The following is a 70,743-nucleotide window of genomic DNA, read 5'->3' as shown; positions in this document are numbered from 1 at the left end:
CCACCGTGCCCTGCCCTGCCGGACACATCTAGTGAAGTGATTTCAACTGCCGCTCAACCCCGGACTCGGACCGAGGACACCCTGGACGAGTCAGGATGACCGTTTTGGCAAGAAAAGGAAACAGAAGGACAAGGCAAGTCAGGAACAAGAAGAAAGAAAAGGCAGAGGGAGACACACCTACTGACCTGCCAGCAGGCAGAAAGGCAGAAAGGCAGCAAGGCAGTGACAGAGACACTCTGTTGCCACAAGATCCAGTCCTGCAAAGGGGACCCACTGAGACCTTAGATCCAGAGCATACCTAGTCCAAAGCCCCAGTGATTACAGACATGGGAGAGGTGAAAATCAGGCAAGAAGCACAGGGAGAGCTTGAGGAGAGCAGGGGCCCTGGGAGGCCGCTCTGCTGGCTGGGGATCAGGACATGGGAGGAGGAGGGGGAGCATGAAGAGGAGCCCAGGATGAAGAAGAGCAAAGGAAGAGAGGGCCCGACCACTAGGAAGACAGGGTGCTCTGCTGACACTCCTAGCTGTCTCCTCCCTCTGGCTCCTGCTCAGACAACAGTGGCTTCAAAACTCCCATCAGCTCTGCTTTCCTTTCCGTCCTTCGGGAAGAAGCTCTGGGCTGCCTGCCACAAGACCACCCTGACCTCGGCCAGGCCAGTCTCCGGGGCCAGGAGCTAGCATCTCAGCTTTGGAGAGCCACCCACTACCAGAGCCACAGACTACCAGAGGCCCCCGTGTGGGGCTGCCAAGACAGCCAGTTGACTGGCACTAAGACAGGGGCCTCTCGTCTGACCTCACCTGCTCATTTGCTCCTCCCTTCTACCTGTCACCCCTCCCTCCATCCATCCCTTCGCCTATCTATCCATCCGTCCATCCACACATCTGTCCATCCATCCACACATCTGTCCATCCATCCATCCATCCATCCATCCATCCAATCATCCATCCATCCATCCATCCATCCATCCTTCCATCCTTCCATCCTTCCAGGTAACCTTCTGTTGAAAGCTGCTTCCATGGCTTTCATGGTGAATCCTGGGGGCATGAAGGTCCCTTTGCCTGCCCATGCATTTCCACTCTTCTGTCTCGGCTTTCCCAAGACAGGTCAGAAGCACTTTGAACAAGACACATAGATTTCAAGCAACAGGGTTGTGTCATGGAAGGTATGGAGCTCTTGGCACACCGTCCAGGTGTGTGTGTGTGTGTGTGTGTGTGTGTGTGTGTGTGTGCGTGTTTGTGTGTATGTCCACGTGTGGACCCCATCCTTCACACGCCCACTTCAGGGTGTGCTGCGGGCCTCTAGCACGGCTTCCGATTGCACCAAGCATCTGGGATAGGCCTGTCCCTGGCAGGACCCGGACAGCCAGGTCTGCTGGCCTCCTCCGCCCAGACCGCTTGCTCACGGGCCTGCAGCTAGGAGTCGACCCCTCTCTGTGTGTGTCCAGGTGTAGGGGTCACCGCCACCCCACCACCGCCACTTTAGAGGGCCAGGGCTGCAGTGGTCTGCAAGGGATTGAGGGGGCAGAGGCTCCTGAGGCTTGAGTGGTCCCGAAGCTGGTAGAAACTTGTCCCGCCAGCGGCCTGCAAGAGCCAAGGGGCCCAGGCTCTGTGCAAGAGGGAAGTAGGCCAAGAAGCCGGCCGAGAAAGGCTCGCAGGGTCTCGTGTCCAACCCACGGGCCAGCAGCTGGCGGGAGGACCCAGGGACCAGGCAGCAAGGGGATCGGATCGGGCCTAAAGGACTCACAGGTGGGCAGCAGAAAGGGTGTTCACGCACCCGTGTGGCGTCTGACAGCCTGCGGGGGAGCAGAGGGGCAGGAGCAGCAGGCCACTGTGCCAGAGGGGCTCAGGAGCAGCGGCTTAGGCCGTGGGCCTGGGACGGGGCTCCACCGTGGCTTGAGAGAGCAGGACCCTTTCGTGTCCCCTGCCCACACGTCTCCCTGGCTCAGGAAGACCCCTAAGCTCCGTGGGGCGACGTGCCGAGGCCAGCCACCGAGCCATGCGTCCCTCAGGGCTGTGGAGCCGAGGAGGCCGGGGTCACCCTCGATCACCACCACCCAGTTTGGCTAGGGAGAGTCGCTAAGAGGGAGGCTGAGGAGAAGGCCTGCCGGGCAGGCGAATCCAGCCCTCGGGCGACTCAGCTGTCTGAGCAGAGCAGACCAGACCACCCGCTGCCGAGGACGAGACCAGACCGATTGCCAGCCGCCACCACCATCACCATCACCACCATCACCACCACCACCACCACCACCACCACCACCCCACCCCACCACCCCAGGCTGCCTGGGTGCCCCGGACCCTCTTGACACTTATGGCTGACAGAGAGGGCTCCCTGAGCTGCCCATCTGCTGATGGCCAGTTCAGCTGAGTACAACAGCCCAGCTGAGGGCAGGGAAAGGACACGCTTGGGAACCTCCTCTCCTCGTCCCCATAGGGGGAGCTGGGTGAGACACCAAAGGTGCTTTCCCAAGGGAGGAGAGCAGGGTTAGTTGCAGGACCGGGAGGTGGGAGGAACAGCCGCAGCAGGAGGCCGGCGGGAAAGGAGAGGCTGGAGCATCAGGCATAGCAGCAGGAGGAACAGCAGCAAGAGCAGCAGGGACAGCAGCAGCAGGAGGCCGGCAGCAGAAGGAAGGGCAGCTCTAGCAGCAGCCAAGGGGACGAGAGCAGCAGGAACTTAGGAGCAGCAGCAGCAGCAGCAGCAGCAGCAACAGGGGCAGTGGCAGATTCTCACCTGGAAAATGCATGCAGTAGGAGAAAGGTGAAGCCAGGTGGACAGTCTACACCAGTCTACACAGTACACTGTATACTCCACGGTGTCTACTCCTCCACAGCATGCACTGGGGACAGGAGGACGAACCCACGGACCGAGGGCAGGAAAGGACCTGGGTCGGGAGGGTGTGTGGGAAACGGCTGGGTCCTGCAGGGCCAGGGACACGAGCCCCTCCCTGTCCCCCTCCTGTCCTCCCCCCTCCGTCCCCCCACGGCCCTCAATCCTCCAAGTGATGCAGGGAAGGAACAGCGACTAAGGAAGGGTATCCCACGGCCCAGCCGGGCTAGTGCAGAGCAGAAGACACACCACAGGCTGCTTGGTCAGCTTCAGCGAGTGTGGGCCCTGGGACTGTCGAATTTCCACGGCCAGCTGAAGTGAACATCCACCCTTTTGGTTTGGAAGGAAAGGACACCAACCAACCGACCCTCCCACCCCCACCCCCCACCTATCCACCCCCCCAACCTATCCACCTACCCAACCACGAACCACCCACCCACCCACCCAACTGACCCAAAGCTCTCTGACTTGACTCCGTGTTCAAAGTCCTGTTAGCCGGTCCCGGTCCCGGTCAGCCGCGACGGAAGGAGGTTCTGATGTGAGCAGCGAATCCCCTTGTAAATCGGGTCGATCGCTCCGCTCCTTCTACCCACTTTCTTCCTCTGGTCGCTGGCACACTCCGGAGATGCAAGGCCGAGAAGGCACCGTTCCAAGCAGCCGCTCGCCTCCAACAGGCAAAGTCTGAGAAGGAACCTCGTTCCCTTTCAAAAGAGAGGGAAAGAAGGAGGAAGAAAAGTAGGGCGAGGGTCTCCCTGTTGCCTCCGAGCTCGGGGCTGCCGGGCTTGAAAGGGAGACCCCAAGGAGAGCAAAGCCAGAGCCCAAAGGAGGTGGAGAAGAGGACCCAGGGGGCGGGGCAGGGCGGGGCAGGGCGGGGCCCCATCCAAGACCGGGCGAAGGAGGGGTTTGGGGCGGTGGGGAAGGTTCTGTCTTGGCACTTTTCTGGGCAAGGGAGCTGCCAGCCGCCCAGGTGGGCGAAGGGGGTCAGAGCGCAGAAGGGGGTCAGTGAGGAGAAGGCGTGGCCTGGCTTTGCTGTGTGTTTGTGTGTGTCTGTGTGTTTGTGTGTGTTTGGAGGGGTAGGGGTGCGGGAGGCGTTACTTGGTGGTGCAGGGAGGGAGGGAGGGAGGGAGGGAGGGAGGGAGGGAGGGAGGGAGGGAGGGAGGGAGGGAGAGAGAGAGAGAGGGAGGGAGGAAGGGAGGGAGGGCGAAGGTAGAAGAGCAAAGCACGGTGGGGTGTGTGTCGGGCAGGGTGGGCTGAGGAGGTGGAGAGGGTAGGAAGGGGGTGGCGAGCCTGGAGAAGGGGCAGAAGCAAAAGGTGGCGGGCGGGGAGTTGGAAAAGTGGGGCAAGGCAGAAGGAGGTTCGGAGGCCAAGCAAAAACTGTGTAGCCCAGGCTGGCCTCGAACTCGTGATCCTCCTGCCTCTGCCTCCTTCAGCAAATCCTACCGGTGTGCGCCACCACAACCGGCGAGAGCCGCCGCCGAAAAACACCTACTCGAACCTACACAGCCATGACGACACACACCACGACCCGCCTCCCGCCCTCCCTCTTCACCCAGCCTTCGCCTCCTCTCGCACCACACCGAGCCGCACCGACGCACCACCGACGCACCACCACCGCCGCCGCCGCCGCAGCCGCTGCCTAGGCCGCCGCACCTGCACCGCTTCTGCGCTCAATGCCTCGCCCCACCCGGACGTTGGCGCGCGACCGACCCCCGCCGCCCGCTCCCATCCCCAACTCACACTCGCCGCCGCCGCTTCAGGCCGGACCCGCGCCCGCCGCCCCGACACTGGCCTCCCTCCCCTCCCCTCCCCTACCCTCCCTTCCCATCCCCTCCCCTGCCCTCCTAGAGCCCACTCCGTCCCCTACCCTCTGCCACCCTGCAGCACCTCGGCTCGCACAGCGCCCGTCTCTCCTCGCTGCTCCTCCTGCTCCTGCCCTCTCTCGCCCTCCACACCCACCCACTTCGCAGCCCGCCTTCCGGCCACCGAGCACCCGGCCCTTCCCGCACGCGCCGACGCTGCTGCTGGGGCCAACGCACCTTGGCCCTTCCTCGCTGCCAGGGAGGACCCACCAACAGCACGACCTCAAACTCTCTCCACCGTCGCTGCCCTTCTTCTCCACCGGCCCTCTGCCCTGACAGTTGCTACTTCTCCACACCTCCTCAAGGGGGAGGGGGCCCGCAGGCTCAGCGGGAGCACCCCTTTCCCCAGCCTAGGGCTTCCTCGGCCACCCGCGGCTTCAGGAGTGCCCCGGGCCGTCCAATAGTGACTGCCTGGCTGCAGGGACCTGTTCCGGGATGGGCGAGTGGGTGCCCTGGACCTGGACCTGGACCACACCACACCACACCCCCTAGCTAAGGATGGCCACCAGAGCCAGCACCCTGTGACACCCTATGGAGAACACAGCTCACGCTCACCCCACCCCCTTCCCCTACCCACAGCTCCTCCCTCCGGCACGACCCTCTCCCTCACAGGTAAGCACCAAAGAGCTGAGAAGTTGCTTGTGGGAGACCGCAGAGGGGAAGGCCACGTGACAGGACGAGACCCGAGCAAGCCCCCAGACACCCGTCACCCAGCAGTGACTTTCACCACCGGCTTCCAAGCCCTGTCTGGACACAAGCACCCCCAGAGCACACTCCTCCCCAGCACCACCGTGCCCTGCCCTGCCGGACACATCTAGTGAAGTGATTTCAACTGCCGCTCAACCCCGGACTCGGACCGAGGACACCCTGGACGAGTCAGGATGACCGTTTTGGCAAGAAAAGGAAACAGAAGGACAAGGCAAGTCAGGAACAAGAAGAAAGAAAAGGCAGAGGGAGACACACCTACTGACCTGCCAGCAGGCAGAAAGGCAGAAAGGCAGCAAGGCAGTGACAGAGACACTCTGTTGCCACAAGATCCAGTCCTGCAAAGGGGACCCACTGAGACCTTAGATCCAGAGCATACCTAGTCCAAAGCCCCAGTGATTACAGACATGGGAGAGGTGAAAATCAGGCAAGAAGCACAGGGAGAGCTTGAGGAGAGCAGGGGCCCTGGGAGGCCGCTCTGCTGGCTGGGGATCAGGACATGGGAGGAGGAGGGGGAGCATGAAGAGGAGCCCAGGATGAAGAAGAGCAAAGGAAGAGAGGGCCCGACCACTAGGAAGACAGGGTGCTCTGCTGACACTCCTAGCTGTCTCCTCCCTCTGGCTCCTGCTCAGACAACAGTGGCTTCAAAACTCCCATCAGCTCTGCTTTCCTTTCCGTCCTTCGGGAAGAAGCTCTGGGCTGCCTGCCACAAGACCACCCTGACCTCGGCCAGGCCAGTCTCCGGGGCCAGGAGCTAGCATCTCAGCTTTGGAGAGCCACCCACTACCAGAGCCACAGACTACCAGAGGCCCCCGTGTGGGGCTGCCAAGACAGCCAGTTGACTGGCACTAAGACAGGGGCCTCTCGTCTGACCTCACCTGCTCATTTGCTCCTCCCTTCTACCTGTCACCCCTCCCTCCATCCATCCCTTCGCCTATCTATCCATCCGTCCATCCACACATCTGTCCATCCATCCACACATCTGTCCATCCATCCATCCATCCATCCATCCATCCAATCATCCATCCATCCATCCATCCATCCATCCATCCTTCCATCCTTCCATCCTTCCAGGTAACCTTCTGTTGAAAGCTGCTTCCATGGCTTTCATGGTGAATCCTGGGGGCATGAAGGTCCCTTTGCCTGCCCATGCATTTCCACTCTTCTGTCTCGGCTTTCCCAAGACAGGTCAGAAGCACTTTGAACAAGACACATAGATTTCAAGCAACAGGGTTGTGTCATGGAAGGTATGGAGCTCTTGGCACACCGTCCAGGTGTGTGTGTGTGTGTGTGTGTGTGTGTGTGTGCGTGTTTGTGTGTATGTCCACGTGTGGACCCCATCCTTCACACGCCCACTTCAGGGTGTGCTGCGGGCCTCTAGCACGGCTTCCGATTGCACCAAGCATCTGGGATAGGCCTGTCCCTGGCAGGACCCGGACAGCCAGGTCTGCTGGCCTCCTCCGCCCAGACCGCTTGCTCACGGGCCTGCAGCTAGGAGTCGACCCCTCTCTGTGTGTGTCCAGGTGTAGGGGTCACCGCCACCCCACCACCGCCACTTTAGAGGGCCAGGGCTGCAGTGGTCTGCAAGGGATTGAGGGGGCAGAGGCTCCTGAGGCTTGAGTGGTCCCGAAGCTGGTAGAAACTTGTCCCGCCAGCGGCCTGCAAGAGCCAAGGGGCCCAGGCTCTGTGCAAGAGGGAAGTAGGCCAAGAAGCCGGCCGAGAAAGGCTCGCAGGGTCTCGTGTCCAACCCACGGGCCAGCAGCTGGCGGGAGGACCCAGGGACCAGGCAGCAAGGGGATCGGATCGGGCCTAAAGGACTCACAGGTGGGCAGCAGAAAGGGTGTTCACGCACCCGTGTGGCGTCTGACAGCCTGCGGGGGAGCAGAGGGGCAGGAGCAGCAGGCCACTGTGCCAGAGGGGCTCAGGAGCAGCGGCTTAGGCCGTGGGCCTGGGACGGGGCTCCACCGTGGCTTGAGAGAGCAGGACCCTTTCGTGTCCCCTGCCCACACGTCTCCCTGGCTCAGGAAGACCCCTAAGCTCCGTGGGGCGACGTGCCGAGGCCAGCCACCGAGCCATGCGTCCCTCAGGGCTGTGGAGCCGAGGAGGCCGGGGTCACCCTCGATCACCACCACCCAGTTTGGCTAGGGAGAGTCGCTAAGAGGGAGGCTGAGGAGAAGGCCTGCCGGGCAGGCGAATCCAGCCCTCGGGCGACTCAGCTGTCTGAGCAGAGCAGACCAGACCACCCGCTGCCGAGGACGAGACCAGACCGATTGCCAGCCGCCACCACCATCACCATCACCACCACCACCACCACCACCACCACCACCACCACCCCACCCCACCACCCCAGGCTGCCTGGGTGCCCCGGACCCTCTTGACACTTATGGCTGACAGAGAGGGCTCCCTGAGCTGCCCATCTGCTGATGGCCAGTTCAGCTGAGTACAACAGCCCAGCTGAGGGCAGGGAAAGGACACGCTTGGGAACCTCCTCTCCTCATCCCCATAGGGGGAGCTGGGTGAGACACCAAAGGTGCTTTCCCAAGGGAGGAGAGCAGGGTTAGTTGCAGGACCGGGAGGTGGGAGGAACAGCCGCAGCAGGAGGCCGGCGGGAAAGGAGAGGCTGGAGCATCAGGCATAGCAGCAGGAGGAACAGCAACAGGGGCAGTGGCAGATTCTCACCTGGAAAATGCATGCAGTAGGAGAAAGGTGAAGCCAGGTGGACAGTCTACACCAGTCTACACAGTACACTGTATACTCCACGGTGTCTACTCCTCCACAGCATGCACTGGGGACAGGAGGACGAACCCACGGACCGAGGGCAGGAAAGGACCTGGGTCGGGAGGGTGTGTGGGAAACGGCTGGGTCCTGCAGGGCCAGGGACACGAGCCCCTCCCTGTCCCCCTCCTGTCCTCCCCCTCCGTCCCCCCACGGCCCTCAATCCTCCAAGTGATGCAGGGAAGGAACAGCGACTAAGGAAGGGTATCCCACGGCCCAGCCGGGCTAGTGCAGAGCAGAAGACACACCACAGGCTGCTTGGTCAGCTTCAGCGAGTGTGGGCCCTGGGACTGTCGAATTTCCACGGCCAGCTGAAGTGAACATCCACCCTTTTGGTTTGGAAGGAAAGGACACCAACCAACCGACCCTCCCACCCCCACCCCCCACCTATCCACCCCCCCAACCTATCCACCTACCCAACCACGAACCACCCACCCACCCACCCAACTGACCCAAAGCTCTCTGACTTGACTCCGTGTTCAAAGTCCTGTTAGCCGGTCCCGGTCCCGGTCAGCCGCGACGGAAGGAGGTTCTGATGTGAGCAGCGAATCCCCTTGTAAATCGGGTCGATCGCTCCGCTCCTTCTACCCACTTTCTTCCTCTGGTCGCTGGCACACTCCGGAGATGCAAGGCCGAGAAGGCACCGTTCCAAGCAGCCGCTCGCCTCCAACAGGCAAAGTCTGAGAAGGAACCTCGTTCCCTTTCAAAAGAGAGGGAAAGAAGGAGGAAGAAAAGTAGGGCGAGGGTCTCCCTGTTGCCTCCGAGCTCGGGGCTGCCGGGCTTGAAAGGGAGACCCCAAGGAGAGCAAAGCCAGAGCCCAAAGGAGGTGGAGAAGAGGACCCAGGGGGCGGGGCAGGGCGGGGCAGGGCGGGGCCCCATCCAAGACCGGGCGAAGGAGGGGTTTGGGGCGGTGGGGAAGGTTCTGTCTTGGCACTTTTCTGGGCAAGGGAGCTGCCAGCCGCCCAGGTGGGCGAAGGGGGTCAGAGCGCAGAAGGGGGTCAGTGAGGAGAAGGCGTGGCCTGGCTTTGCTGTGTGTTTGTGTGTGTCTGTGTGTTTGTGTGTGTTTGGAGGGGTAGGGGTGCGGGAGGCGTTACTTGGTGGTGCAGGGAGGGAGGGAGGGAGGGAGGGAGGGAGGGAGGGAGGGAGGGAGAGAGAGAGGGAGGGAGGGAGGGAGGGAGGGAGGCAGGCGAGGGAGGGCGAAGGTAGAAGAGCAAAGCACGGTGGGGTGTGTGTCGGGCAGGGTGGGCTGAGGAGGTGGAGAGGGTAGGAAGGGGGTGGCGAGCCTGGAGAAGGGGCAGAAGCAAAAGGTGGCGGGCGGGGAGTTGGAAAAGTGGGGCAAGGCAGAAGGAGGTTCGGAGGCCAAGCAAAAACTGTGTAGCCCAGGCTGGCCTCGAACTCGTGATCCTCCTGCCTCTGCCTCCTTCAGCAAATCCTACCGGTGTGCGCCACCACAACCGGCGAGAGCCGCCGCCGAAAAACACCTACTCGAACCTACACAGCCATGACGACACACACCACGACCCGCCTCCCGCCCTCCCTCTTCACCCAGCCTTCGCCTCCTCTCGCACCACACCGAGCCGCACCGACGCACCACCACCGCCGCCGCCGCCGCCGCCGCAGCCGCTGCCTAGGCCGCCGCACCTGCACCGCTTCTGCGCTCAATGCCTCGCCCCACCCGGACGTTGGCGCGCGACCGACCCCCGCCGCCCGCTCCCATCCCCAACTCACACTCGCCGCCGCCACTTCAGGCCGGACCCGCGCCCGCCGCCCCGACACTGGCCTCCCTCCCCTCCCCTACCCTACCCTCCCTTCCCATCCCCTCCCCTGCCCTCCTAGAGCCCACTCCGTCCCCTACCCTCTGCCACCCTGCAGCACCTCGGCTCGCACAGCGCCCGTCTCTCCTCGCTGCTCCTCCTGCTCCTGCCCTCTCTCGCCCTCCACACCCACCCACTTCGCAGCCCGCCTTCCGGCCACCGAGCACCCGGCCCTTCCCGCACGCGCCGACGCTGCTGCTGGGGCCAACGCACCTTGGCCCTTCCTCGCTGCCAGGGAGGACCCACCAACAGCACGACCTCAAACTCTCTCCACCGTCGCTGCCCTTCTTCTCCACCGGCCCTCTGCCCTGACAGTTGCTACTTCTCCACACCTCCTCAAGGGGGAGGGGGCCCGCAGGCTCAGCGGGAGCACCCCTTTCCCCAGCCTAGGGCTTCCTCGGCCACCCGCGGCTTCAGGAGTGCCCCGGGCCGTCCAATAGTGACTGCCTGGCTGCAGGGACCTGTTCCGGGATGGGCGAGTGGGTGCCCTGGACCTGGACCTGGACCACACCACACCACACCCCCTAGCTAAGGATGGCCACCAGAGCCAGCACCCTGTGACACCCTATGGAGAACACAGCTCACGCTCACCCCACCCCCTTCCCCTACCCACAGCTCCTCCCTCCGGCACGACCCTCTCCCTCACAGGTAAGCACCAAAGAGCTGAGAAGTTGCTTGTGGGAGACCGCAGAGGGGAAGGCCACGTGACAGGACGAGACCCGAGCAAGCCCCCAGACACCCGTCACCCAGCAGTGACTTTCACCACCGGCTTCCAAGCCCTGTCTGGACACAAGCACCCCCAGAGCACACTCCTCCCCAGCACCACCGTGCCCTGCCCTGCCGGACACATCTAGTGAAGTGATTTCAACTGCCGCTCAACCCCGGACTCGGACCGAGGACACCCTGGACGAGTCAGGATGACCGTTTTGGCAAGAAAAGGAAACAGAAGGACAAGGCAAGTCAGGAACAAGAAGAAAGAAAAAGCAGAGGGAGACACACCTACTGACCTGCCAGCAGGCAGAAAGGCAGAAAGGCAGAAAGGCAGCAAGGCAGTGACAGAGACACTCTGTTGCCACAAGATCCAGTCCTGCAAAGGGACCTTAGATCCAGAGCATACCTAGTCCAAAGCCCCAGTGATTACAGACATGGGAGAGGTGAAAATCAGGCAAGAAGCACAGGGAGAGCTTGAGGAGAGCAGGGGCCCTGGGAGGCCGCTCTGCTGGCTGGGGATCAGGACATGGGAGGAGGAGGGGGAGCATGAAGAGGAGCCCAGGATGAAGAAGAGCAAAGGAAGAGAGGGCCGGAGCACTAGGAAGACAGGGTGCTCTGCTGACACTCCTAGCTGTCTCCTCCCTCTTTGGCTCCTGCTCAGACAACAGTGGCCTCAAAACTCCCATCAGCTCTGCTTTCCTTTCCGTCCTTCGGGACGAAGCTCTGGGCTGCCTGCCACAAGACCACCCTGACCTCGGCCAGGCCAGTCTCCGGGGCCAGGAGTTAGCATCTCAGCTTTGGAGAGCCAGCCACCACGACTACCAGAGGACCTGTTCTGGGCTGGATGTGTGGGTGCCCTGGACCTGGACCTCCACCTCCTAGTTCTCCCTGACACCTTGCATGGGCGCATAGTCTTTCTTTAAGACCTCTACCTAGCTTTGTTTGGGTGATTCGGTAAGAGGGAGCCCTGGACCCTGAAGAGAATCTCTCGAAATCTGCGATCCCAGCCAACGGAGACCCAATCCAGAGGAGAGCACTGTGAGCCGAGGAGACCAGCTCTTCCAGGAACATAATGGGTGGCCAGCACCCCCATTCTGCCTGCGTGCCTCGGACCCCCTCCACACTTATGGGCTAGGGAGAGGTCCTTGAGCGGCCCAGCCTGCTGATGGCCAGTTCAGCTGAGCACAACCGCCATGTTTAGCCCAGGTGAAGGGCTTGCTTTTGTAACCAATTTGTCCCAAAACAGGCAGCTAGGTGAGAAGCCAAAAGTGCTTTCTGAAGGGAAGAAAGCAAGGTCAGTTGCAGGAGCAGGTGGTGGAGAAACACCTGGAGGTGGAGAAATACCTGGAGGCGGAGAGGGGGAGAGGCAGCAGGAGCAGCAGGAAGCAACACCTATGTTTCACTAACAGAAACCCCCGCCAGCCACCCACCCAACCCCGACAGGGGGATGCAAAGACAGAGTTGACTGAGAGTGGAGGGGTGGCAGAAGTTACTGGTGTGGAGGTTAGAGGCTTAGGGGCTGGTGTTTGCAAACACAGGGGCCGGCAGAGCCATGATCCAGCAAGAAGGCAATCTGGTTCAATCCGACTTAGTAGCCGTGGCTGGTTCAAAGCTTCCTGGAGTCTGAGGAAGGACAACTTATTTTAGACATATTTAAGCACAGCACACTGTTGGGGACAATGCTTCCTGAGGATAACTAACTCAGTCCCTTGTGTACCACAAACCTAAAGAGACTGTGGATGTTCTTGACAAAGTACTTGTGACCTCTTCCGTAAAGATGGGCCCCTTAGCCAGGCACAGTGGCGTGCTCCTAGAAATCCAGCAATTGGGCAGGCCGAGGCAGGCTGATCTCTGCCAATTCCAATCCAGAGTGATCTACAAAGCAAGTCCAGGACAACCAAGGCTACACAGAGAAATCCTTTCTCAAGATAGATAGATAGATAGATAGATAGATAGATAGATAGATAGATAGATAGATAGAACGGAAGAAAGAAAAATGAAAGGAAAGAAAAAGATTAAAAAAATGAAAGATAAGAAAAAGATGGTTCCTTTGGCTGAGAAACAATGCTCAAGGAAGCACTTAGGGCATCCGTGCCCAACCTGTGGGGCAAGATCCCTTTGAGGGTTGAATGACCAACCCTTTCACAGGGGTCACCTAAGACCAATGGAAAATGCACGTATGTATGTTCATCATGACTGGTAACAGTAGCAAAATTACAGTTATGACATAGCAACGAAAATAAGTTTCTGGGTGGTGGTCAGTACAGCATGGGGACCTGTATTAAACGGTCATGGCATTAAGAAGGTTGAGGACCACTGGTCTGTGGAGAATGGCTTAGAGGGACACAAAAGGTCTCAGGGAATCAGGTGTGGCCCCGCCCGCCAGATAGCACAGAGGCCAGCGGGGGTGGGGCGATGAACTGCGTCCATCCCCAGCCTTCCGGGCAGAAAACAGGCCACCATCCCTTCCGCTGAAGAGACAAGCCTGTGTGCAGAGCGTTCCTGGATTCGCAAGTGCTTACCTGTGAGCTCCAGGGCCTTGCTCCAGCTATGGAATGGCGTTTGGACCCGGCCTCTCCTCTCACCCAGGTTCCTGCTTTGGCCCTTCCACCCAGTCATCTGTCCGTCCCATCCATCCATCACCAGCAGCAACAAGCTCTGCACCTCCCCACGGGCCCCTAAGAAAATGCACTTGGTCCAAGAAAGGGGAAACCAGGTGTTTTGCCCTGATTTTTTTTTTTAAACAAGCCTGCTTTATTTAGTGTTCTTAAACGCTTCCACCTCCCTTTCAACGCCCAACCCCGGGTATGAGAGAAAGAAGGTTAGTGGGGACAGAAGGAGGAGTTCTCTCTGCTACTTCCCGCTGGGTAAAGTCTTAGGCTTCTTTAGGAGGCACATCCAGCATCAGAGGTCCTCGTAACCTTAAGTCAGCCAACAGTCAAAGCGGCAGCGGGACGACCCCGCAGCAAGCAGTCCTCCTCCGAGCAGCCGCGCCTTCCCCCTCTGGGCTGCCATATTTAGACCCCTTACAGTCCTCAGACTTCAACTAACCTCGCCTGGCAAAGACTACGTTCCACAAGAGACACTTAACAGGTGGACAGACTAAAACCCCCAGCTTGAAATGTTAATGAAAACATGTTAACGTACCCTAAACCAAACCCTCCACGACACTGCTGACCCTGCTGCACGGAAGTAGGCCGGAAACAGGACAATCTCACGGGGCAAGGGCGGGAAAGGACCTGGGTCAGAAGCTGTGTGGGACATGGCTCTGCCCTTGGCTGGGTCATGTCCAAGCCATGCAACCCCTCTTCCTCCTCCTGCTTACCTACTTCCACCAAGAATCCTCTGGGTAATGCCCCCAGGCAAGACTCAACATATCCACAGTAAACCATTAGGAACATAGCAGAGCAGAAGGACCAGATGAGGAGGATCTAACCATGAAGATGGAGGTTTAAGAAACTTTGACTAGAAGCACAGATCGTCAAGAAAGTATAGAAGGAATATTTTTAGTCTAAGTCATTTCATTTTCTTTTCCTCCTAATGGGTCTGTCTATACAGCAGGTGTCTGTGTCACACAGCTGTGTTTGGTCTAGACATCACCGTTTTGTTTCTTTGGGTTTTGGGAGGTTTTTGCCCTCCCCAGTTATACCACGCTTTTGTTAGTCTGGTTCTTAAGCTAGACCACCTGTCCTTCAATCACTGGGCCGACGGCTAGCCCCTGACTTTCTTTCAGAATAGACACATTTAATATTATGGCATTCCATAGTAATGCTTATCCTATCACTGATTTCAGAAAAATGTTGTCAACATTTTGTGGTTTGTACGTATCATCCCCTGGTTTTCATTGTTGTTTACTTTCTATTGTTTTATTGTTTGTTTTAAATATTGATGTCTTCTGAAAGAAAACGCAAGAGAATCCATACTTTTCTCTCCTGGTAGAGTTCATGTTTCAGCTGTGGGAGGATCTTTGACTTCCAATCCATTTTGTCCCCCATACCATAGTGTTGACAAAATCCAGTGTCTTTCCAAGTTTCCCTGCCGACTGCCTCTGCTTCTCTCGTTTTCAGAAAAATGCGTTTCTCAGTCGTCACACGCGCAGAGTCCTCTTGATTTAAAATTTACTTCCTTATTTCGCCACTTTTAAGACTGCAGATTCCTGCAATTGTAGCTCTTGTGGGGGAGGGGGGTCTGCTATTTTGCATACAGATCACCCAGCATGCTTTGAGTGAGACGTTATGGGAAGCCTTGTAATTTCAGTGAATTGTACAGATTTTTTCCTTGTAAATTAAATTTTTCCTGTATTCTTTTTCTTAAGTATGAGGTTCATATTTGTAATATACTTGCATTTTTAACAGTGGTTCAATTACAAATTTACCATGATTTAAAAGAGTTTCAGGTTTTCCACTTTATATGTCTTTGTTTGTGACATGGTTTCCTGGCTGGTCCGAGAGTAGTGGTGTTTACAACTAATTGATCACAACCAGTTACAGATTTCTTTGTTCCTTCTCCATGCCCACTGCTTCACTTGACCAGCCTTTTGTCAGATGAGATATTAACATTCCCTCCTCCTCAGCCTTTGACTACTGAACATTTTTTAAACATCTCCAAAAACAGTTACAGCATCACTGTCTGTCAGCATACTTGACTAATCACAAACACATCACCTACCAAGTTGAAAAAGGAAATCCCTTCATTTCGTAGGAGATCCTTCCATTTATGTGTTAAAATGACCCATATCCAGGCATTGCCCTGTTCCCAGTATCAAAAGGGAGGGCAAAACGCGGCAAACTGTAGAGGTAAAAATCAAGTTTTGCAGGTTGCAAAGTCGTATGCATACAGGTTTGCTTTCACTTCACACGGGAAGTCACTCAGGGTATCGTTTGCATAAGTGTTTTGAAGCTTGCAAAGTGAAGATGAGGAAGGAAACTTGCAAGGCTGGCTAACCTAGAGATATCCTTCCTTTCTTACTGAGAGAAACAGGCCTGACACATCCCCAAAGTCACCAGGAATTAGACCACAGGTCATTAATTCCAGGAAGAAGATAATATAAAATTCCCTACCTGAGGAATAGCCTGGAGGCAACCACAAGAATGGGAAGGTGTCTTAGCTCGGGGTGGGGCATCTGTGCTGGGCAGCCCACCAACTGGTAGGACTTTCCTGGCACGGACATACCTAACATTCCTGATCTACCTAAAGCTCACTCAAGGCTAGTTAGCCACAACCACTTTGTAACAAGCTTGCCCTTGCTGGATATCACCCCATTGTGTAACTGCTAAACTGTAATTTCCCAAACCTCACTGTAACCCAATAAAAACCCTCTTCCCCTAAGCTCTGGACTGTACATACTCTGCTGCTGCTTCGGTGACAGTGTGGGCTGGAGCTAGAGCTTATAATAAAACACCCTACTGAGTTTGCAGTGGAATCAGCTCCTTGGTGAGCTTTGGGATCCTCGAGACTTAGACCTAACAGTAGTAGTGGGAAAACTGCGATTGCATTATGTGTTCCTTGAACTCTGGCTCGTGATTTTGGCTTCTCTAAGCTTTTCTTTTCTTTTAAGATGTTAAGAAGTGGATACTGGGAGAAAATTCCCATTCTGTTCTGAAATGATTGGCTTGTGCAAGTCAGAATTGTCTGAAGCTCCTTTGTGTGCAGCTTATAGCAGGATTTATGCTATGCGACACTTGGAACATAATTATACTAAACACGCTATCATTATCTGAAATTCAGAGTCAGCTAGTGCTATGACCTGAATGTGGCCCTTTACATTTGTGTGTTAGAATCTTAATCACCAGTGTGAAAGTATCATGTGTTGGGAGGAGTCTTGTTTAGACTTTGGGTGTTTATCTCTGAGAATTGCTAATGCCCCCATTAAGAGAGCTTGCTGCAGAAGCTTTTCTCTCTTGCCACTGAAGGACACAGAATCCATCTACCTTTTGTCCTTTCAGTAGCTGCTCTGTGAAAACACAGAAAGAAAGCACTTATCAAATGCTGGTGCTTTGATCTTTTCAGCCTCTAGAACTAAAAATCTATATTCACATAAATTATCCAGTCTAGAGTATTCTGCTAAATCAACATAAGACACCCTAAGAAAAGTATGTATCTTGTATTCTATCTGTTGATCCTATCTTAGTCTTGATATGGTGTCACAAACCTTTAATCTAGCCTTTGGAAGGCAGAGGCAGACTGATCTCTGACCTGCTATGCAGATCTGATCTGCCTAGATGTTCTATATAGCCAGGGCAATTAATTAATTAAGTAACTAAGTAATTAAATCAACACAAAAGTTTTACTTTTCAGAGTTACCATCTTATATTTTCAGGATACTGAATAATATCATTGCAGTAGCCACTCTTTGCTTTACAGATATCATTATCTGGTCTGTCGTGAAGTCTACAGGGGATTATGAATTCCTAGTTGTTGTAAATTAGGCACTTCCCAACCTACCTTTCAGTGGCTCAGAGGCATCAATCACCTGCTGCTGCCGGGCAGCACATTTCCACTGTCCTATAAGTTACATATTTTACCTATGGAAAATGGTCCCAGCCCCCCACCCCAGCCTGTCTCTATCTATCTCTCTCTCAGCCTGTCTCTCTCTCTTTCATGTCTCCACTCCCAGACAGCCCTTTGCTCTTCCCGTCTGCCAATAATCCTCTTTTTTTCCATCTGTCTCAAGGTCTGATCTCTTACAGGTACACCTTGGCCCAGGACTGCCAAAAGTACCTTTTTGCCTCTTTATCCAAACACCAACACTCAGGGAATGAGCTATTCCTAACATTACTGAAACTCCTAAAGCTTTCATTGCTCTAAATTTCTCAGTTGTTGGGTTTCAGACTCAGGACAAATGGCTGAAGTGCCTATTTAACATTTTCAGAGTTAGCATGTTTTGGAGGAACTGCCTTTCAGGGACTCAGAGGCATCAGCTTAAGTCAGCTGAAGTCATTACCTGCCAAATCAGACCTGGCCTCCAGGTTTTCCCATCATCCCTCAATCAGCTAACACAACACACCCTCTACTCTGAACATTTCAGCCCTCAGCCTGGCTTCCCCAGAGACCTTCACTATTTAGTCCAGATATTTTGCTCTCTCCCTCCCTCCCCTGCCCTCTCTGCTGGTATTCTTTCTCTCTCTTTGAGCCCCACTTTTCTGTCTCCTCATCTGCATAACAACTTCCCTGACCTCAGTGAACCCACTGAGAGCTGTCCCCAGTAAACCTGCCTTTATGGCCTTTTGCTTTGGCTTGATTTGGCTCATTTCATCAGCAGAGAAAATCTGTCCTTAATGTCCCCCATTGCGGGACTCTCTGGATAGATTGAAGATGGTCATCTCCAGATAGCCTTTACTTGTGTCCTGTCTATGACGATGGGCTCCCTTTTCTCAGTGGGGTGCTAACAGTCTCCCCTGATCTGGGTAATTCCAGGTCTTGTAAGGAGGGTCACATAGCCTTCAGGGCAGATTACAGGCAAGACCAGTCCCTGGTAAGGAAACTGCTCTAGCAAGCATCTAGGAATTGCTAGAAACACCCTTCCCTGTTAAGGATCTTAGTCCAGCAGCGACCTTTAGTTGTACTTGGAGATTCGCCCTGCCCTCCCTCCCCCATAGGATAATTAAGTACTGTATTTTCCTTCTTGTGATAGGACCATTAAGTATTCCTGACCCCAGCGAATCACACGCATTCACCCTCAAAATCCCTCCCTCTGCCCAGGGTTTATATTGCCCTTGATTTCACTTGAATAAAAGGTTTGCCCTTTCTCACTTCAAAACCATCTGTGATTTGTCATTTATCCTCCAACAGCTCTGTCCTCCAGCCCACTGGGCCTGGGCCTCACCAGGCCTGGGCCTCGCCAGACCTGTGTTTTGGCTGCAAGCCCATAAGGCAAGGGGTTCTGCCATGCTTAGCACAGCTGCTTGACCAGGAGCTGTAGCAGTATGATATCACCATTGGCTTTGGATCACCCAAGCTTCCATTGCCACCAGCCATCTCATGCTGAAAGAACTAAACTGGAACTCTTAATGGAAAACCTTTTCCAGACCCTGGCTTAGTGTTGAGAGGACCAGGCCTGACACCCCCCCCCCCAAAAAAAAAAGTCATCAGTCCCAGGAACTAAGCTATAGGTCACCAATTCCAGGAACAAGTCCTTAAGAAATAGCCTCTAGGTAACCACAAGAATGGGAAGGTATCTTATCTCAGGGTGGGGCATCTGTGCTGAGCAGTCCACCCACCTTGTAGTAGAGAGAGGTCCAAATTTTGAAATTTAATTGCTGGGGCAACATGACTGTGGTCCTGGGTACAAGTTTAGACAGAGAAGCGGGCAAGGTGAGACAGACACGCCCTGCTGCGGAAAAGTAACCAGGCTTGTGCTTGGGAGATAGTGTTGCCTGGCAACCCACCCAGAGAGCCCCTAGCTGGTGACCAAGGCCACATAGCCCTGCAAGTAAGAAAAATCACAAGATGTGCTAATCGTTCCCCCTCCCTAACAGGAGCAGATACCCTCCAGATGGCTGGGCTAGGGCTTTATGGCCTTGGTGCCTAAAATAGACCAAGGCTTGGAGAAGGCTTGAAAATTCCCTGCTTTAAAAACCCTGTTCCCCCAGAGCTCAGGGCCGCATACCTCTCTGTTTCTACAGAGATGTTTTGACCTGGGCTTGAGCTTGTATTAAACCCTCATATGTTTGCAGCAGAGTCGATTCCTGGTGGTCTTTGGGAGTCTCACAAACTAGGCATAACAGCAGTATAGTTCAAGGCACAGAAAATATCTAACATTTCTGAGGTCTATAGATAGCTCGCTCAATGCTAGTTATGTTAGTTGGTCAATCACTTTGTAACAAGCTTGTCCTTGCTGAATGTCACCCAATCGTATAACTGCTAAGCTGGAAATTCCCAGTCCTTGCCCAAACCCCAATAAAAACTCTCCTCCCCCTGAGCTCGGGGCTCTACTCTTGAGAGCTGCTGCTTTGCTGACAGTGTGGGCCAGAGCTGGAGCTTGTAATAAAGACCCTACTGCATTTGCATCACAATCGGCTCCTTGGTGGTCTCTGAGGTCCACAGGCTTAAGTGTGCCCTCCGGCCTCACCCTAAAGTGTTCTAGCTGCCCCTGAGAGAAATGTTACCCCCATCTGGAAGCTGATCTCCAGGACACCAGCAGGGAACCAGGGGCCCTGCCAAATGGAGAACAACACCCTCTAACATTACACACATGCACACACACACACACACACACACCAGCAGTACTATTGAAGAAAAGAGATCTTTATAGATATGCATGTAACAACTCTATGACTGGCCATGAGCTATCAGTGTGGTCCCTCAGAAGCATGGTTTTTCATTTGTCCTACTAACCTCTCTAGGTGGCAATTAATTAGACTAAATAGTAACATGAAGGTTTTCTGTACTTGATAAAGAACAAGACAGTTGTAAAGATTTTTCTGACTTTAGCTGACACACTTATTTTCTCACAAACACTGCTTTGTTAATTGTTTGTGATCATAGAGTCATCAACTAGTTTCCCTGTTGATACAGTCTAGAGATTTTTGTGGGTTTTGTTGTCTTTTATTTTGTTCTGTTTTGGTTTTGCCAGTTAAAGAGTTAAAAGGAAGGGGCTGGAGAGATGGTTTAGTGGTTAAGAGCACTGGCTACTCATCCAGAGTGACCCTGGTTCAATTGCCAGCACCCACATGGCAGCTCACAATTGTCTGGTCTCTAACTCAAATCACGCACACATATATGCCAAATACGAGAATGTACATAAAAATAAATAAGAATTAAAAGGAAGGTAAAAATCTTGATGTGCCCCGACCCTCGGGACCTAGTTATTCCTGGGGGCGAAGGGGGTCAATCCTGGAAAAGATGGGCGAGAGAGAGAGAAAGGACACAAGCAGACGGTTGCCGGTCAAGTGTCAGCTTTATTGAGCTTAGGTGTTTCTTTTAAAGCACGGTTCTGGCAGGGCGGGGGAGAGGGGCGAGAAAAGGGGAGTAGTAGTGGAAAAATACCAAGGCCCTTGGTGGGTTCCCAAGGCTAAGAAAGTGGGTTAAAGAGTTACAAGGCCCAAAGATAACATGTGTGGTCACGGATGTGTCCCAAAGCAAACAGTTTCGGGAACAATGGGTTGTAAGAAACTATGACCTGCTGACCTCCGGTGCTTATCTGGCAGGCCAGGCTCTTAGGGAGGGTCCCAGGGCTTAGTTCCCAACATTGATGCTACCCACAGGTAGCATCAGAGAAATCTCAAACATCCCAGACAACCGCTGACAAAATAAACCAAAGAAAAGGATTTATTAGGGGGGAAGAACCACAAACAGAGCACACATAAAAAGACCCCTGAAAAGGGGGACTTGAAAAGAGTTTTCTATTTGCTTGTTTGTTTGTTTAAGTCTCCGAAGACTTAATATAGGGTTTATCAGTTTAAAAAAAAAAGATGCCTCTGGCGGAAGACAAGCCCTTGCAAGGTCTTGTTTTAGGCTTCCAGGCTTTGGTCTCAACTCAGAGGGGGGAGGAAAAAGCTTACCATCTTGGAAATTCTCCATCTTTATTACCTACCCTGTTTGCCTACCAGGAAGTCTGTCTAACTCAGTCTCTCACTTTGTCAAGGTGTATGTATCCTTTCAAGTGTGGAGAAGGAAGAAACACTTGGGAAGTCCAACATGCTCTCTTTTTTGTCTTTCACATCTTATCTTGTATTTAGTGAGCACAATTCATGGAAGTTCTTCTTCCTCCGTGTGAATGTGGAGGGGATGGAATTCAGTTTGCCAGGCTTGTTTTGTTTGTTTGTTTATTCTTAGACACGATCTCCTGCCTGAAACTTACCCTGTAGCTCAGCTGTCCTGAACTAACTACATCTCCAGGTGCTGTGATGCTAGAGGAGAGACATAGCCCTCTGGGCTTCTGCAGTTAAATACACACCTGTCCTGTACCAGTGTCAGCAATATGCAAATACACAGTTCCATGATGTCACCTTCAGCAGCCTGAGGATGAAAGACTAGGAGTTAAACAAACACCCTGGTAGGCAGACAGATAGGTAGAGGGACCATAGCTAAGGTGGCATATTTCCAAGATGACCAGCTTCTTGCTCAACCTCCTAACTTGAACTAAAAGTCTGGCAATTTTTGTTTCCCACAGACAGGCACCTTGCTGATGGACAGGCTCAACCAGTTCAAGGCCAGATCAGGACGTGTTACCCATGATAGTTGCAGACCAATCAATCGTCCTGTCTTCAAACTAACCAGAGAGGAAGAACTTTCAAAGGCTTTAAAACTCTCAGGCCTGGAGAAGAGCCTTTGCAGAGGGTCTTTTCCTCTTCCTGTCAACTACCAATTCTGTCTGCACTGCTTGAGATTTCTCTGCTGCTACCTGCTGTGCTTCAGATTTTCCTGCTTCCCAATTCTTTAACTGGCCGAGAAAATGAACCCGATCGAGGCCCCTACACTGTGTCATTTCTAGATTGTATCAAGGAGTCCCGCTAATCTTTTAGGGACTGCAACTCAGTCAAACTGGCATTTGTGACTTGAGTGCAGGGAAGAATCTCGGGGTGAGCCAGTATGACTCCCAGTTGAAGGCTTTATTAAAGCTCTTTTAACACAAGTATTAGAGAAAGAGAAACTCAGTAAAAAGACACTAAAGTGTGGGGAAGAGCTTCTTAAAGGAACATCTCATATCCTCTTAGCATTAACTACACAGAGACCATTTTGGTTTCTTTTGAGCTATACTTTTTAAAAAGTTGTAAAGAAATCTTTTGTTTTCTTTTCTCTTTTCTTTGATAAGTAAGATTACAGGGTGGCTCTAGGGATGAGATTATAATCTGTTGAAGACCAAAGCCAGTTCGCATTTAGTACACATCTTTTTCTGGTAGGAAGTCCCTGATAAGATTCCCCAGAACACTGCTGGTTTACAGCTGGGAGGGAGAAAAGCTGAAGCAGTTGTTACTCCCACTAAGGAGAGGCTTCAGTGGCAGTCCTTGGGGGGGGGGGATCCTCTCCCTTCTCACGTCTTTCTCTACCTCAGCAGAGATCACTCCATCTTACTGCACAGAGCCTCACCTCCAGCTCTCTCAGGGCTGTTAAAGGCCTGTGAGAGCAGCTCAGGTCTGCCAAGGTCTCCGAGGCTTCCCATGGTAGCCCATGAGGAACTTTTCCTCCTTCCACATTTTTCTGTCCTTTCAGACTCCTGAACTCGATTTCCTTCATCCAAGAACGCTTCTTTTCTAAGACATGTTATTTTTACAGCTCTGTTTAAATCATGGCATGATTATCAACTTTAAGTGCCTCTTAATCTTGTTTTTTTGAACGGTGTAAAATACTAGCCTGTGGCCCTGCTGATATTCCTTGAAGATTCTTAAAGTCTACAAGGCTTTTCATTTCGCTTCCTCCTTTTCCTAAACGATTCAAACACTGTAGAAATTAAGTACAACTCTTCTGTTAAAAAGTCGGCAGGAAGCTATCCATTGTCACCGCCCAATCTCCTTCCTTTGCTGCCTTAGAACAGGTAATATCTTTGTCAATCATTGCTATCACGTGTCTATTTATTAATTCTAATCTGATTTTTTTTTCTTGGTTTTTGAGACAGTGTTTTGCCAGATTTCTCTGTGTAGTCTTGGCTGTCCTGGACTCGCTTTGCCTGGCTCAGTGAACTTTTTGTTATATCTTATAGGAAAGCTACCACATAGCCCTTTCCTGCGTTTCTCAGTGATATCATAAACACATTGCTATTTGACTTACGCAATTTTTAGAACTTAGAAAATCAGAAAAAGTATTTGGGGGAGCTTAAGTCCCTAGGGGGGAAAAAAGACTAGTCAAGTGCAGTAGTGAGAAGGGGGGAAAGTGTAGAACAGGAGTTCAATCTGTAACTGACTGTGAACAATCAATTGAGATAACTCACTACCTTCGGACCAGCCAAGAAAAGCATTCTACCTCTGCGGTAATTAAAGGCCCAAGAAGTAAGCATTTTTAGGTTGTGGTAACTACTGGAGGGGAGAGTGGGGCGTGTTTGTGCGTACATATATCATTTACATTCATAGCAGCTGTATATTAGGTATCATATAAGACTCTGGGAGTATCGGTTTGTAATTTTGATGAATGTTGACATCAGGACTCGAAACGGCTGCGTTTTGCTGAGCATCTTGGGAAAGAGACATGCAAATTTAGCCTCTCGTCACTGGGGTGTTCCTCCAGGCCTGTGAACGGATCAGCAGCCGTAGTGCAGGGAACTGACCAGTAGCGGTGCAGGCCCAGCTGACGCAGTGTAGATGGCCTCCTTCGTCCACCAGGATGTCTTCCGAAAGGGAGGAAGCGTCACTGGGCGCCCAGACCCTCGAGCTTCTAACCCTCCAGCAGACCTGTGTGGGAAGTCTGCTCCCAGAGCTCAGGACTACCTGCCCCTCGCCAAGCTCCGCGTTACCAAACCCCAACAAAACAGGAAGGCAGCGCCACCCGCCCAGAGCGAGGCTAGTACCCAAGCAGCTTGGATGCTCCTAAGGATTTAAGAGTTGTTGACAGGGTCAAAAAGCAAAAACGAGTCAGAAGCCAAGGCAAATAGAACCAATTTCTGTTGGGGGGCGGGTAGAAGGGGAGAGGAATGGAGGGAGGGAGGGGGAGGGAGGGAGGGAGAGAGAGAGAGAGAGAGAGAGAGAGAGAGAGAGAGAGAGAGAGAGAGAGAGAGAGCGCTCTAAAAGACTGGACATTCACCTGAATGCAAAAAGTAGCCAAAAGGACAGCAAGGGTGAACAAGGATAGGGTTGTGACAGAACAGGGTGAACACTGTCAGGTCACCTAGTCAGGAAACCTGTCGACCCTTCCCGGGATCTAGTCATTCCAGATGGCGACACCCTAAAAGAAGGGCTACTGACCACTGCCTTGTAACCTACCAGCTAGATTCTGTGTTGTTACAGATGCCCTTTTCCCAGAAATGTCCTTGGGACTCTTCAAACACCGGCCTCAGACCAAAATGGAAAACAGTGTCTTTTAGTCTAGTTAGGTGATGTCGGCAGCCTTGACCCGTTTCCTCTAGACACAATGCTCTTCAGCTCTTCATCTTCACTTCCCTCCCAGATTCCGCCTAGGCTGACTTGCCTGAGATTCTAACTCAGACCTGCTGTGCCCGCAGTCCGTGCTACCCGCTGCTCTGAAGCAGTCTCTAATAAACCCTTTGCCTGAAGGATGATCCTTGCCTCTCTCAAACCTCTTTCCTACCTAAAAGAGACAGGGAAAGTGTAAATGAATTTAGAAAAATGATCCAAGCAGGGGAAGCACGGTGGCAGTCTCCATTTGGCCAGCATTTGGGAGGCAGAGGCAGGCAGATCTCTGTGAGCTTGCAGCCAGCCTAGGCACTTCCAGGCCATCCAGGGCGATGGAGTGAGATCTTGTTTCGAAATAATGATACTAATAGCTTATTATTCTTCTATTTAAGATCCATGTAGTAACAGGGATAGCCTTTTCTTTGCTGGGCTTTCCCTGGACATACAACAAAGCCTGCCACACCCATCTTCCTCCTTTTCGCCTAATCTGTAACTATCCTCACAGACGTCTAAATTCCAGAATCAGTGGTGGCTCTTCCTCCTTTGCCCAACACCATTTTTCACTTGCAAAATTAGTGTGTTACTAGTGACTGGGGAAAGTTGGGGCCAAGGGAGAAAAAGAGCAGAGAACTCCAGCCGTGGGAGTCAGCTTGACTGAGTGCAGGGTTTTCACCTGTTACCCTATGAAACCCCAAGGATAACGGTCTCATTTCATCAACAGGGACGATTTTAAAACGGGCCAGTCTCAGCTGCGTGGCGTCATTGAGGAGGCAGAGGCAGGTGGATCTCCGAGTTCCAGGCCAGCCTGGTCTTCAGAGTTTGAGGACAACCAGAGCTACACAGAGTGATCCTGGAGGTGCGGGGCCGTTTCTGCTCCATTCTCCTGAGCTCAAACTTAATAAACTATCTCCCCACCAATGCTGGCGTTTTAGTAGAAAGAATTAGCAGTAGAAGCTCCGCGGCTTAGCGGCACTGGGACCGTTAGAATGTCAGATCCAATTTGTTCCTGATGGAAAATTTTTCTCATGCTGCAAACAGCCCCCTGAGGAACCTAGCAAAAGCAGAATTGCAGACTATCTTGTCCAGGGCAGATGCTATATGAACATGTTGAAGGGATGAATGTATAAATGAGGGTGGGGGATGTACTCATTATTTTTCTGTTGCCGTGATAAAATACCATGGCTGAAACAGCTTGCAAAAGAGATTTTATTTTGGTTTAACGTTCTAAGAGGGCTAGGATGAGTCCATCATGGCTGGCTCATACACACTATTGCATGGGTGGATCTTGAAGATCTCATGCGAATGAAAGAACCCTGACACAAAACGCCATGTGTTGGATGGGACTATGTTCATTTTTATGAAGAGGCCAGCACAAGCAAATCTACGTAGAATGAAGACCGGCGGCAGAAATGGCAATTCCAGAGCACTGACGACTTACTGAATAAATGCCCCTGACTTGTTCGCTTGAAAGTTCTTCATTTGGGGAGATGATGAGATGGCTCAGCAGGTAAAAGTGAAAGCCCAAAGGCTTGAGCTCAATCTTCTGAATCCAAGAAAAGACTCCTGACACAGTGGCCTCCACAGGTGCTGTGACGTGCTTGCATTCATACTCACACATATACACCCACACAACAGCAGTAAATCAATCATTTCTTTTAACGTTCATTTTTAATCGTTGGTGAATTTCATCTCAATTTTTTCTTGAAAACTTTTTTCTTTTCTTTTTTTTATCTTTTTTAACTTTTATTAATTACACTTTATTCACTTTGTATCACCCCATAAGCCCCTCCCTCCCCCCCTCCCGATCCCACCCTCCCTCCCCTTCTTCACAAATGCACCTCCCCAAGTCCACTGATAGGGGAGGTCCTCCTCTCTTTCCTTCTGATCTTAGTCTATCAGTTCTCATCAGAAGTGGCTGTATTGTCATCTTCTGTGGCCTGGTAAGGCTGCTCCCCCCTCAGGGGGAGGTGTTCAAAGCACAGGCCAATCAGATTATGTCAGAAGCAGTCCCTCTTCCCATTACTATGTAACCCACTTGGACACTGAACTGCCGTGGGCTACATCTGTGCAGGGGTTCTAGGTTATCTCCATGAATAGTCCTTGGTTGAAGTATGAGTCCTGTGTTCAAATTTTCTTGTTACGTTGCTCTCCTTGTGGAGTTCCTGTCCTCTCCAGATCTATTTCCTACTTCTTACCTAAGATTCCATTCACCCTTTCCAACAGTTGGCCATAAGTCTCAGCATCTGCTTTGACAGTCTGCAGGGCAGAGCCTTGAAAACTTTTATCACCCAGCTGGGAGGTTTGCTTGCTTAGTGAGTGGTGGCAGGTCAGGCAGGTCTCCATCAAGCGCTTGACCCCAGGCCAGCTGTGGCCTCCAGTACCCACCTACGTCCCTTTGACTGGCCCACTCCTATCTGCCCTCACACATATCCACTCTTAACATCTGTTGTGCTTTGGAGTTTGGAGGTCCTGCCCTTTAGCTACGGTGGCTGCTACTTTGTTGTAGGAAGCCAATCTCTCTGGGTTACTGTTTGTTAAGAGAGGTTTTTTTGTTTTGTTTTGTTTTGTTTTTTTCCTGTGTCACTTTCACTGTGCTGGACTGGCTTTGTAGACCAGGCTGGCCTTGAACTCTCAGAGATCTGCTTGCCTCTGCCTCTTTGAGTGCTGGGATCACAGTTTTTTACAAGGAAGGTACAACAGTACAGATGAGACCTGCATTCCCACTGTAGCTCCCCGCTGGCCAGACAAGCCCGAGCTACTTCAGTCTTATCCCTTTCTGTCTTCAGCCTGTCAAGTGAATACCACAAACCGTCTCCACCAGCTCACTGAACCCTTCTCTACCACCAGGCTTTTGCTAGGCATCCTGCATCTCCTGATTATGTTCCTTCCCTGCTGAAAATCATTAGTAGTTTTCCACAAACTTTAAAGATGAGGTCAAACCTCAGATTTCCAGCAGAACTATAAAGATGGCCTAGAAATTAGGATTTGTGCTTAAAAGCTGTCTTTCTTGGATCAAAGAAATGGTTCAGTGCTCAAGAGCATTTGCTGCTCTTCCAGAGACCCAAGTTCAGATCCTAGAACCCACACCAGGTGGCTCACACCCACCTAGATTCAGAATGTCCAACACCCTCTTCCAGCCCCAGTGGGCACCTCCACTAATGCGCACATAGCCAGACATTTATACACCTAAGTAAAAATTAAATCTTTTTAAATGTGTGTATCACCTATGTGCCTGGGACCTGCTGAAATCATTGGACCCCCTAGATCTGGGTATGGATGGTGGAATGCTTGGAACAGAACCTGGGCCCTCTAGAAGAGCAGAAAGCACTTTTAACAGCCGAGCCATCTCTCCAGCCCCCTAAACAACATCTTTAAAATAAGATCGCGTTTCTCAGCTCCAGCTCTCAACAGGAAATAGCATACTAGTAGTGAAAATGTCCTATGTCCTGTCCCCAGCTGGCCCTGCCTCCAGGAGCGGTAATACCAGCCTGTGCCCTTCTCTCAGTAACTCTATCGTATAAAACAGTGATTTTTCAAACTATGCCTCTCTATGGCTTTATGGCAGTCACTTGTATTAGTGTGTGAATGTTTGTGTGTGTTGTGGGGGAGGGGGCATGAGCCATGGAGCCTGCGAAGGTCAGAGGACAAGTTGTATTCGTCAGTTCTGTACATTCACCATGTGGGTCCTGGGATCAAACCACGTGTAATCAGATCTGGCAGCAAGTAAGTATCTTTACCTACTAAGCCACGTCCCTGGACTCCACTTTGAAGAGAGACCATGGTGTGCCTGAGTGGAATACCACCATCTGCCCAGCACTGCCCAGGTGGCACAGTAAAAGGCTTACTTCTGGACTGGAAAGGGTGCCACCTTATAAATTTAGTAAGGCGAATTAGACCATATGTGTGTAGAGCGTACATAGCACAGCAGGGAAACCAGGCCCAAGGACTTCCTGGACACACCAGACTAAGGGAGGGCCTAACTGCTCTACTGGGACCCCACACAGGCGTGAACACCTAGCGGGTGGTGTCAACAGCCTCCCCAAACTTGTCACGGATCACCTGGTGTGTGCCAAGCAGCAGCACTTGGTGTTTGAGAGACGGTCACAGTCAAGAGCACTGGCCGCTCTTCCAGAGGAGCTGGGTTAGAGTCCCAGCAACTGCGTGACAGCTCACACCTGCCCCAGGCCCTCTTCTAGCCTCTGTTGGTGTCAGGCACACACATGACACACAGATCCACATGCAGGCAGAGCCCCCAAACACATAAAATGAAAATAAGGCTCAGTTTCCAGTGCTGATGTTGACACGCCTGCTCCAGCCTCCAGCTCAGGTGCTTAGCTGAGCTCAGGCTGTCTGCTCACCAGCTTGTTCCTTTATCTGGACTGGGTCCTGACCTTTCACTTCTGCAGTAAGCTTCACCACCAACCTCCAAAACAGCGGCCTGCCTTGAGGCCACCGAAGCCACTACGGTTCAGTATCGTCAGAACGCACGCGCTCCCGTTTCTCTGCCTCCCAGCTTTGGCTTCCTGGACCTCTTTGAAGCTCCTGCCTCTGTAGCCCTTTGCAGCCATTCTTTAACCCACATATCTACATCATATCTATTTACTGTGTGAGCTATTAGTAATGAAAGTACTGAGAGTTACTGGTAATGAAAACTGGAAATAATCGGTGTCCACCTTGGCCGGGGCTACCAGGGAAACCACATACCTTGCAAATGTGTTACACAATACTTTCTGACACTGTGGGAACAAACAAACATAATCATGCTTCTAACACAGCGCACTCACCCGGAAAAAAGCTGCTTAACTTACATACAGATTATACACATATGTGTATTTACATACATATATTTCATGGTTTTACTTTGATTCTGGCCAGGATCAAGGATGGCAGAAAAGAACAGAAACCTGAGATGGAAGGAAAAGGGATGTAAAGGGCTAAAGGGAAAATACAGGGCCTGGCCACTGGAGTTTCAGAAAGTTGTCAAGCTTTTAGAGCCATGGGTCTCGGATACCCAAAACTGGGAGTTAACACTGGCCACTGTCAAGATCTGAGAAACCCCAAGACCTGGCCTGCTTAGAAGCTGCACCAACTGCCGCCAAGGCCTACCAATTCCTCACCGCCCAGCTATGGGAGAACTCCAACACTAGAGGGCGCCGCCGCAGCTGCTCCTGTCTGCCGCTCAGACATTACCAATGCTACAAAAGGGTGCCAAGGAAACACTACTGGTCTTCAAATGACTCCTACAGATATGCTGCTACACTCATGTATCAGTGCCTTATCCAGCCATCACCAGGGAGGTTTCCTCCGGCCGGAGAAGGAAACAGATGCAGAGACCCACAGCCAGACATTACAGAGATTCTAAGTGGGAAATCATCAAATCCTCCCCTCAGAGCTCAGGGAATCTCACTGGGATGGAGGACACCGGACAAACCTCTGAACTAACTAAGCAAGACTCGGAGACTGAAGCAGCAGGTGCAGGACCTACAAGGCTGTGCACCACGTCCTCTGCGTATGTATTACAGCTATTAGCTTAGTATTTCTATGGGACTCCTGACTGTGAGAAAGAGTGAGTCTTTGACTCTTGTGCCTGCTCTAGGGACTCTTCCTGTTAGGTTGCCATGTCCAACCTCCATATGATAGTTTTTGCTTCATCTTATATTTTACTTTGTTGTAGCAGAATTTTAGCAGGGCCACTGTATCTGGCATGAATTCCAGAATGATGACCCTGGGCTATGAAGTAACCTTTTGTACACTGTCATCTGAGGTTCAGGGAGCTCCTTTTCCTGAAGGATTCAGAGGCCTTTGCATAACTTAGTCTGGAGACATTCCGGCCAACTAGGAAGTCTCTCTCACATGGCTGAGAAATGCTTAGGTGACGATTCCTTCAGAGAAATCAGAAAGAGGTTTTGGTATGTGGAAACTGTCTTGCTAAAAGTACCTTTTGTAACAATAAACCACAATAAAAAGGCCCTGCAAGGCAGTGCCCGGGCATCGGAGGCTGGTCTACCCTGCAGCCGAATAGCCTGGATTTTTCCTGCAGTCTTTTCTCCCACCTTATTAACTCTTAGAAGCCTGTTTTCTTCTGAGACAGGGTTTCTGTGCAGCCCTCTCTGTCCTGGAACTCACTCTGTAGCCCAGGCTGGCCTTGAGCTCAGAGATCTGTCTGCCTCTTCCTGAGTGCTGGGGTTAAAGGTGCACACTACCGTGCCCAGCTTCCTGGCAGTGACTGAGGTTATTAGCATTTCTCCCCACTACTAGCAGCCTACCAAAACTTTTCTGCTGTACTAAGGTTCCTAAGTCTGTACTTGAGGTCATTTTATTTTAGTAGTTGGCTGAAGAACCAGTAGTGGACACACCCCATGACAATCCACTATCCTGGTGTATCAGGTGCTGGAGTGCCTATGTTCATCCAACGTGGACAGGGACATAGCTCTAAGGTCAGGCTGAAACACCACCCTGGCCAGGGGTCAGGAGAGAGCTCTCACTTGGTATCATTAGTAGGAAGAAATAAAAAACAGACACACCAATGGTTACCTATTTTTAAGCTACTACTTGTTTGAACAAGAAAATAAAAGGCAAACTCAACATGATTTAGCAAAGACTTTTAAACTTTAAATTAAAAAAAAAAAAAATTCTCACACAGATGATCCAAAACTTATTTGTTTGAAGAAATACTAAAGTAAAAGGTTAAAAAGCAAAAACAAAAAAACCAGACCCAAAATGATAAAAATAGATATATCCTCCATAAAATTCTGGTCTAAACTATCAAGTCATTCATGGTTATTCAGTATGCAGAGCATGAGGTGGCATAACAAAGTATTAAAAAAAAGTCAAGATACTGCCATTTCATTGATGGTTCACTTGCTTGGGGCCAGCGCTGTTCACCTCAGTGTCTGGCAGCCCTTCTTCTGCAGATCACCAGGTCTTTAAAGCTCTTCCTTGGTCCTGCTCTTCTTTGTGGCATGCTCATCTATAAACTTGCTCAAATGCTCCAGATCTCTGTCTCCACCCTCAAATTTAATTGGGTTCTTTTTGTCCCCACTGGGGGCAAAATAGATGGTGGGGAAGCCCTCCACCTTATATTGGTCGTTGGTGATGTCATTGGCAGTAGCATCCATCTTGGCGATAACCAAGTCCTTCTGGCCCTTATACTTCTTGCCTAGGTTAGTGTAGATAGGCTCCAGCTGCTTGCAGTGCCCACACCAAGGTGCATAGAATTCAATGAGGACGTCCTTTTTGGGGTCCATCACTATGGCATCAAAGGTCTTTCCCACCACCACCTTGACTGGTCCCTTGTTGTTCTTGGGCACTGGCTGTGATTTGATGACTGGCTTTAGTTTTCCTGCCAAATATAAAAAGAGGAGAAATCAGTATTTAAAGGCCATGGATCCTGACCCATGCACTGAGGCAACCTCAGTAAGTAGCTACCAGAAGTTATTAGCCCCACTCTCAGGTAGGGCCGTGGTCCCTTTAAAACCTTCCCCAACAACAGGCCATGCTATGATAAAAACTCTCCCAGTCAATGGAAAGTCCAGTCTAACAGACACTGACCGAGCAGGAGAGCCTTTGAGAGCACTAGGCCTGTGGCAGCATCGACTGTGATGCCAAAACTGAGTACCCAAAATGGTAAGGGCTGTGGTATGCTACCAAATGGCCAGCACTGATAACTAGGTGCTTTGCTAAGTTAAGATCAGTAAGAGGTTTAGAATTTCACATTAAGTGTTCCCTTATTCAAAAGCCTGTGTGGAAGAGCTCTGAAAAAGTTTCCAAGCAAACCTGACTAACCAATCAAACCAAAACAAATGAAAAAGGAGACACGGAGCACAGTGACAAATAGTAACACCAGCATTTTGAGGCTAAGGCAAAAGAGTCGCACACATGACAGAGTGAGACCCTGTCTCAAAGAGCAAAGGTGAGTGAAGACCTGAGACCCCGCCTCCATCTTCCTGCCCTTGAGATACAGGAGAGTAAAAAAATCCAGAGTCAGTCTCATGAGTACAAGTGGCTGGCATCAGAGAGGCTCCAAGCACGTTTTTAAGTCAAAGACGCGTTAGCCGTACCCAGACTCTGTGTGGCTGGGATGCATCTGGAGATGGCCCTGGAATCCCTGTCTAACACGAACTATAGTTCCTTTTATTTGAGAGAGAGGGTTTCTCTGCATAGTCTTGGCTGTCCTGGACTTGCTCTGTAGACCAGGCTGGCCTTGAACTTACAGTGATTCCCCTGCCTCTGCCTCCCTGTGTGTTGGGATTAAAGGCATGGACACCACCATGCCTGGCTATCAAGCTAGTTTCTTAAGGCTGATGTTACTGAAAGAGCCCTCATCTGGCTTTTGCTTTCAAAGTAAACACAAGACTTACCAAAATGGGAAAACAAAATTAAACTTCCCAAATGTTCCAAAATAACAACATTTAAGTTATTTAAGTTAAGTCTCGATGCCTCAGTTTTGGGGGAGTATACCCAGCCCTTCCCCAGGTAACTAAGAGAATGAGTTGGAGAAGGCTTAGGAGAGTGGAGGGAAATAGTAGAGGCCCTACGGGGGCTTTTTCTGTGGACTATGGGGAGGACATTAGGTGTCTTTATCATTTGCTACCTTATTCTTTTTTATTTTCACTCAGTCACTCATTCATTCATTTGTTCATCCATTCATTTTTGAGACAGAGTCCTTTACTGACTTGGAGTCTCCAGGGACCCACCTTTCTTTGTCTCCAGTGCTGGGGTTACAGGCATGCATGGCCACGTGTACATGGCTGGGATTTGGGCAGCACCCCCCCCCCCCGCCTTCACAGCACGTACTGACCCACACCCACAGACCCGGCATATTACAGGGCACCAGGTATTCTTTTGGCCCCTACAGGCTCTGTGTTCTGCCCAAAGGGAGACTGACCTTTTTTAAAAGCGGTGACAAACTCCCGGAGAGCGTCTGCGTCAAACTCCTCCGGCTCCATGGCAAACTTCTTGCCGCCCTCATCTAGGATAGCTGCATTGACATCCTCTCCACTCTCACTGAGCCCCAGGTCCTTCACCTCCGTAGCGTAGTCTTCCTCGTCAGCAATGGCAAAGGTGTACTCAGGGAAGTCCTTGGCCACCTCCAGGACTTTGTTACGCCAAAACTGAGTGGCTGAAATCAACACAGGCCGTGGACTAAGTGGCTGAGCAGAGCAACTGTCCTGCCCCGAACTGTGAGATTTAAGATTCTGGCACTGATGTTCTCTGATAAGGCACAGGCCCTAGATGTGCCTCAACTGCACAGAAGAAGACTTCTGGTAGAGCCACACTGTGAGGCCCCAGGGTAGAAACCCAGTTAAGGCCCGCAGAGCTGTGCTGGCGATGCAGCACTGTCTGCTGCCTGCTGTGCGCTGGCGACACAGCACTGCCTGAGCAGAACTGGTTCAGCAGCAGGTGTGCTGTGTCACCTCTAAGGATGGACTACGCGCAACCTTTTCCTTTAAACATCTATTTTCTTCTGTTGGATTTTTACTACAGTATTTACTTTGTGGGCATGTGTGAATATGCACTGCAATCAGAGTATGTGTGTGGGTGTGGAGGTCAGAGAAACACCTGTAGAACTGTTCTCTGTCTACCACGCTGGTCCCAGGGATTGAACTCAGGTCCTCAGGCTTGGCACTGAATGTTTTACAACATTCTGCCTGCACACCAGATTTTACTATAGATGGTTCTGAGCCACCATGTGGTTGACTGGGAATTGAACTCAGGACCTTGGAGGAACAGCAAGTGTTCTTAACCTCTGAGCCATCTCTCCAGCCCCCCTAACTTTGACTCTTAACGCTCCTTTTGTTAAAACAGGAAGGAAAAAGGGTGCTCTAAGGCTCAGAACTCAAATCCTATGCTATAAGTAAAATATGCCCACACCACTAACTTTATTTAGCCATCCATCCAAGAGAGGGTTTCTCTGTGTAGCCTTGGCTGTCCTTGAACTCAGAGATCTGCCTGCCTCTGCCTCCTTGAGTCCCGAGATTACGGGTGTGTGCCACCTCACCTGGCTGCACACTCCTAACTCTTAAGAGTTGTAGCGCAAGATTTCTAAACAGTGGTAGCCCCCTCCCCTAAGGGCCTCGGCAGGGTCTCTCACCAGCTCTATAATCGAAGCTGAAGTCCACACTGTAGTACACAACCACCAGGGGGCGCTTGGTGTACCGCTTGGCATCGTTAGACGTCTTTCGATGGCCAACCAGAGGCAAGGCATGTTTCACCACATAGTCCTTAATGGCTGACGCCTCTGTGGAACTCTGTTTCAAAGACGGCAGAGGTGAGAGCAAGCACGAGAGAGAGGAACTTTAGCTAATATGCCTTCAGAGTCACTGTCAAGCGCAGATGTTTGTTTTGAAGGGTTCAGAAGAAGGACAGTGAAGTTGTTCAATTACCCCATCCAATCAACCACACCCTCACAGCTCCTGACAGTCAACACTAACAGACCCTTTCTTCTGACCAATGAGACGGAGCTCAAGGGCCTTAAAGAGTAACTACACATGGACTGAACCATGCAGGTCTTTCCATATTCAGTTAACAGAGCTCACAGAGCCCTGAAGTCCATTTTACAGATGACAAGGTGAGATAAAACTTTAGCTCGTGAGTGACCAGGCCAAGTTTTGCAGTTGGCTACAAGTAATCACCCTTTTAATCTTCAGATTGTACTAGAAAGCAGTGTAGCCTCAAATTAGAATTCAGAGTCAGACAAAGCTGCAGGGTTGATGAGCTGCTCAAGCACTGAGACCAGCTCTTTTCTCTAGAGGCTGTGTTCTGAGGGCTACAAATGGCAGCAGTACCCAGGCTCACCAATGCTGGCCCACAAGCTTCTTCAGGGGAGATGTTTCAGTGTGAGTGAACACACCATGTTTACATGGCTCCTGCATGTGTCAGAGAGCCAGGTACTAAGGTGACATAGATCTTGGAGGATGGAGGTCCCTAGGGCTCATACTTAGGACTCAAATCAAGCACTTTACAGATACTGCCTCACAAGTACCAAGGGTAGTTATAGCCATCTCTACATCATAGCCGAAGAAACCTGCACAAACTTACTAAGCTGCTTGCCCAAGCCTCTATACTTGTCATACAGCATAGAGAAAACACAGAGAGCCCAGGGTTCCTGTGTAGAAAGCAGAAGGCACACAGAGCTGAAGCAGCAGTGCAGAGGGCAAGATGCTAAGAGGGTCTGTTCTGACATCAATGGATGTGCTGAACATGCCACAAAAGCAAGCAAAGGTCTCTGGAGCCTGCATGCAGGCATAGCCTTAGGTCCAGGTTGCAAAGGACCACACCAAATGTTAAATCGCATTACCAGCGCCAGAGACAAGGGTCACTCAGAGAGCAAACTCAAGAGCAGAGTGGCAATGATGGGCTGCAGACTACACTACCAGGACCTTAACCTTATAACTGCTCTGGCATAAGGATATCTTCAAGAATGGTCTGGCTTGCTGGGAGCAGTGGCCTTCAGTCCCAGCACTGCAGAGGCAGAGACATGGGGATCTTTGTGAGCGGCCTGCCTGTTCTCCATAGTGAGTTCCAGTGAATAGCTAGAGAAACACAGTGAGACCCTATTTCAAGAAGGGGAGAGGAAAAACAAAAGTACTGTACTTGCCAGGTGACGCCTGACAAGCTCCTGGGTGTAGACTACTCTTCTTCCCTAGGTCTCCCTCAACACTTGCACTTAAGTCTACAGTAAAATAAAACCTTTCAAATAAATTTTAACTTCATCTCAAAAATCTCAAAAAACAATTAAAAACTTAACAATCTGGCCTGTTGGTGTAATGTTCTTTTGGAATGTATACAATTTACCCTTGTTTAAATGCTCATTTTAAAACTACATTGTGATGCTTATTCTAAGCATCACCTGTGTCAAGTTTGTGCAAACATGCCACCATTTGTTCTCTGTATTGTCACTTAAAACAGCCAGTCACAATGTTGAGCAATGGAGAGGATAGGGTGGGACATCCGGGTCTGGAGTGGGAGGAAGAGGAAGGAAGCAGGAGAATCGAGAGGAGGAGAAACGGCAAACGAGGTCTTGAAACCATGTGGTGAAATGAACCGGACTTAAGATATGACTAAAAGCAAGATAATGGGTGAAATCTGAATGGTAGGAAACTATGGGGACCTGAAGGTTGAGGATGGAATAACTATTGCCCAGCATTGTACTCTGGATTAATTAAATAAATCCTAGTCTGTGTGATTTGGTTATACAGTTAACTAAAAGATATATCAATAGTAAATACTAAATAACCTACAACACTGGACCCTTTCCTGGGAGCACACACATCTGTGAAAGCTGTGTGTGACCGTGGGGTTCATAGCCCCAAATAGGATCCCTCTTTGGTCACAGGTATATGACTGAAGATGAAAGCAAGAAGATCTGAAGAGGCGGCAGCATCTGAGTCCAGGAAGAAGAGGGTCCTAGGCCTTGCATGGTAAAGACACCAATGGGTATGCAGACCATGAGAGAAACAGAAGGGAGAGGTGAGAGCCAAATTACACAAGGCACTGTGCTCTTTCTGGGGATGTGCGGTGGATGAGTAAGTACAGTCCCCATAGGCTCACGTATTTGAATGGCACTAACTTGAGAGGGTAATATCAGGTTTTCTGGCCTTGTTAGAGGAAGTGTATCACTGGGGCTTCAAAAGCTCAAGCCAGGCCCAGTGTCTCTCTCTTCCTGCTGTAGAACTCTCAGCTTCTCCTCCAGCACCATATCAGCGTGCATGTTGCCATGCTTCCTGTCACGATGAAAATGGACTATACCTCTAAAAATATGTCAGCCCCAATGTAGAGCTTTCCTTCGTAAGAGCTGCCTTGGTTTTCACAGCAATAGAACACTGAGCAAGACAGGATGTTCACGGCTATTTCCTTGGTATTGACAATGTCCCTTTCCCCCAATTCCTTCTCTGGGTCTCATAAAACCCAGAGTACAATGGGACCAGCATTGTGGTATCAAGGAAAAATACGACACGGCTACCCACTGAGTACACTCCCATCCTGTGCCCTGAAGGTTACCCGTGTGATGAAAAGAAAAGGCCGGGAAAGGCAGGTTTGAATATAAGGGAGTGGAACTATTCCACTGAATTAGAAGAATGAGGAGGTTTGGCCTTGTTGGATGAGGTGTGTCACTGGGTTTGGGGTTTCGAAAGACCCAGTGTGCCTCTCTCTGCCTGTGCATCAGGATGTGCCTCTCAGCAACTGCTCTGACACTTGTTGCCTCCCACTATGCTCCCTACCACGATGATAACGGACCAAACCTCTGAAACCATTAGCAAGCCCCAGTTAAATGCGCTCCTTCCTAAGTGTTGCCTTGGTCATGGTGTCTCTTCACAGCAACAGAACAGCGACTAAGACAGGTGTGCCACAGCCTGTGGGCAGAGCAAACACTCCACAAAGTCCAGATGCTGGTGCACGTAGAGTGCCCAGGACCTGGCACAGCGTGGGCTGCTTCACACCCCTGAGGAACGCTCACCTGGACATCCATCACGTGGCTCCTGGGCTCGTACTTGGACTGGAACTTCTCAGGCTGCATCAGCACCAGCTTCCCCAGGGAGACTTTCAGGAACTTAGCTATTTCAGTGCTGAAAGTGTGGTGAAACTTGTAATCTTCTCTCAGGTTGTTAGCTGACAAATTAACAGGATATAGTAAATTGATTAAAAAAACAGGCTTATCACCCTATTGGACAAGCAGGGGCCTGAAGAGAATGATTACCACTTTAAATTCTGAATGGCAATATGTAGAACTTAGGCACACAAAGGAAGCTAGTTTTAAAGCTCAGCACAGATATAATATCCAAGTCTTCCATCTTAGAATTTCTTAAAAAAAAAAAACAAAAAACATGTTCACAGAAATTTAGAGATTTAGAGCTACTTGTTTGGAGCAAATGTCACCTTCTGTCTATGCAAAGTAGAAAACTGGGAATCAGGAGGTGAGTATTCACATTCCTGCAACCTTACACTAAGGTTTCACACCTAGCGCCCTTCACAGAGATTTCAAGCTCTTACCCTGAGAATCCATGGATTCTGCAGCAGGCAAAGACCTAGCGGGGCTGAACTCTCCCTAGGTAAGTTTCTTCTCGATTAGTCAAGAGCAGATGATAGCTAACTAACCAATGAAGACACACACAAGTTGAACTGAAGTTTTGACAAAACACCAGACTGAGCTGGGCATAGTGGTGCACGCCTTTAAACACAGCACCTAGGAGGCAGAAGCAGGGGAATCTCTGAGTTCAAGGCCAGCCTGGTCTACATAGTGAGTTCCAAGACAGCCAGGCTACAGAGAGATCCTGTTCCTGCACAAACCAATCACCAGTCTGAATTGGAAGTACGCACAAGGTTGCTGACCCACAGAGGCAGCACACCAGGCTGAACGTGAGCGTAGTAATGACACAGGCAACGCTTGTGCGGTATGAAGGGGGATCCTAAAAACTTACAGCGCTGGGCTGAAGAAGTCAGTCTCTGACCACAGTTTTAGTAACAAGCAAAAGCCAGGACTTGAATCCAGGCCTAAGTCACAGGTGTCGTTGCAAGGTCAGAGCTGTTCTTTCTTACAGAGGGACTCAGGAGCAGAGGAAGGCAAACAACCTGAATTAATGTGATCGTGTGGTATGGGAGAGAGAGCAGCTGGCCTTACCCATTTAACTTGTGATTATACAGCCTTTCAACTCTGACAGCCACAGGGACCTGACCCACAGCCCCAGCTCTAGGCTGAAAGCTTGTTCCCACAGGTACTAGCTTGGTTCTTCAATCAAGCCAATGGCTACACTGACGCAGTCTCATGCAGAAGAACTTGCTCTTTTTATGGTGCTACAGTTTGAGTGAGGTCAGGACCAAGTGTTAGACAAGTACACAATCACTATGCTAGTTTTGCAAACCAGCCTACTTCCCAGAAGCCTCAGGAGTGTGGCAGGGCATGTTGTTCTGTCAGTACTTACCAGCCTCCTGATACTGCAAGTAGGCCGAGTCACTGTCTCCCTGAAAGACGCCAATGATGACTACATCATCTCCATCCTTCAGGAACTCTTGGACCTGCTTCAGGGTCAGAATCTCCTTTGAGGGAGGCCCAGATTGCTCAATCATGTAGTCAACAATTCCTAGGAGCAGAGCACATGTCTGAGGAAGGTCCTTGCAGCTGACCACATCCTCTAGCTACCAGCCGTAAAAAGGATGTTCCCTTTCCACACCATGAGGAAGGTAGCAGCCATACCATATTTCTCTCGTGGGCCATTGTAGTCAAAAGGTCTTCCTTTGCGGAAAATTTTCAAAGTGGGGTAGCCAGAGACGCCAAACCTCTTGGCCAGGTCTGTCTGTTCGGTGGCATCAACTTTGGCTAAGGGAATTGGGGGAGAGCGCTTGCTGAGCTCTTTGGCAGCCTTCTCATATTCAGGGGCAAGTTTCTTGCAGTGTCCACACCTGCCAAAAGGAAGTCAATCCCATCAGGAACTTTTCCTAGTATGGATTCACTTACTAGCTAAATGAGGTACAGAGACCAACCCCATGACCCCAAGCAACTCCATTATATCCACCAAATCTTGAAACGTCTAAGTGAGAATGCCAAGAGAGGCCCTACAGCACACGCTAAGTTTTTATAACATGAGATTTCTGCCATGGCATTCACATGCTAAAGGCCCATGTGTGTATAGACAGGTGCACAACAAACTGTGGTGTAAGGTAAAGCAAGGACAAAGCCAAGACAGCCAATGTCCTAAGAAGGAGAGGATTTTTATGGCTGGAAACTGGAGGCTGTCAACAATAGAAATCAGGAATGGCTTCACTGACAAGGTGACAGCTATTGCTTTTTTTGGCCTTTATCTAACATCAAGTGTAGACAAGGCAACAGGTTAGCTGGATGAGAGGGCTGAGAGGCAACAATGTGAACAAAGGCACAGAGAATTTGAGTGTCAAATTCTTAGCCTACAAACCAACCAGAGCAGGAGATGAGCAAGAGCCAGGGGCACTTGTAATTACAATTATTATGACTGTTAACACAGGCTGTCTAGGGGCCCGAGTAGCAGAAGAGCACATGCCCAATAGACTGGCACCCACGTTAACCTTTGGCAGCACACATACCACCAACAAAACTTAAATAAAATAGAGGTTTCAATGTCCCCTATCCCCATTTGAATGTTTGGTCCTTGCTTGGTGGTACTCTTTGGGGAAGCTTAGGAGCTGTGACCTTGGAGAAAGATTCTCACTGGAAGTGGGCTTTCTTTGGTTTTTGGAGGTTTCTCTGTGTAGCTCTCGCTGTCCTGGGCTTACTTTGCAGACCAGACTGGCCCGGAACTCAGAGATCCGCCTGTCCCTGCCTCCCAGGTGCTGGGATAACAGACGTGTACCGCCAACCCGGCTTGGAGGTGGGTTTTCAGAGTTAGAAATTCCCACCATTTTCTAGTGTTTTCTCTGCTTCATACTTGGGGCCCTCGGCTTTCTACTGTTGCCACCATGCCTCTCCTCTGCCATCATATGGACTCTTATCTCTTCTCCCCAGTTCGTTTTCCTTTTTATTACCCCTTTGTATTGTCTATACAGTGAGTTTTGCTACAGAATCCAGAGAGCCACAAGACTGGGTTCACACGAGTACCGCCTAGGGCCAGAGTATCCCAGACCCTTGCAGGCACAACTCTGCTGTGTACCAGCCACACCTCTGCCTGCTCATTCTAGGCCCATTGAGCTTATTTTCCTTGCTCACATTCTGGGGCCTCACCCATGCAGGCATTTGAGGGTGCTCTTTCCTTTTCGTTTTTGGCTTTTCAAGACAGGGTTTCACGGTACAGTCCTGTCTGTTTCCTGGAACTCACTCTGTAGACCAGGCTGTCCTCGAACTCACAGAGATCCCGCCTCTACCTCTTGAGTCCTGGGATTAAACGTATGTGCCACCACTCTTTTAATACCTGGTGCTCACATCCATGATTCATAATTTAGTTTCTATCCCAGTCTATGTGACCCCATCCTGACAAATGTTAAGCCTGCACAAAAGTCAGAGCTCCTCACTGAAGGATGAAGAATTTACCAAGACGGTACCACAGACCATTTTCTGGGGAACCCAGAGGCTCCCCGAGTTATATTCATATCCCCTACAAGTCTTTTCTCATATAGGTGTGGTTAACACATGCCTGAGTTCCAGGACTCAGGAGGTTAAGGCAGGAGGACTGCTCCAAGTTTGTAGGCTAACCTGGGCTTAATAGTAAGGTTATCTTAAAAACAAACAAAATAAAAAAACAAAATCAGGCAAGATGGCTCAGCAGGTAAAAGTGCTTATTATACAAGGTTGACAACTTGAGTTCAATTTCCCAGAACAAAAATGAAGAACATTTATTCCACAAAGCTGTTCTCTCACCTCCACACACATCCTGTGACACAGGCACTTGTACATACACACTAACGAAGCTTAAAATGAGAACTTCCTTTCTTCCGTATGCACTCCTCTCCTGATTTCCCCTGTAACATCTCGCTTCCAGACTGCTGACTCAGCCTTGCTCTGCATTAACTGTGCTGGCTGTGTATTGCAACCTTTCACCAATGCTTAGCAGGGTGCCAAAAACTCACTGCCTAAATATGAACCTGATTGTCAACATACCATGGGGCATAGAACTCCACCAAGATGATGTCTGCATCATTCACAACATCGTCAAAGTTATCTTTAGTCAAGGTAAGAGTGACTTCAGGTGGCGGTGTCCAGTCGGGCTGGGAAACTTCTCTGACTTTGGCAACAATTTCTAAAAAACAGAAACAACAGAAATACACGAGACTGAATGTGTGGCCACCCACCCCACAGTATCAGGACTTTACCTCAGCCCACAGCTGGCGGAGAACAGCGAAGAGAATGGCAGGGTCCAGAAAGAGAGTGGAACATGCTCAGTACACCCTCACAATTTGGAAGCACGGTCAGGTAGAAGGACTCACTTCCAAGGCACCGTTTCTGCTGTCATCAGTGACTGCATCCTTTTCTCGGTGGTATGCAATCTACCTTAGTGAGTGATTTCCTCTATACCAGACTAAACCAGCGGCAGGAGAACCCTCAGTGGTCGTTTCCAGCTGGCTTTCATCAAGAACAATGTAGTTGTCTGAATGAAAAGAGCCCCAATAGGTTTCCATGTTTGAATGGTTGTGTAACTGAGAAAGATTAGGAGGTGTAGCCTTCTTGGATGAGGTGCTGCCACCGGAACAGGCTTTCAGATTTCAAAAGCCCAAACCAGGCCAGTCTCTCTCTGCCTGTGAACAGGATGTAGTTCTCAGGAACCACTCCAGTGTTTGCTGTCTCACATCACGCTCCCTGCCATGATGATAATGGACTAAACCTCTGAAACTCTAAGAGTTGCCATGGTCATGCTATCACTTCACAGCAACAGAACAGTAACTATGACAGATGCCTATTAATCAATCTTGCAACATTCGGGCAAGATGTATAAACTATGTGTGTGTTCCATGTACATCTAACACTGTGATCTCATTTCTAAGAACTGGAGCCAATAACTGCAGTGAATAATACATTCTTAATATAAAGAGGATAGCCAGGCTAGAGGCACACACCTTTAATCCCAGCACTCAGGAGGCACAGGCCTGAGGGGCTCTTGAGTTTGAGGCCAACCTGGTCTACAAAGTGAGTTCCAGGACAGTTAGGGCTACACAATGAGACCCTGTTCAAACTCAAAGACACACACACACACACACACACACACACACACACACACACACACTAGGCCAAAGCTCAGGAGGTAGCCCAAGTGGTAGAATGTTTGCTTATCATATAAGCTATCCTGTGTCTGATCTGTTGTGCAAGAATAGACAGACAGAAAGATAGATGATTCTTAGGGCAAGGAGCTGTAAACTTTCCTCTTTACTAGAGATATCACAAAAAGCCAAGGAGAACGCTGCTGCCAAAGAGCAGTCTTCAAGCTGAAGGTTGCATCATCTACAGGTTCAGTATGTGAACTGCCTGCTCCTGCCCACACCCATACCTTGAGCCAGTTTGCCAGGGAACACCCATTTATTAAAACTCACTTAGAGAGGGATGAGGAGAGTACTCTAGCACAGGCGGCTCTAAAGGTTTCAAAATGGGCCAGAACGCCGGTATTAAAGCTGGATACTTTCTTTTCTTTATGTATGGATGTGGATTCTAATGAGGTGGGTGCACACGCACACTAAGGACTTAGGTCGATGCTGGGTATCTTCAATTGCTTTCCACTTCATTTATTAAGGCAGGGTTTCTTGATGAGCCCAAGCTCAACAATTCTGTATAAGATTACAGTCAACCTAGGCAATTTGCTTGAGGGAGCCCTTTCTCTGCCTCCCAAATACTAGACTTTCAGAGGGCTGTCATTTGGCTGGCATATATCTGAGTTCTGAAGAGCCAAACTCCAGCCCTCACACTTGCATGGCAAGCATTTTAACCAATGAGCCATCTCCCCAGGCCCTACTTGGTTTTAAACAAATGAAACATACCATTTTCAGCCTGTCTGAGGGCTAAATTCCTATGTACTGTTATGACTAAGATATATCTGATAAGTAAAAATACAGGAGTGTATAAGATATCCTAACAGTTGTGTATAAATGAGAATGAATATTCTTTTGGTTTTTGTTGTTTTTCCAGACAGGGTTTCTCTGTGTGGCCCTGGCTGTCTTGGAACTCACTCTATAAATTAGACTGGCCTTGTACCCAGAGATCCACTTGTCTGGCTCTGGCGTGCTGGGATTAAAAGCAAGTGCCACCATTGCCCAGCAAGAAAAATTATTCTTTTATACACAAACTTTTTTTTAAAATAAAGATATCTTTGAAGACTACAGATGTAGTTTACTAAACCAAACCTTTTCTTGGAAGGAAGTAGAATCATGTAGGGTCAGAGTGCAAAGAGCATTCCTTTACCTAACAGTTCACATTGAGGCAAATAAATATCACCTAGTCATCACACAAACACGCCGCGCATTCATGCAAGAGCCACATTTTGCAGCAGAAATTAACTCAGACATGGTGGCTTATACTTTAAACCCACTGTTTCAAAGGCTCACACAGAAGGACTGCCACAAGTTCAATGCCGACTTGGATTAAAGGGAGCTTGTTTCAAAAACAACAACAACAACAACAACAACAAAAAATAGAAGGGGCCTGTCTAGGTCATGTGTTTATTTAGTGGTTATAAAAATCTAGACCCTATTTAACTTTCTTTCTAGTATCCCTCACTGGGAATGAGAAATTAGCACCATATGATGTAAGTTTTCAAAGGATGAAAGGGGGCTTTCCTTGGCTAAAGGCAGGCAACCATTTATAGTTGTGTGTCTGAGTATTTGTATGTATACAAGTGCTTCCTTCAACATGTGTCTATGTGGGTGTGTGCTGTGATGTTCCTTAGGTCCTATTCCCCAGAAGCTCATGTCCTAAGCTCACCTTCCTGGGTCCTGGAGCCATCATAGTCAACAGCCTGTCCCTTCTTCAGGATCTTGATGGTGGGATAGCCGCTCACATCAAATCTGCTGGCCAACATGGATGCTGAGGTTGCATCAATCTTAGCGACAGGAATAGGAGGATCATTATCCTTCAAAGCACTGGCTATTTTCTCATATTCTGGAGCAAACTGCTTACAATGTCCACACCTGAGAAATTTAAGGAAAAAGAAAAGAATTACCTTGTATCCATGGAGACTGAAATCCAACATACATTAAAAAAAAAAAAAAATGGAGGCTTTACTGAAAGACTCTTAGTTGAGAGATAGCACACACACAACAAATAAGGAAGGCCACAGGACCTGCAACTTCTAGCTTTAGTCTTAGTCAATACCTCCAACTCTAAACCCATCCAACTGTTTCCGTTTACACCTGGCTCTTTATGTTCAATCCCTCTGAGACTGAGACATTAAGGAATGTATTAATATGGGAATCTGTCTCAAAGCTTTGCCCAGTGACTCTTTATGGTGTCTATGAAGTTAAGCTATTCACATAGGAAGTCTTTTATGCTCAATCTGAACACACAGTGGACTACTCCAGATGTTTGGTTTGGAGGTTAAGAGTGCTGGCTTCCCAGCACCCGCATGGAGGCCCACATCCACCTGTAACTGCAGCCCTGTAAGCCCTGTAGCCTTCTATGGTGGGCAGATGTACATGCAGAAAAAACATCCATATACATAAAATAAACACACCTCCAAAGATTACAGAAGGAAAATGCACTACTATGCTGCAAGTACAGCTCAGTGTAAAGCACTTGTCTAACATGTTCAAGGTCCTGAGTTCCATTCCCAGCACCACAAAAGACAACTGCTAAAATGACCTATCTTAACCCCCCTCCCCAGCCCCGGCTGTCAAGATGGCTCCGTGGGTAAAGAGCTAGTGGTACAAGCCTGATGACCTGAAGTTAAATTCCTGGATCTCAGTGAAAACTGACCTCCAAAAGTTGTCCCAACTGCCATACACACACAGACACACACAAAATGGAACACACACCTCCCCCTCACATACACACGCTATAATAAAAAATAAATAAAACTTTTTAAAAAGCTTTTGTTTGAATTTTTTTAAGATTTATTTGTTTTTATTTGCATTGGTGTTTGCCTACATTTATGTCTGTGTGAGGGTGTGAAGTTACAGACTGGAACTGGAGTTACAGACTGTTATGAGCTGCCATGTGGGTGCTAGAACTGATCCTAGGTCCTCCGGGACAGCAGCCAGTGCTCTAAACTGGTGAGCCATCCCTCCAGCCCCTTGTTTTAATTTCTGTACAGCGAATGATGCATATTACCCACGAAAAAACTTCTTTGGGGTCCTCAACCAACAGTGTTAAGAACTCTTACAGCACGGCATGCACCAGTGACCCCAGCACTGGGGAGGCAGAGGCAGGCGGATCTCTGAGTTCAAGGCCAGCCTGCTCTACAGAGTTCCACAAGAGCCAGGGCTACACAGAGAAACCCTGTCCTGGAAGGAGGAGTGCTTCTGCAATTAATAATAATAATAAAAAAAGCTGATCTATAAAATACAAATATAACCTTAGAAGCACTAAAATTGATTATTCTGTATAAAACAATGGTATGCGTTTATGCCACATATTAGATAAACAAGAGACCACCTTACCACCTCAGAAATGAAACAGAGAGCACAGGAAGAAGACAAAGAACAGAAATGCAAAACAGAACAAGAAAAGTACGGGGAGTTTAGCAGTTTCCATGAGCTAAATCTTGAGGGGTCAAACAGGAAAAGAACCAGTATTTGTTTCCCCAGAGCACGGTACAAGAGAACAAACAAAACAGCAGCCTGCACCTGGTGCTGCCTTGGACGGCCTCTTCAGAAACTAGGACTACCATCTATGGTGAGGGCTGGCTAAAGGCCACCTGATGCCAGCTGACAGAAGGACTGAGCCTCTAGTTCCCAACACTCTGACATCAAGTCAAGGGTTGGAGTCCTACAGCTGGTGCGACGGTACAGCAGGCAAAAGTCACCTAACACCAAGACTGAAGATCCAAGTTCTGATCCCTGAACCCACAGTGGTAGGAGAAAGGATTCCTGCAGTTGTCCTTACATGCCATAGCACACACACAAAACAAATTAAGCAAAGACGTAATACTAATAATAATAATCAAGAAAAGTAACACTATTACTAAAAGCAGTAATAATGCCTCAAAAACAAACACTTAATAAAATAGAACTAACATGCTTACCATGGTGCATAGAACTCAAGGAGCACTGTATCTTTGTCAGCCACAAAGTTATCGAAATTTGCATCATTTAAGACCAAAACACCATTTTCTTCCTTAACTTCCAAGTCATCTTCCTCTTCTTCATCTTCTTCTTCCTCCTCCTCCTCTTCATCCTCAATGGCATTTTCTGTATCTAAAGCATCCGATCAGAAAATACTCAGGCTGGTTAGGAATGACTCTCCTTTGCAACTCTGCCAGAAGCCCAAACTCTAAAAACAAGTCATGGGGACTGAACAGCCTCACCCTAGAAATCCCGTTCCACCTCTGTACTGTATGGCTCCTTCAGACTCCACATAAGGCGGTCTAACTGCCCCAGGACACAGATGTAGGATCAGCATGCCTACTGTCCTGCGTTTTTCCAGGACCTCAATAAACCTTTCCCTGTGACACTTTACCTGCCTATCCCCCCAAATATGCAGATACCCGAGAATCACTCTCTGGTATGTAAATAAATTTTACTTCTGGAAAAAGCTGTGTCTGTTTTACTTCATATCCTTTCAAAATAGCCCTTAGTCTGATCCTTCCAGTGAAGGCCAGGAGGAAAGCATCTTTTCTTAGAAAGCCAGCGCTGGGTAATATTCCAAGAGGAAGAGATTTTGAGACAATGCCAACTTTACCAACATGCCTCAAATATATGCCAAAAATTATACTTTATTAGAAACAATTTTCCTCCCAGAATGCAAGAGACCATTATTGTGTTGTTAACTGTTAACTTGTTCTTTCCAAACTGCAGATACAAGAAAGCGTGAAACTCTGAGCCTCATTAACTAGTTTCTCCCCGGCAAACAGATCTACCTGCAGCAAGCACACCATTCTTCTCACCCCGAAGCCAGAATGTGTCAAAGGGCCAATTGTTTTCCAGGAGCTCAGTCAAGAACACTGCTAGCTACTGTTTGGGGCTGTGAGGGCACTCAAGGCCTGAAACCTGTTCCCAGGATGCTGGGACCCCTGAGACTTGTGGAATGTATCAAGTAATCCAATGCTGGCTCTGTAACTGAGGGTACATGGAGAGCTCTGTATTTCACCCACAGGTCCATCACACCGCTCCTCCACAACTCAGGCTCCAGGTTTGCTTTGATCATTACTAAAGGAATCTATCAATCTGCAAGATAATCATAAAACCCTACCTCCATCTCTTCTCTACTAGTTACATTTTACTCACTTTCCCCCACTTCATTACCATTTCCTGCCTTGCACACCCTTTTCTGGAACTTAGGCCTACATTATTCCTTTGTTAGAAGTAAGAGCAACAACTCTAAAATGCCACTTTCAGAGTAGAAACTGAGCAGGCTTGTGCTTCTCTTGCCCACTGCTTCCTCCTTCTGGGCACCATCAAAACAGGTATTAAGGGTGGAGAGCAATCCAGACTCTCAGGTATGCAGGAAGGGCAGAGAGGGCACGAGTCCCTGACTGAGTCTGGCGTTTGACAGTACAACGGTAGCTGTTTACTACATGGCTGCATAAAACATGTTTTTTGGACAACATTCTCAGGAACAGAGGACAGCTTCCCTAACAAGGTTTTGTCTCCCTACTCACATCTTTCCAGAATGCTAAGGCCTGGGGAGATGCAGAGCACATCCAGGCCACAGAAAATACAACCCTCTGTTGTGTGGTACTCAGAAAATGGTACCTGGTCTACTGCATGCGCCTCCGAAAGAACTAGGACTAAGTCATAACACACACCTCGTTGATATTAATTAAAGCCAGGCAGTAACCAGAAGGGCTGTTCCAGAAGGGCTGGCGGTCTGAGCTTATTCCCTCACACATCAGGATGAATCCAATCTCAGTTATGAATGACAGTCCACACTATACAGGCTGATGTTCCTGAATCACAGCAACCAATCCTTTGGGACTCTAAATAATTAACATGAAGTTCACTAAGCTCAATGTTGCTGCTACTTCATGAGTTCTGCCTGCTACAACCTAACAGGGAAAGCACTTACTGGCCAACACCAGAACTTCACACATGCTACACAAGTGGCCACTGATCACAGTGTCTTTCTAAAAGACAACCGAGTATTTCCCATGCCCTAAATAAGCTGCTGTATCCAAAGATGCACTCCAGTACAATGCCTGGCGGGCACCTCATCTGTGCATTCTGGAGGTTGGAGAAGTACTCAGGAGGCAGGGGCAGGTAGATCTCTGAGTTCACAGCCTGGTCTACAGAGTGAGTTCCAGGTCAGCCAAGGCTAAACAGAAAAAAACCCTATCTCCAAAAAAACCAAAACAAATAAATATTTGTTAAAAAGAAAAAACAACAAAAACCTAAAACCATACATGCTTGGTTATCTCAGATTAAAATTTTAAAACCTTAAGCTGAGGTTTTATTTCTGAATGATTATTCTGAGTGCTTATTTTTAAAGATGGATTTTTTTAAGGGGCTGGAGAAATGGCTCAGCGGTTGAGAGCACTGGCTGCTCTTCCTAGAGAACCCTGGTTCAATTCCCAGCACCTCACAACTGTCTGGTCTGTAACTCAAATTCCAGTGGATCTGATTCCCTCACACATATATATATATATATATATATATGTCAAATGTACATACAAATACTTTTTTTAAAAAAGATTCATTTTTGAAATTATGTGTAAGTGTGTGCACGAGTGCAGGTTCCCAGAGGCTCTGCCCTGGAGCTAGAGTTACAGGTGGTTGTGAGCTACCTAATATTGGTTGTTGAAAAACAAACTCAGGTCTTCTGGAAACAGAGTATCCTAACCACTGAGCCTTCTCTCCATCCCTCAGAGTGAATTTAAAAGGAGGAGAACAACAATTACGACTTTTCTCTTTTTCTGAGACAGATTTTTCTATGTAACCCAAGCTGCCTTGAACCCAAGGGACTTTTCAACTATGCTTAGCCCAAAGTGGACTCTTATTACCACTTAGTAGGAGAACTCTCCTGATTAAACATGCCAGAGGGCTGGAGAGATGGTGGTTAAGCAACTGGCCTCACATGAAGGCCTAGGTTTAAGTTCACAGCAACTACACGGTGGCTCACAACTATCTTTAACTCCACTTCCAGGAGACCCACCTCCAAAACTTGCCAGCACCTTTTGAAAAGGGTGCAATCTTTTCCCGCATGAAGCAAAGGAAACATCTCACATCTACATTCACACTAATTAGCAAACAGGGTAAGACTGGCCACTCCTGAAACGCAAGCAATCTAACACGGCCACTGCAGTCCCTGTCTACTCCCACTGAACAAACCTGGCCAGGCCAGGCATTGGCAGTTACTTACTGTAAGGATGTCCCAGCTTCTTCTGCAGGCCAGATAGGAGGAGCTATCAGCTGGACAAACAACCACTAGGCCAACGTCAAACAGTAAATAGTGAACAGCAAAAAAGAAAGTTAACTAATGTTCAATTGTTACAGATGACTCTTAGTGCGGACCAAGCACCAATTAAGTGAAACTGCATTCTCTCTCCCCTTGCAGTGCTGATTCCAAAACCTTCCATGCACATACCAGGGTCACTGAATCACCTTGCCAGACCTACAGAACCTGAAGACCAAGCTAGAGAAGACTGTCCTTGGCTCAGATAGCCAAGGGATTCTTGGGTTCATCAAGAGGAAACTTCTCCCCAAAGACTGCAACAGTGACCCAAAAGATATACTACTAGTTAGTCTAAACAGCCTTTGAAATCCACTCACCCAGAGCTCTAAGAATGCACTCTTCCTGGCATTTTAACCTCAGCACTCACAGCCAGAGGCAGGCAGATCTCTTGAGTTCAAGGCCAGCCTGGACTACATAATGAGCTTCTAACTACATAATGAAACCCTATCTCAAACAAACATCACCCTAAAACACACCACTGTCTCACAATCAAGAGTTTTTTGTTTTGTTTTGCTATATTCTGAAAGCATACTCCAAAGCACACTGAATCTCAAACTTTCAGGCGCCTCCCCCAAAAGTTTATTCTGTTACGAAACGTGAAAATTTTGCTTAAAATGCAAAGTCTGCCCTCTTCCTGTTTCAATGTATTTTAGATCTCTATGAGAAATGTGCACTTGAAGGGCAGTGGTGGCACAGGCCCGGCACTTGGGAGACAGGGGCAGGAGTGGAAGCCAGCCTGGTCTATAGAGTAAGTTCCAGAACAGGTGGGCTACACAGAGAAATCCTGTCTCAAAAAACAAAACAAAACAAAACAAAGAAAATAAATGAGCACTCAGCCGATCTGAATAAAAATGCCAAGATACCCTCGTAGGCAGAGCAGATACTTGGCCCATTTGAGAAGTATCTTTTCATTTCTCTACTCTTTTCCACCTACCACCTAAGCTAAGACTCATGAACCAATGCATTCATTCGCGGATCTTACCCAACCTAAGAGTACAAAGTTCACATCTCCCCTACACACTAATCTTAGTTTATATTAGAATAAACCTGGTAGGCAACAAGTTGGTGGTTAGAAGGGAAAGGTGCCGATCAGACCGACTCTCTAGGAACAGCGATCTTAACTAGCACTTCCTAATTTCAAAGTTCTTACTTCTTCGGCTAGATGATTTTCAAGAAAGGGTGCAAGCACATCTAGGAGTTACAAGACACCGTTCCTCGACTCTCAGAGACCCAGTACAGCGGCTGGCAAACAGGCGCTGAATGAAATGCTTGTGGAAGGAATGGTAGCTCCAGTTTCCCTAAGAGACCAAAACAAGCCTGCGTTTTAAAAGTAGATGCTCCATGGCTGCGACAGCCTCTTCCAGGCCCCACCAGCGGGCCTCCTGTCACGTTTCTAAAACTAGTTTTGGGAACAACGGGGGTATTCTCCAGGAAGTTTTACTCACCGGGGCAGAGGAGCAAACCTCAGCAGTGAGGGTGGAGAGGCCGGTGGCAGGTCGGGCACTCTGCACGTCCCCCGTGTCCTAGTCTCGAGGGGAACTCAGGAGGCCCGAGCCCCTTGATTCGGCACTACACTGAAACTCCAGCAAGTTCCCAGCTCCCCGGTCCCCATTTCCAGGGCTGAGAGCGAAGCACCGGTCATGCTCCGGCCAGGTTTGCAGCCCACGCGAGGCACAGCCCCAGCGAGGTCCGACCCGCCCACCCGCTCACCTTCCGCAGCGTCTCCGGCGCTCGCCGCGGCCAGCAGCTGTGTCAGCGCCAGGAGCAGGACCAACAGCCAAGCTTTGCGGAGCCTCATGGTGGGGTGCGGAGCGAGGCCTGCAGTCACCGGCCACCGCGAAGCCCTCGCCGACCTCCCGAACGACGCCGAGAGCAGCAAAAAAACCTCCAGGAAGTCCTGCCCGGTGATTGGGCAGCGCCAAGGAAGCCGCGGGCCGGCCAATCCCCGCGCGAGTCGGGGCGAGAGCGGCGACGCCCCGCCCACGCCGGCCCCGCCCCGCCCACGCCGGCCCCGCCCCGCTGCCGGAGCCCTCCGCGTCGGCGCGGCGCTCGGCTCCGCGTTTAAAACTCCGAGCCCTAGCGTGAGGTGCCCCCTTCTGATTGGCTGCGCCGCGACCACCAATCCCCGGCTGCCACTCGGTTCGCCCGGAGCGCCCAGGCCTGGGAAGAGTGCCGGGAGAACAAAGACGAGCGGCCCAGCCCGGGGAGGCGGGAAGAACACGTGTAAGCAACTCAGGGGGACGGTGGCGGGCGCGTCTGGGCGCTTCCCTAGGAGCCTGCCCTTGGGCTGCAAGACTGGAAACGAACGCGCACAGGGCGGCTCTGTTGGAAAAAGGACAGATCAGGGGTCCTGCCTCTATGCCCATGTTCTTTGGCTTCTTGGTTTTCTGTTAGGCACGTAAAAGTTCGAGTTTCTTTCCTGTAAGGTTGGCGGAGGAGTGTGAAGTAGATTAATTCATTCAGAACTCTATGAATGAGCCATCAGATTCTTGTCTAAACGTTGCCTTATATTATGATTTTATGCAAAAAGAAAAAAAAAGATAGCCAATCCAGATAACCAATCCAGTGGTTTAGATCTAGAAATAACCATGACTCTTTTGGAGAAAATAAAACTAGGTTTGCATGCCAGGAAAGAAGCCTGTGTCGGTATTGGGGTGAATACCTGTGGATTTACCAGTCTGAAGGGATATATCAGACAAATGAGGCTAAATAAATAAAACTCAGGGTGCAGCAGTATTGTCTTAGGCATACAGTGGGAGAAAGTGAGCGATAAATGTGACTACTCCCCTGGCCTGTCATCTTAGCACTATTAGACTCAGTTCCCAGGCCAATTTGAATGTGTGTTTTCCTTCACGCCTGCAGATCTCTCTCTAGAGAAGTAGCCTACTGGGAAAGAGTCCTCACCGTTTAGATTACCTACAGGTGTATCTGAGACAATTACGGCATACACGTCCTCAATCAGACACTCAGATTATGTGTTTTGAAAACTAAATTAAGAGCAGTCAGGCACACAGCCTACATGCTCTGAACTCATGAGGTTTTATGATTGATCTTTTCTTAGTAAATGGCCCGAGATGACTGCAGCTTCTTTCTTGTGTTTTCTGAAGAACTCAGTGATGGTTCTACTTTTTTCTTTTTTAATTCTGACACGATTCTTTTCAGTAGAAAGGGAAATAAAGGAAGCCTGAAGAAGTGAGTTTATTTTCAGGAGTGTTTTCTTTTATCCAGCTGTGATGATTGTGTGCCTGTGGTGTCAGCGACTTTGTCAGCAGATCAAGTTAGCCCAGGAACCCAGAGCCAGCCTAGGCGAGACAGTAATGTCGTGACTCAAAACAAAAGCAGATACACATATGCTTACGACACCTCCTCCAACATGAAGCAAATGTATCTCAATTTTTAAAGATTTTTTTTTACTTTCAGACTTATTATTTTATATGTAAGAATGTTCTGCCTGCATGCATGTACGCATGTGCACCATGTGGATGTCCTGGTGTCCTCAGAACTCAGATGGCATCAGATTTTTCTGGGGCTAAAGTACAGCTGGGTGCTGTGAACCAAACTTGAGCCATCTTTCTAGCCCCTTGTGTATTTGTATTTGTTTTGGTTTTTCAAAGCAGGATTTCTCTGTCCTGGAACTCACTCTGTGGACCAGAATGGCCTCAAACTCAGAGATCCACCTGTTTCTGCACCACCACCACCACACCCCTTTCCCCACACACACACACACCCCACCTGGGGTGCTGGGATTAAAGCCTTGAGCCACCAGGCCCAGTGTTTATTTATTTTATGTGGTTGGGTGTTTTGCTTGCATGTATGTTTATGTACTGCTTACATACCTGGCTCCTGAGGAGGCCAGAAGAAGGTGTTGGAACTCCCTTAACTGGAGTAACAGGTGGTTAGGAGACATCATGTGTGTGCTGCAAATTGAACTGAGATCTTCGGGAAGAATAGCTCCTCACTTTCATTTTTAAATTATGTGTTATGTGGGTGTTGGATATGTGCATGTGAGTGCTGGTGCCTGCAAAGGTCAGAGAGGGCACTGGAAGCATCTAACGTGGGTGATAGAAACTGAAATCACAACCTTTGCAAAAGCACTAAGTGGTCTTTTTTTCCCCCCAGAGCTGAGGGCCGAAGGAACTCAGAGCCTTCTGCTTGCTGGGCAAGCGCTGAGCTAAATCCCCAACCCCGCAGTTAAGTGGTCTTAACCATCAAGCCGTCTCTTCAGCCCCAGGTTTTGTTTGTTTTCTGTTTTTTTCATTTTTGTTTTTAGACCGAATCTCATTATATAGCCCAGGCTGTTGTTGAACTTGCTATGTAGACTGGTTTGGCCAGGAGCTCACAGAAATCAGCCGCCTCTGCCTTCAGAGGGTTGCGGTTAAAGGATGAACCACCAGGCCTGCCCCCACTCTTTTTAAATTCTATACTTGTAACATTACATCATGGAAGTTAGATTTCTCTTGACATACCCTCTTAGAATTGTGATCACGGGCTGAAATGCGCTCTGAGACCTACCCTCAGAACTTGCTGCTCAGAAACTCCCTGTGGCTGCCTACTGTGTTCTTTTCCTTCATACTCAAATTTTATATAATCATGTTTTAGAATATACTAATATTTCAGTAGATGCCATCTTAATTGCATTTCCCTATAGCTGACTGCCTTTGAAGTTATAGGATAAGGTTCACATTTAGGTTTGGTCCCCCTACTTACTGTAACACAGGGTTGGCAAGCCTGATTGTTTTTGGAGATGGTTGCTCTTGATAAGGTGTTTCTGAGTTTGTAGAAGTGGAGAGTTGGCTCAGGCATTTCCTTTTTATGCCACGGGTACCAGTTGCTAATGTTTTAAATCTCATCAGGTGAATGAATCCTTTGTTTTTAATAATGCTGGGGACTCATGGAGGTCCTCACGCATGCATGCTCCCTCACTGCTGTATCCCAACCCCTTAAGAAGATGACTCCTTAAGTTTCATTGTTATTAAATACCAGGGTATTTGATATTGTTACTAAAAAGACAAGCACTCTTGAAATTTGTAGAAATTAAGCATTAAAGTATAAATAAAACCCAGCATACTTTTATATTAAAAAAAAATGTTTAGGAAATTGTAAGTGTGCTCTGGGGTCAGACAGTATGAAACTGAATTTAGACTCTACCACTTTATTTGCTTGTTTGATATCTATTGAAACCTTGTAGACCCAGTAGTTTCCGGTGTACAATACTGCATACATTTTATATTTTATCCTGTTTGAAGATGCGTTTAAAAAGTCAGATTCCTGGACTAGAGAGATGGCTCAGCAGATAACAGCGCTCAAGCCCAGTATCCTCAGTTTGGATCCTCAAAACTCAAGTGAAAACTGCATGCAGTGCTGGAGAGATGGCTCAGTGGTTACAAGAATGAATTCTCTTATGGCAGGGCTGAATTCCAGACTATCTCAAGGGTGGGGCCATCAGGCTACAGTGTGCCTGAAATAAAGGCAGAGAACAGGGCGGGAACAGTCCTACTCCTGCTGGTCTCAAGGTGGTTTGGGCACTCCTTGACCTCAGTCTTGTTCCAGGCTGGCTCGCCTAGCTGGATGGCTTCTCCATGGCTCCCTGGCTCCACAGCTCACCAGTCAAGAATACTGGCTGTTCTTGTAGAGGACCTGGGTTTGAATTGCAGGACCCACATGACAGCTCCTAATGGTCCATAACTCCAGAGCCACAGCATATGACACACACTCTTCTGGCCTCTGTGGGCACCAGGCATGTCCATGGTACACAGACATACATAAAGGTAAAATACCCATACACATAAAATAATAACAACAACAAAACCCTTTCTTTTGTTTTTTTTTAAGATTTATTTATTTTATGTATATGAGTGTTCAGCCAGCATTTACACCTGCCAGAAGAGGAATCAGTTCACATTATAGATGGTTGTGAGCCACCATGTGGTTGCTGGGAATTGAACAGTGCTCTTAGCCACTGAGCCATCTCTCCAGCCCCCCCAAACCCTGTCTTGATAAAGAGTGAGGCAAGGAATTGCATTCAAGCTGATTGAAGTCTCCATTTTGTCCCTAGAACATCTCTTCGTCTCCCAGTTACAATCCATTAAACACTGATCTTCTACCTTACTTATCTCAAGATTTCTCTCTCATCAACCTTTTGGTCTCATCCAAGATGCTGCTGGTAACTACGCCTGCGGTCTTTACACTGAACATTTATTTTTGTCCATTGTTTTTCCCTCATGCTGTTCTTTTATATTTGGAAAACAACACCTCCTTTTCTCTCCCTTCTGTGATTAACTGGTTAGGTAGTGTGGTTACATTTGGTCTGAGGTTATTTCCTACCTACAGAATATGACATGGATTTCTAGATTTCCAATTAACCACAGTGCAAGAATCCCTGCCCTGGAACAAGACCTGTAGAAAGTCTCGGTGAGTTGTGCATGGTGGCGTAGGCCTTTCACCCCAGCACTGGGGAACAGAGGCCGTGAATATCTGAGAGTTGAGGCTAGCCTGGTCTACAGTGTGAATTCCAGGCTAATCAGGACTACATAGTGGCATTCTGTTGGGTAGGTGGGAGGGGGGAAACCTCAACACAGTCGCCAACTATGCCTTTTAGTGGCTTTTGTTTTCTTCTCCGTAACATCAGAGTTTAAAATAATAAAATTTAAAAAGTCCTTTCTGGGGGACTAGAGAGATGGCTCAGTGGTTAAGGGCACTGTCTACCCTTCTAAAGGTCTTGAGTTAAATTCCCAGCAACCACATGGTGGCTCATAACCATTTATAATGAGGTCTGGTGTGCTCTTCTGGTGTGTAGGCAACACGAAGAAAGAGTACTGTATAAATAATAAACAATAAATCTAAAAAAAAAGACCTTTCTGAATTTCTATAGTTCTACAACATTTGAGAATATAAATAATTCATATATTGTGATACCTCTGCTTTATGCTCTATGTATTCATTTGTCAGTTGGTTAAATATTCATTCTTGAGAAGCTCACTTAGGCTCCAAATAGCATCTCCACTCTGGAACTCCCAAATCTCTAGCCACTGACTCAATTCCCAACTCAAACTCTCAACATTTTTTTTTTTGTTTTGTTTCTTCAACTGAGATTATCAGCATTTTCTTAGGGTATACTGCACATTAATCATCAAGAACCCCAAAGAGAAACTTACAACATTCGCATGAAATTCAGAGAATTCATCTTGTTGGTTTCAAAATACATGAATCAAAAGCAAACCACAAAGCATTATCACGACAGACATAAAATTCACTGTGTTTAACCATTTATAATCATACTCTGCAAAGAACAAAAGCGTAGAATTGATATTAAATAGACTGCCCCTTTTTAGCTCTGACAGTGGCACTAGAGGGATTTCCTCCTGGTTTAAGATGGGACTCTTGAACTAACTGCATTTGGATGAAATGCTCCTAACGTGGTAGGAAGAACAAATACCTCTTTTTACCGAGGTAAAGGAACCATAACTGGTGGTGTTCCAAATAATAATAATAATTCTTCAGTTTCTCATTTTAAATTTGTATTTTTTTTTTTATCAAAGTAGAGCCCCTCTGTCCAAACCTCACTTTCCAGTGGGTGTGGCCACCATTCTTCAGGCTGCCCTAACAACTGCACTGTACAGGCTCATGGAGTGTACGTCCCACCCAGCTCAGCTCCAGTCAGCCTCTATCATCGCAAACAGCTGGCTAAGCCTCTTCTTAACGTCAGGTTCACGGGGGACCTGACAGGATTTTGTGTGCACCCTGATGTGTTCAGCTAGTTTGGACTTATAAATGAAGCCCTTCCCACAGTCGCCACAGGCAAAGGGCCTGTCAGGCCTGTGGATACGCTGGTGTCTGAGCATGTGACCCCTTTCCCGGAAGTTTTTATCACATTCAGGGCAGTGGAAAGGTCTCTCGCCTGTGTGCAGGCCCTGGTGGCTGAGCAGCTGGGCCTTCAATCGGAAACTCTTGTCACACTTGGGACACTGAAAAGGCTTCTCTCCCGTGTGTGTCCTCATGTGTTCCACGAGTTTAGAGTGTTTGGCAAAGCCCTTCCCACACTGGCAGGAGAAGGGCATCTGCCCGCTGTGCAGCAGCTGGTGAGCCTTCAGGTCAGCCTTCACGCGATAGCTCTTCCCACACTCCGGGCATTGGAAGGGTCTCTCTCCAGTGTGTAAGCGCTGATGGCTGAGCAGCTGCCCCTTTAGGCGAAAGCTCCTGTCACACTCAGGACACCGGAAGGGCCTCTCTCCACTGTGGACCCGGAAGTGCTCTGTGAGCTTAGACTGTCTGGTAAAGCCCTTGCCGCACTCCCCGCAGGAGAACGGCCTCTCCTTGCTGTGGGTGCGCTGGTGGGCCTTCAGGACTCCCTTCAGGCGGAAACTCTTGTGGCACTCAGGACACTGAAAGGGCCTTTCGCCACTGTGCACTCTCAGGTGCTCGCGGAGCTTGCACTGATGGGTAAAGGCTCGGCCACACTCTCTGCAGGAGAATGGCCTTTGTCCACCATGTCGCAGTTGGTGGGCTCTCAATCGGCTCTTCAGCTGGAAGCCCGACTCACACACTGGGCACTTAAAAGGCTTTTCCTCCGAGTGCAGCCGCTGGTGCCTCAGCAGCTCTCCCTTTTGGCTGAAGTTCCTTCTACACTGGGCACACCGGAAAGATTTCTCCCTGCTGAGGATTCGGGTGTGTTCTGGGAGTTTGCAATGTTTGGTGAAACCCTGACCACACTTTCTACAGGACAGTAGTCTGTCCCCACTATGCACGTGTCGGCAGACATTCTTCAGGCCTCTCAGGCAGAGGAGCTTGTTGCTTTCTGGACAGCGAAAGGCTTTTTCTCCTGGGTGTGCCCTGCAGAAGCTGGCCTGCTTAGACCGTGAGAAGAAGCAGTTGCCACCTTCTGTGCATGAGCAGGGTCTGTCCTCACCTAGGATGCAAGCCTTCTGCTTGCTACCCTTGTGGCAGCAGCCCTCACAGTCCAGACTGGGGCCTGGCTTCTGTCCTGAGAGCACAATGGTGTCGTCTCTCCAGGAGGCTGGCCTCTCTTGGCTCTGCTGGCACTGGTGAACATTATTTTCCATTGGGAAGCTCCTGTCACATTTGGGGTGCTGGGAAGAATTGTGCTGGAGGCAGTGGCTTAAAGGGGTTTGCTCATAATGGAAGCACCTTTTGCATTTAGGGCACTGGGGTGGTTTCTTCCTTGTATAGACATCTAGATGTCTCACCAAATACTGTTTCAGGCAGAAGCTCTTCCCACTTTCAAGACACAAGAGGTCCCACTGCTGTTGTGCATCAGACTGTCTGCTGAACCTCTTCCAGACCCTACATGATGGGCTCTTGGAGTGGTCCTTTTGGTGCTTCACTAAGTAACTCTTCTCCCAAGACCTTTCCCCACAGACGGGACAAGAGTGCTGGGCACTCTGCCAAGGGGGAACCTTCTGCAAGGCGGGGAAATCCGGCACTCTGTGACTTGAGAGTCCTTCTCTTAGGGCAGCTGCACTGGAGCTGTGCATGACTGAATTGAGAGCCCCTTGGGCATGTGTTTGTGCATTTTCAGGACTGATGCCTTGGTCATGCCTGAGGGAAACATCTTCCCTTTCTCCTAAAACAAGTCCAAAAGCATTTAACTGGAAATGGCATGTAATTTCTCTTGACTTCACAGCTTGCTGGCTACCTGAAAATAAAAGCAAAAATTCAGTAAATCTTTTGTCTATCGCATGACTGAACATTATCACCAGTAAAGTTATTCATAAAACCTGTGGTGATTGGAGCATCCTGATCACATTAATCTATAAGACCATGATATGTGGTTCTACTTTATGACCAAAAGGCGCTCAGTAACCATTTTCACAAACTAAACTGAGAAGATCTATGTTATGTCAGAAGTGAAAAGATGAAAAAGTCTCAAAGGTAAGGCATAAGGCATGGAAACTGACTCTGTAGGTATGAATCTAATTTGCCCACTGTGCAAACCTTGCCAAGCTAATTACTTCTGGCTTGGGGGTCTTTTTCCTGTAAAAACAGGGAAATTGGGCAGAAGGGACAGCTAAGTGGGTTAAGAGTACTGACTGCTTTCGTAGAAGACCCAGGTTCTGTTTTTAGCACCCACATGATGGCTCCAATTCCAGCAGATTCAGCTCCATCTTCTGTCCTCTCTGTGTACTGCATGCACACAGAACAAATACACTCACACAGGCACACACCATACACATAAATAATAAAACAAACTATTAGTGTTTTGTTTTGTTTGACACAGTTTTTTTTTTTTAATGTAGCCCAGGCTGGATTCAAATTCAGAGAGAGCTGCCTGTGTCTACCTCCCGAATGCCAGGATTAAAGGCATGTATCACCATGCCAGGCATAATAAAATAAATTTTAAAAAGTTAAAAACTAGGAAAACAGAAGTGCATAAAGAGGCTTGTGAACAAGTTAATGTGATATACTGCATACTGCGTCCTCCATAACTGCCAAACAGTATTACAGCTGCAAGAACATCAAACGTTCCATTTTATAAAAACATTCTTCTTGGAGTCACAATGTGACAGTGGCAATAAGATCCTAACAGAGCTCTAACAAATACCACAGATATACTTTTTGGCAGAGCAGAATGGCAACAGAAAAGTGATCAGCACCAGAGGCTCTTTAAATGTAGTCTTATGGGGCCAGGCTACATTTCAAGTTGGCACTAGAACTTGGCAGTGTTGTTCATGTGTTCTGGTTTTGCAAGCACGAATGATGCAAGAGTATAGGGGTAATGAAGGCTTGCACCACAGTTCTAGAAAGCTACTGAGGTCAGTGTGTGGTAGGGCCAGATTCTCCGAGAGGTCACCTGGGAAGGTAAAGCCTAGGTTCCAGTGCAGACCCAAGACTGTTAGAGATGCCAGGACTCAGGGGAACTGGCCCAAAAGAGAGTTCATGTGCACTATAGGGACAGAGATGGAGAGATGGAGCTTCTCAAGGCCAGCGGAGCCCAAATGATTCTATCATAAGCCCCCAATGAGAGGGATGGAGCTGCAGGGTTTAGTGTTCACCCTGTTGGATGTGGGTCCTGCTTTGGTCCTCTGTCCCATTCCTTATGTTTGGAATAGGAATGGTTCTGCCATGCTATGTAGGTGGGTAGCATGCAGCTTCTCTTCTGATATTATAGGGGCTCACAGCTGAGAGACTGCCTTGGTCACAAAGATGGGGAAAGCCAACCTCAGTACGAGAACAGTTTCCAGTAACGACTACCTCAGCACTGTGTACATTATTCCCTTCAAACACTACATCGTAGGTTCTTATATTTGCTTCATTTCATACACCAAGAGTTTACAGACATTAACCTGCCCAAAGTCACTGTGGTGGTATGAATGGGAAAGGCCCCGTAGACTTACATATTTGAGCACTTGGTCCCCAGATGGTAGAACTATTTAGCAAGGATTAGGAGGTGTGACCTTATTGGAAAAGGTGTGTCACTGGGGTCGGCTTCCACACTTCAAAAGTCCTTTTCCAGTTGGCTCTCTGCCTCTGCTTGTAAACTGGAACACAAGCTCTCAGTTACTACTCCAGTGCCATGTTTGCCTGCCTGCTGCCGTGCTCCTTGGCATGATGCTTTCTTTTACAACTTGTCTTGGTCACGGTGTCTTTAGCATAACAATAAGAAAGTGACTGTGACCATCTCCTAGAAAAGAAGCGATCAGACTTGGGCTTCAGAGTTCACATGCCTCTCCCACTACGCTTTACTGCCTTTCTCTAAAATACATGCAACAAAAATCAGCCAAATAGGAAGGAAATCTGCATGTGATGTGTTTAGGTTAGGACCATGGTTTCTTTTTTTCCTTTCTCTCTCTTTTTTCTTTTCTGAAACAGGGTCATATAGTTATACTGTATTTGAACTCATTATGCCAATGAGGATAACTTTGGGTTCCTGCATCATCTCCCAAGTGCAGGTAACAGCTGATGACAGGTGTCCACCACAACATTTGAGGATACTAGGGTCTCAATACTCACTCTCAAGTGACGGTTCCTCAGTAACTCGATGAGCGTGTACATCATCCACAGAGGAGCAACCCCCTTTCTCCAGTTTCTGCTTTCCTCCCGGGCGGCCGAACAGCTCTCTCCCAAGTTCAATCCAGGATATTAGTTCTGGTTTGGGAAGTCCATTATCTGTACGGAGAAGTCAGACAGGGTAGTTTGGCCTGAGTGCTACAAAGCATATAACTCTTAAATTTCTCGAAATCTACTTGTGGAACAATCTATGAGGTCTCAGCAAATAGAGTATAGGTTTTTATGAAGAGAAACACAACGACCCACCCATCTACCAGCACTTCTGGCCTGTTACGCCAGCTGTGCCATCTTTCATAGCCTCCACAGGAAATGACTCCAAATGACTTCATATTTAACTCAAAAACAAAAGGGCAAATGCTTCATCATTATTATTATGACTATTAATATTATAAGATCTTACGATGTCTAGATGAAGCTGACCTCAAACTCACAAAGGTCTGCTCTTCCAGAGGATCTGGGTTCGGCTCACAACTGTTTATAACTCCAGAGACAAAATACTCATGAACACATTAAAAAAAAAAAAAGAAGACAGGGAAACCCTGTTTCAATAAACAAACAAACAAACAAACAAACAGACAAAAAACCTTAACTCACTGCAATGAACATAAGCAAGCAAAGAAGCGTGGACATAAGTATATACGATAGGACACATTGTGACACAATACAGCTTCCACAACAAGATTTTTTTCTCTTTTGTGGGAGAGGTTGCAATGGCGGAGGGCAGGAATGAGGGGATGGAGAGACAAGTGGGAATAGGGTACATGATGTGAAATTTACAAAGACGCAATAAAAAGTTTAAAACTTTATAATAGGAAAGTAGAGATGCAAGCAACCACATGGTGGCTCACAACCACCGGAAATGAGATCTGTTGCCCTCTTCTGCTGTGTAGGCACAGGGCACGCAGAACATTATATATATAATAAATAAATAAATCTTGAAAGAAAGATAGAGAAGGCTCCAGACGCAGTGGCACCCGCCTGTGATCCCAGCACTCTGGGAGGCAGAAGTAGGTGGATCTCTGTGAGTTCCAGGCCAGCCTGGTCTACAAGGTGAGTCAAGGACAGCCAAGGACAGAGAAACCCTATCTCAGAAAGGAAAAAAAAAAAAACAAAACAAAAAACCAGTAGCTATGCTGTTCTGATTAAGCAGGAGATACGGAAGAGAATGTAGGAGAAGGAAAGGAATTATCTTTAAGGAGTTAGATGATATAAAGTTAATAGAACATGTATATTTTATTTTTATCCCTTAGATGCCTGTTCTTTTTCTAAGGAGAGACAGAAAGGCCTATGGACCCAGATGGGAGGGGAGGTATGGGGGAACTGGGAGGAGTAGAGGGAGGGAAACTGTAAAAAGAGCCTATCTTCAGTAAAAGGGCGGAAAAAAAGACAAATTTAAATATATATTAAATTCAATCTCTTTGAATCCTTTTAAAATTAATCTAGGGGCTGGAGAGAAGGAGAATGGATAAGAGCACTTGCTGCTCTTTTAGAGGATCAGGGTTCAGGTCCCAGTACTCACATGGCAACCCACCACCATCTGTAATTCCAGTTCTAGAGGGATCTAACACCCTCTTCTTGCCTCTGTGTATGCTGCATGCATGTGGTACACAGATATACATACAGGCAAAACACTTATACACATAAAATAATAATAATAAAATTAAAACTATTCTGGCACACAAAGTTAGCAAAACATAATCTATATATTTAAATATATTATTTTAAATTATAAAACTATCCAGTAGACACCCAGCAAAAAACAATCAAAATCGGGAAGGTGGAAAATAAAAGGGGGATGGCACAAGTAAGACAATATTTCATTTTCCATTAACTGACCACTACTACTAAACTTAATAGATCAAGAATGGCTGTTATCGTTTTTTTGTTTTTTTGTTTTTTTTCCGCAAAGGAAACTGCTTTACTAATGAAAACAGAAATGGTTAAAAGCACCTGCTTGGAGCTGGAGCAATGTCTCGTGGTAAGAGCACTGGCTGTTCTTCCAGAGGACAGCGGTGCATTCCCAGTGCCCACATGGTGGCTCATAATCACCTGTCACTACAGGTGCAGGAGATGCAACACTCTCTTCTTGCCTCCTTGGGCACCAGGCAGGCATGTGGTACACAGACATACATGCAGCAGAACACTTGTACACATGAAACAGCAATAAAAAGCCAAACAGGAACCTTTTGTCTTTTATTGTATGCTTCTCTAAACAGGCTAATTTTTGTGCATGATTTTGTATGTTGGGTGGGGTTGCAATGTCATGTATGTGAAGTCAAGAGACAGCCTTGGGTACCGGTTCTCAGGACACCTTCCACCTTTTAAATTTTGAGACAGGACCTGTTGTCGGCCTGAAACTTTGCCACGTAGATCAGGCTAGATTGCCTTCAGTCTTCCAGGGATCCAGACCTGTCCAGACCTTCCACCTCACCCAGCAGGTGTGTGCCACGGCACCCATCTTTTTACTCGTTTCAGATGTAAATTTGGGTTTTCATGCTGGCAAGATGAGTGCTCTACCTGCTTCCCTACTGAGTCATGGCTCCAGCTCCAGGCTCATTTTAAAATTCATTTGATAAATGAGAAAAACTAGCCAGGCAGCTGGGCATAGCCATTTTTTTTAACAGTTTTTTGTAGCCCTGCATGTCCTGGAGCTCACTTTGTTACCAGGCTGGCCTCAAACTCACAGGGATCCACTTGCCTCGGGCTCCCAAGCTCTAGGATTAAAACGTGTGCACCACCGTGTCCCACAAATGTGTAGCTGTGCAGCATGGGCTAGCCTCAAACTCTTAACCCTCCTGCCTCTGTCTCATCAGCATATCCTCCCAGGGTGCGCCCGCACAACTGGCTGCCAACATACACCTTTCTCAAGGAACCTTATGAGTTCAAGGCTAGGTTGGTCTATATAGTGAGCCAAGACAGCTTTAGCTATATAGTAAGTGAGCCCTTGTCTCAAAAAGGTATAAAGAAGCAATAACAGCAAAAACAACAAAACCACCCCAAAACAAGAACCAAAAGGGGCTCTAAGTGTAAGTCTGTGGTATAGCCCCTGCATACATGCGAAGTTCTAAGTGTCATCTCCAGAATCACACACAAGAAGAGGAGGGATGATGATGATGATGATGATAGAACCAAAGAAGAAAAAAAAAAATCCATTCAGTCTTAGCCACTCTTAAACACCTCAATGTGCACTTTTCCAGAATCACACTACATGCAAGACCATTAGTTTCTTGCAGTCTTTACCCTACCGGAAAGCTGCAAGGAGGCCAATTTCTAGGTTAAGGCACACAAGTACTTTATGGGTTTGAGGCAGGTGTACTTCTCAGTGGAAATTCACGCAATCTCAGAGTAAATTGTGATGGGAAAGGTTTTAACATATATCTCAGCTACCTCTGACTATGTGATATGACAGGGTACCTTAAATACCCTCCTGTCTGCCCCCGAGTAAAGACTGGTGATGTGTGCATTAATATTGACAAAAACAACCAAGGGCTAAAAATAAAAAGCCTTTCTGGGTTAGTATCTAAGCAATCTTGCTACCTTATAAGAGTCTCAAGAGACCAGGGGGAGGGAGGGGGAGGGACTCTCAGAAGATCCACTTGCAAGAATCACCCCAGAAACTGAAAGCTCCTTACCTAGAGAGACTAGAGTCTCATAATTGGTTCTCATGACATGCTTGTAAAGTTCCTTCTGCCAGGCCTCTAAATGCTGCCATTCTTGCTCAGAGAAGTAAATGGCCACGTCTTCAAAAGTCAGCGGTAACTGAGGTGAAAGACAGACATAATGCGTGTACAGTCAGGGTCACTACAAGTGACTCCAGTTCATTCTCGTCATTAATGTGAGACTCATGTAGCAGACAGCTGTTTTTTTACTCAGCAGTCTCTTCCACAGAGTGATGTGTGGGCTGGAGAGACGGCTCAGCAGTCAAGAGCATCGAGCACCCAGGTTTGACTCCCAGCTCCCATGTGATGGCTCACAGCCATCTGTAACTTCAGTACCAGGGAGCCTAATGCCCTTCTGCTCCCCACAGACACTGCACACGCATGGTGCACAGACCCACATGCAGACAAAACACCTACACAAAAAATAAAAATGAAGGAAAGAATTCAATTACATAAATAAGCTAAACTATTTGTTTCCCCCAATCTACTCATGTGGCTCTGCTATCACCACTACACCCATCTCACATGAGTCTTCAAAATGTATATCTGTATGTATGGGATGGAACATTCTCTACAAACACAAAACCAAGTCAGTGTGAAACTCACACTGGGGTAAATTACATTATATTCCATAAGGAGACAGAGCCCAATAATGGGCATACACACCCTGTTTCTTTCCTCTCTAAATTTTACTTATTTTTTATTTTTTTATCTTAAGGCAGGTTCTCACATGCTAGGTCGGCCAGGACCAGCCTAGATCTCACAGAGATTTACCTCCCCCTGTCTCTCCAGTGCTGGGATTAAAAGACATGCCATACTTGGCTTCCCTCTGTAAATTACACACAATGCTCTGATGTGTTTCCTTATTATCAGCACTTTTAATTTTGTGGAATAAAGTCTAAACTGGAGCATTTCTAAATCAAAGGGTATAAACAACCTGAGTTTTAAAGCATGTATGCGTGTATCTGTGTGTGGAGACTGAACTCAGGACCTGCACATGCTGGGCAGCTTCCCTACCCTTGAGTGACATCCCTAGCTAAGAACTGTTTAGTGTTTGTGGCTGTCATGGTGGACTAGAAAAACAGATACTTGCTGAAGTTCATAATTAGAACTATGTGCATTATATATTTGTTAGTTGAAAATACTCTCCTTGGGAGCAGAAGAGACACAGCATCCGCTACTCAAATTATCCAGACGCTGTGGGAACCCAGCCACCTCCCACACTCCCCGTGGGCCCCAGTCACAGCTGTCCAAAAATTACTACTGTACTCATGATGGCCGCAGGGAAGTTGTGCCTCCCTCCATCATCACGTCCTCACAAAAGGCCTTGGTGTGCAAGACAGCGGAGAGCTCTGCTGTGGCAGCCACTGAGAAGAAGGCAGTGACTCCTGCTCCTCCCATAAAGAGGTGGGAGCTGTTCAAGGACCAGCCAGACCTGTGACCCTGCCCTAGGTTACCTTGCCATGTCCCCGGGGCCACATGACTGCTTTTCCTCCTTGGACTCTCTCTGGGGAGAGCGAGACCTAATTTATAACAAATATATCAAGGAAGGAAGGAAGGAAGGAAGGAAGGAAGGAAGGAAGGAAGGAAGGAAGGAAGGAAGGAAGGAAGGAAGGAAGGAAGGAAGGAGAAAATACTCTCCTTACGTGACTGATCCCACACCTTACTGATTTGGGGGATAGAGGGTTTGAGACAGGGTTTCTCTATGTAGCATTGGACCCGCTTTGTACACCAGGCTGACCTCAAACTCAAAAGAGATCCACCTGCCTCTGCCTCCTGAACTCTGGGACTAAAGGCGTGCACCACCCCCAATCCTGGCTCTTACTGATTTTTTAAACCTAGTTCAACTTCATTTGTTATTGGTATATGTTTGTTTTCTATGGATATTAACGTATGTATTATTTCAATTTTATTTTAAGTTTATATTCATCTTTTTGTTAAAGTCAAGACAGTATTTAGAGCTGACTTTTCAAAAGTCTTTTGATTCATTGACATTTAAATAAAAAACCCAATATTTTAAATTAATGCAAATTACTTGTATTATAACATTTTCTTAAAACAATAATTTTGTGCTGGGTGTAATAACAAGTGCTTTTAATTACAGCATTCAGGAGGCAGGAGCAGGTGAATTTCTGGATTCCAGGCCAAGCTGGTCTACAAAGTGAGTTCCAGGACAACCAGGACTACACAGAGAGACCCTGTCTCAAAAAAACAAAAACAAACCTACTAATTTCTGATGTATTAAAAAAAAATGTCATATTTGCTTATGTTCAGTTTCTTCTGTGAGAAACACAAGATTAATGGTTCTCATTCAGGACCATTAGCTCTCCATGGAACATTAGGCAAAGCCTGGAGACAGTCTTGATTGTAACAATTTCAGATGTGCTATTTGCATTTAGTTGTTATCAGATAAGAAAGCACAGCCTAGTCCCCACACAAAAAATTATCTACTCTTCTATACTAATAAATGTGTTCACATACCCTTACTTTCTGTATAGCTTTGGCTGTCCTGGAACCCTCTCTGGAGACCAGGCTGGCCTCAGGCCTGGAACTCATGAGATCCACCTGCCTCTGGAGATTAAAGGCATGCCCCCACCACTGCCCAGCACCTTCACTTTTCTTAATATTGCCACCAAAGTGCAAGAGTATGTATTCCGGTGGTTCTGGAAAAAAAAAAAAAAAAAATCAAAGAAAAGCGGTAAAGTTGTACTTGGTTTTGGTTTTTGAGGCAAGGTCTCACACTCCGGGTCTGGCTGGCCTGAGTCTTGCAGGAATCCTTCCCAGTGCCAGGTCCAGCTTCAAAGTGTTTCTTTAGAAGAAAAGTGAAAGTTTCCCACTTTCCCACGTTAAAAAATAAATAAATAAATAAATAATCTGTACTAAATTGGCTAAAGTTTGTACCAAGAATGAACCTTCAACCTCTGAAACTGTAAAGATGATGACAGCAACAAAACTCATGCCAGTTTTGGCGTCATAATTTAAACTGCAAGAGTTCCACAGCAATAGTGTACTGGTCAGTGCTTGATTAAAATGGTAAAGTATTACATCAGAGCTTCTGCTACACTCCACGTTAGGCATCTGCGGGGTTAGTTAACATGTCCTCTGGATTAGGGAGGACTGCTGATTTTCGCAACTGAGCCTTATTATCTATTTTGAATAGATTCACAAATAGCTATCATTTCGTAAAACTGAAAAGGATTTATGTACTAATTGGAAAAATGTTTTGTTTATTTTTTCATCTACAGGAATGGCCATCTTCCATTTACTCAAAATTCTGTTTATGAATATGCTACCTGTCTTCTACATAGTTAATTCTGAAAAACTCTACATTTGTTAGGAATGTACAGAGTGCTTTATTCCAGCCTTATTTAATAATCAAGAATGCTTATCAGAGCAGTTAGAACAGCATAATAAAACGATCCATACCCATTTACACCCTGATTTCAGCAAAACACGAAATAATCAAACAGAGCGTGCTCCATGCAGATTTTACTGTCCTTTTCTCCCCTCCTAGCGTGAGGTCCTTCACTCAGAAATTCAACGTGAACGCAATGAACGCCCGTGCGGCTAAATTATGGCCTGGTTACCCCGCAGGACACTGCTGCAAGCCTTCGGAACCCCGAGCCCGAGGGCGTTTGCTCTGTTCGCAAGACAAGGCTGTGAAGGCGTAGCCTGACGGTGGCGCAGGCGACCGCCGCCGCGGACCCCGGGGACCCTCCGCCGCGGACCCCGCTCTGCAGGCGACCGCCGCCGCGGACCCCGCTTTGCAGGCGACCGCCGCCGCGGCACGCGCAGCCCGCGGTCCCGCCCAGCCCTGAGCCCGGTCCGCGCGGGGCCCTTACCCTAGCGGGTCCGGCCATGACCAGCGTGGACGCGCCCAGCCCGAGCCCCAGCCCCGGCGACACCGCGGTCATCCGATCCGCCCCGACCCGGGCCACCGCCCCCACGCGCCCCAAACCCAGCGCCAGCCGGGACCCGGGTGCGCTCTGCCCCACAGCGCCCCCTGCGGGCAGGAGGAGCGGAGCGGCTCCGCGTTGGAGCCTCACGGGCCGCAGCCGCCTTTTCTCTGCAGTGACAAAAGAGAACACAGGAGAGGGGAGGGAAGGCCGAGACCTCCAGAGCGGGTCTGCGGCAAGGAGTGGGCTCACAAGGTCCATCTTTGAAGACGGGGAGGTGGAGACAGACTGGCAAAAAAATGGCCCGGGAAAGGGCCACCCCTCGGAACAGGTTGCCACTAGGGAAAGGAGGTGCACCTGGCCAGGGCCAGAGGTGCGTGTTTTGCCATAAATCCTGTCCAGCCGTAACGAGAACCTTCCACTGACCTCAGCATGAGCGGAATTTCCTCCCTTGACCAGAGAAGCTCTTGGAAATGAGGGTGGC

The 70,743-nt window shown here is 48.6% G+C and overlaps 2 protein-coding genes across 3 annotated transcripts; both read right to left on the bottom strand.

Moving 5' to 3' along the window:
* Positions 1–31,220: 31,220 nt before the first annotated feature.
* On the bottom strand, positions 31,221–52,710 carry Pdia4 (protein disulfide isomerase family A member 4). Its single transcript, XM_021663224.2, has 10 exons — positions 52,391–52,710; positions 47,316–47,487; positions 45,059–45,264; positions 42,254–42,392; positions 39,884–40,089; positions 39,612–39,770; positions 38,150–38,301; positions 34,784–34,940; positions 33,578–33,811; positions 31,221–32,032 (listed from the first exon to the last, which is right to left on the bottom strand). Exons 1-10 carry the CDS (start codon positions 52,476–52,478, stop codon positions 31,617–31,619), a joined length of 1,929 nt encoding a protein of 642 aa, XP_021518899.1. The 5' UTR covers positions 52,479–52,710; the 3' UTR covers positions 31,221–31,616.
* Positions 52,711–57,614: 4,904 nt separating this feature from the next.
* Positions 57,615–70,330, bottom strand: Znf786 (zinc finger protein 786). 2 transcript variants are annotated; one of them, XM_021663219.2, is made up of 4 exons: positions 70,206–70,330; positions 66,337–66,463; positions 62,648–62,803; positions 57,615–60,332 (listed from the first exon to the last, which is right to left on the bottom strand). In XM_021663219.2, the coding sequence occupies exons 1-4, from the start codon at positions 70,275–70,277 to the stop codon at positions 58,327–58,329; spliced, it is 2,361 nt and encodes a 786-aa protein (XP_021518894.2). In that variant the 5' UTR covers positions 70,278–70,330; the 3' UTR covers positions 57,615–58,326. The 2 variants fall into 2 exon arrangements, with proteins under 2 accessions (XP_021518894.2, XP_060236072.1); XM_060380089.1 differs by lacking the exon at positions 70,206–70,330 and adding an exon at positions 69,790–70,155.
* Positions 70,331–70,743: the final 413 nt, after the last annotated feature.

This window comes from Meriones unguiculatus, chromosome 3 (genome assembly GCF_030254825.1).
Source record: "Meriones unguiculatus strain TT.TT164.6M chromosome 3, Bangor_MerUng_6.1, whole genome shotgun sequence".
Classification (NCBI taxonomy): domain Eukaryota; kingdom Metazoa; phylum Chordata; class Mammalia; order Rodentia; family Muridae; genus Meriones; species Meriones unguiculatus.
Note: the sequence above shows the minus strand (reverse complement) of the source record. Positions and strands in the feature narration are given on the sequence as shown.

Excerpts from the sequence above, each read along its gene's own strand:
- Pdia4 (XM_021663224.2), bottom strand. The coding sequence starts at position 52,478 with ATGAGGCTCCGCAAAGCTTGGCTGTTGGTCCTGCTCCTGGCGCTGACA. Across the intron at positions 47,488-52,390 it reads CGCCGGAGACGCTGCGGAAG|ATACAGAAAATGCCATTGAG; the intron begins GTGAGCGGGTGG and ends CGGATGCTTTAG. Across the intron at positions 34,941-38,149 it reads GCCACGTGATGGATGTCCAG|AGTTCCACAGAGGCGTCAGC; the intron begins GTGAGCGTTCCT and ends TCTTTGAAACAG.
- Znf786 (XM_021663219.2), bottom strand. The coding sequence starts at position 70,277 with ATGACCGCGGTGTCGCCGGGGCTGGGGCTCGGGCTGGGCGCGTCCACG. Across the intron at positions 62,804-66,336 it reads TGAGACTCTAGTCTCTCTAG|ATAATGGACTTCCCAAACCA; the intron begins GTAAGGAGCTTT and ends TTCTCCGTACAG. Across the intron at positions 60,333-62,647 it reads TGAGGAACCGTCACTTGAGA|GTAGCCAGCAAGCTGTGAAG; the intron begins GTGAGTATTGAG and ends TTTTATTTTCAG.